Source organism: Labrus bergylta, chromosome 1, assembly GCF_963930695.1.
Source record: "Labrus bergylta chromosome 1, fLabBer1.1, whole genome shotgun sequence".
Classification (NCBI taxonomy): Eukaryota; Metazoa; Chordata; class Actinopteri; order Labriformes; family Labridae; genus Labrus; species Labrus bergylta.
The window spans coordinates 2,516,327-2,585,526 of record NC_089195.1 but is presented as its reverse complement, the minus strand read 5'-3'; the positions used below and the strand labels follow the sequence as shown (position 1 = coordinate 2,585,526).

General features: G+C 38.9%; 1 protein-coding gene across 1 annotated transcript; it reads left to right on the top strand.

The window, feature by feature from the left end:
* The first annotated feature begins 19,754 nt into the window (after positions 1-19,754).
* Positions 19,755-33,033, top strand: LOC109998318 (high-affinity choline transporter 1-like). The gene is made up of 8 exons (XM_065961619.1): positions 19,755-20,000; positions 20,169-20,282; positions 20,569-20,724; positions 20,811-20,959; positions 21,508-21,651; positions 25,625-25,778; positions 27,844-28,061; positions 28,234-33,033. The coding sequence occupies exons 1-8, from the start codon at positions 19,817-19,819 to the stop codon at positions 28,807-28,809; spliced, it is 1,695 nt and encodes a 564-aa protein (XP_065817691.1). The 5' UTR covers positions 19,755-19,816; the 3' UTR covers positions 28,810-33,033.
* Positions 33,034-69,200: the final 36,167 nt, after the last annotated feature.

Here is a 69,200-nt window from a genome sequence, read left to right as displayed (position 1 = left end):
GCTTTGCCAAGCAAAAAACTGAACTCCATGGTTATTTAATTGATATCACTTCGGTGTGATCCATTGTGGGATAAAGACTACATTTATCTGTGTTTTCATGTGTGCTCAATAGCCTTGCAAAATAAACAAAGGACAGAAAGAAATCTAAGACCAATAGATATTGACTTTACGATCAAGCTCATCCAAATGACATTCAAACAACAAATCTACCGCTTTTCATGATACACAACATGTCTGTAAACTGAGACATGTGAATCTGCATACCCCAAACACAGCTGTTAATGCTAAAGATGATGTCATTTATAACGAGCTGTTTGTATACTCTACACTGACTGACACAGAGTCCAAGAAAGATCCTTTAATCATAATAATACTCAGACAGTGTCAGATGTAATTAAAGCCTAGCATATGGAATGTTCTATTGCATGGTTAAAAATGGCAGACATTTTTTTGAATCATTAGAAAGATTAGTACTTGTTTTAATTGATCAAATATGCAAAGTACTTACTGTCTTTTCTTTCTGAGTACGCGCAGCAGGTGGTAGATTCCATTTCACCAGCCAAGACCACTGTGCATTACTTCCAACCGGGGACTAGTTTGCAACTTTAACCCAATAGAGAGCCAACTACAGTATGAACCACCCACATGTGACTAGTTAAGGTTAAAGGTCAACTGCAATAGATACTGTACATGCATCCAGAGTGGATGCGGCAACACAAACGTCTGCTAGAGTGACTGTGTTATCAAAAAATGTGTTCCCATCCACATTTAACACAATAACATTGTGGAAGAGGAAAACAGCTATATACTGATCTTCATGAACAAACATGTTAGAAAGCATCTCATTCTCAATCCTGCAAAGATATGTGGAAATATCTGGAAATTAACTTGCCAAACGGAAAATCTACCTGCATTAGGTGCTTGGCGGGTACCAGTCTCACATTTCTTACCTGCCACTTTATTTTAACTGGCAGCACAATGTAATGACGTGTAACATAATAAACAAGGCTTATAGTATTCAAGAAATAGACGATCAACTATTAAATAAAATACTGACATGCTGTTTGTCTCACTCATAAACAGAAAAAAAGTTTGTTTTAGTTCATTATTTTTGGGCTATGTCCTCAAAGGCTGATGAAGCTGAAATGAAACCTCGACTGAGAGGTAAGATAATGGATATATTGTTTTAAAAGAATATGAGCTTATATGAGGAGAGTCATCACAGTCATAAAGGTTTCTGCTGGAAACTGAGTTTCATTTAAAAAGATATTTTTAAGTCACTGTGTGTTTTCTTCTCAGGACGTTGTAGCTTCTAACTGAATCTGTCAGGTTCCTTTCCTCTGCGTTTGTATTTTAAACGTCTGAGTTACAGTCATTTGCTTCTGTTGAAAAATATCCCATTTTCTAATGTAGCTGCTTCACAATAAAAGCAATGCTATTTAAACCTGGAACTTTTAGTGTGAAGAACTTGTTGGAAATAGAATGTGTGTTATATCGTGTTCACAACCTTTGTTTCAGAGCGCTTCTCACCAGCGCTCCTTGTTGCTAGATTACAAAAGTTAACTTGTGCTTCCCTCTGTAATGTCCGTAAGGTGTGTTTTAGCTCCATGTGTTTCATATTTTCTTTAAATCAAATAAATATCACCAAGAAAACATGAGGACGATGTAAAGGAGTCATGTCCTGATGTCAGCAGCAGCTCTACACCTGCAAACTGTTCCCTCCAAAAGACGAGTCAGACCAGCGTCTCCTCTGCCATCGCTTTGTTATTGACAAATCTGATATCAGAAGTCACGCCCCTTCTTGAGTTTGATTGGTCAGTGAGGGAGAAGTGACATTGATCAGCGTGGCGCTGTTCTCAAAGTTGAACGTCTTTTGACTGATAGCGTTTGAGTGCAGTGACTAAAAACAGCTGACACCGAGGGCGTGTTAGCGCCCAGGAAGCTGAACTACATTAGTTTTGTAGTTCAGCAGGATGTCAGCAGGGGACTGTAATCTCTGTTCAGTTTAAATCTAAGCCTGCTGTACGGGTTGTGCCTGTTAGTATTTATTTTCACATAATCATTCACCATGCTAGATTTAAGGAAGCTATTTCAGCTGTTTTTGATTCAGTACTGTGTTTCAACCCAGTTGGAAACTCTTATGATAGCTTTAGTCCCTCTCAGCTAGATCAGTTTGTTGATAGTGCAGTGGATTCGCTGAGAGTTACTCTGGATTCGATTGCTCCCCTGAAACAGAAGGTTGTCAAGCGGCGGAGAGTGGCTCCATGGTTCAACTCAGAAACCCGTACTCTAAAACAATCATCGCAGAATTTTGAAAGAATATGGCGCTCGACCAAAACGGTAGAATCTCATTTTTTCTGGCAGGATAGTCATAGAAGATATATGAAGGCTCTACGTCACGCCCGAGCTGCCTTCTATTCCTCTCTAATTGAGGAAAACAAAGGCAATCCTAGATACCTTTTCAGCACTGTAGCCAGGCTGACAGAGAGTCATGGCTCCATTGAGCCTTGTATTCCTCTAGCCCTCACCAGTAATGACTTCCTGAGTTTTTTCAACAACAAAGTTTTAGACATCAGAGACAAAATTGGTAACCTCCTGCCCTTACCTGGTGCAGATACGTCTGATACGGCAGAGACAGTTCCAGGACCAGATATTAGTCTCGACTGTTTTTCTCCAATCAACCTTTCAGAGCTATATTCCATTTTTGTCAACCTGTCTTTTGGACCCAATCCCAACCAAGCTGTTTAAGGAAGTCTTTCCCTTAGTTAGCAACTCTATATTAGATATGATCAATTCGTCTGTACTGGCAGGCTATGTACCCCAGGCATTTAAAGTAGCGGTAATCAAACCTCTACTTAAAAAGCCTACTCTGAACTCAGGAACTCGAGCTAACTACAGGCCTATATCCAACCTTCCTTTTATCTCGAAGATCCTGGAGAAGGTGGTAGCTAAACAGCTGTGTGACTTTCTCCATGACAACAGTTTATTTGAGGAGTTTCAGTCAGGATTTAGAGTCCACCATAGCACTGAGACTGCACTAGTTAAAGTTACAAACGATCTACTTCTAGCTTCAGACAGGGGACTTCTCTCTGTGCTCGTCTTGTTAGATCTTAGTGCTGCTTTTGACACCATTGACCATCGGATCCTGTTGTACAGACTGGAGCATTTGTTTGGAATTACAGGCACTGCTTTAAGTTGGTTTGAATCCTACTTACTCAGTTTGTACATGTTAATGTCCCTTTTTTTCGTGGGAAACTCTGTCTGCTCTGTGACTAATTATGAGGATAGACCTAATGATCGTGTCAGAGATGCCCCGACTTAATGTCCACACTTGAATTATTTACAGAATAAATATGTGCAGCTGATGAAGATGTGCTGAGTATGGAGGAGGTGAAATGTGTGAAGCCACCGCCGTGTCTCTGTGCGCTCTGTGCATCTTGACGCAGTCATCTCTATTAAAACTAAAAACCACACTTGATGATAAATGCACGATATTGAAAGATATTAATGAAAACTGGTGGCTCTATGGTCTCTGTGTTAGTCTAATGTTTAACTGTAATCAGTGATTACATTAGTGTACAAGTCCGGTCCTCTGAAGTCATAATGTCATAATGAAGGGAAGGCGCTGATGCAATATGTATGAGGCGGACTTTTATTTTTTGTTTTTATTTGTTTATATTGTCATAATTAAAGTGACTTATTGGAAACGGCTCACTACATGCGTAATTATAGCCTAAATAAAACCATCGGTTTGAATGATTATGATGACGTGGATCTGTCAGTAAAGTTTGATATTTAGTGAAATAAATTGTGAAGGAGACATCAATATGTATCTGCAGGCTTCAATTCACCACTTCACCATCCGTGTCGCTAATTTCCCATGCCTCCAAAATGAACGTACGCCTGGGTCACAGTTTGCTTACCGGTGTGCACATTTTACCGTCAGGTTTGTTTTTATAGATCACAAACTTTGCGTGGGAAAAGGCGTACGCCAGTTTCAGACCCTGTTTTGTGCGTACACAACGGTTATAAATGAGACCCCAGAGCTCTACAGGGTTTCGCTAAACACAGTTCAGGATTCGTACAGTCATTAAAAACCTTGAAATGTTTTGGAATTTGAAAATACAATATTTCCAATCAAAAAGCAGATGCATGGAGTGCTGCATGGGTGTTATAAATTATTTTCGTAATTAGTTCCTCTGGTGCTCTTCCGTGCGGGGATCCAAGTTAGACGTTTTTGAAGAAGTCTGAGGCACTCAGAGGGTTCAGCATAAAAAGCCTTTAATTCATCAGGGCTACAGATTCATAAAAACATGCCAACATGTTTCAGCCATACAGGCCTTCATCAGGGCAGGTACAAAATGGCAGCCAAGCTGCTTCCTTTAATGGTAACGGTAATGAGTGTGTAAGAACATTCCCATGCAAAGAGTGGAATTTATCAACTTGTTCTTTTACTTAGAAATGTGTGTAAATATAAGCACAGCTCTGAGCATGCTTACACACAGAATCTAGAGGTAGAACATTGAAACTACAAATAAAAAGCACCACGAGTGTCACAGCACGCCATAATCCATCTCAACCTAGATGCGTGTTCCCAGTTTTTTTTAATTCAAAACACAAAATAAGTGATTTTGTGTGGTTTGAAACAGACCCGTTGCCTAATTGGTCTGAAAACCTTAAAAAGTCTGCTGTGACAGGCGTTACTTTGAAATGTTACATCATGGCTGGTTTTGCATTATCAGATGATTTGGTGAAGCGTGCGCAGTAAGTCTGTTCAAAAGAGCGCACTGATCTGTTTGGTCCAGCTTGTTCTGTTGGGAGAGCGTCACTGTTTGATTAATCCCCCAGAGAGAGCTGTGCCCCCGACCACGCTGTAAATGTTCAAGGGTGAAATTGTGGAGCAGATACTTCTCGCTTTTGTGCCTTGATGCGTTGTTATTTTTTGCACTGAACTTATTATCAAACTTCATCTTGGTGTTTTCTCCTCTGACCTGTCACCTTCTCTCATGCAGCATTTGTTCTTTTGTTAGTAACTTCGACTAAGTGAAAAGACTAATCATTTACTAACCTTATTTTATCTCTTTATTTATTTATCTATCTATTTATTTCCCTTTTTTATTCAACCTCTTCCACTTCCATTCCTGTTGTTATGAAGCTCCTTTTCTTTGCTCTCGTAGTCATTATTCCGGCGAGGCAAATATGTTCAGGTGGTTTTTAAAGAGGTGTGTAACCATAAATGGTTAATTGGAGGCGTTTCTGAATGCAAATGTCCCCGAACGTGTGCGAGCCTGCTGTTCAAGAACATGGGATTTATCAACACTGATTACCTACCGATGTTCTTAACCAGCAGGCTCGTGCACGTTCGCGTAAATTATGTGGAAGTCGAGTTAAAACTCAGAACATCAGCATTACAATAATGCTCATTAATCTCTCTCTCATTTCTAGCATCTTAATTGGGGAAAAAAAAGTAATTTATCCTCTCGACATCCCAATGAAATGCATATTTCTGTTTGATTTCATCCCCGATTGTACAGCCCATTAGCATTTCCTCAGACTTATTTATATTTAATGTGTACCCTGAAATTACTCTTTAATTACCTTCATTAGTACTTCACCTGACTGTTCAGGTTTATATAAATAAATTCAGATATCATCAGCATACATCGCCAATTTGTGATTTTCTCCTGCTATAGATATGCCTTTTATTTTCTGTTCTACCTTAATATATTCTGCCAGCGGTTCAATAGATAGTACGAACATCAATGGTGACAATGGATCCCCTCGTCTGGTACCTTTTGAGATCTTAAAAATACATTTACATTACTCCATTAACTCTAACTCTGGCATTAGGCTGCTTGTTCATAGCTTTCAACCAGCTTATAAAGTTGGTGTGAAGTCCAAATTTCACAGACCGACTCTTTACAAACTGACAGATGTTTACAGACACTTAAATGTCTGCTGTGTCTGTTTAGCGTCTTTTTAATGTCCGTCTTTTCTCCCTTATTAAACTTTGCTGATGTTGAGAAGTTTCACTGAAGTCTGATCCAGTCAATTAGTGATATTTGATAAGGGGGCGTGTCTGTCCGTAAAAAGACTTTCTGGAAGGCTGGTCTCAAGTTTCCTCGATCCTCTGTGCTGAAAATAAGAGACCTGAGACATCCATCAATATGGCGGCACAGAATGACTTCCGGTTCAAGCGACGAAAAATAAGAGACATGAGGAGTAGCCATTCAGATTCAGAGCAGTTAGACATTCTTACCAAACAAACAAAGAAATGTTCTTCAGAGGGACACTTTTTCATTTCCCTGTGAGGACACTTGAGATAAATCACTTGAACCTTTACATCAGTAAACGTTGAATCAGCACTTCCTCTTTCCCCTGAGTGTGTTTAGGTCTTAACATGACCTGTGCTCAGGTGTGTTGGTGGGGCGTTGCTGTCTCAGGGGGCAGAAAGCAGCTACACCATGGACCACCAAAAACCTGCTCTAAAGTCATGGTGCAGTATTTCCATGCTATTTAAAGGCTCCATTAGTAAGATACAGACACACACAGGTTCACATTGTTCTTCCACAAGGCTCGTAACACACACAGGGACAGATTACACACAGCACACCTGTGAGACACTTCAGTTCATCCAGTTGGAAATAACGCTTTAAGGTGTGTTTAATGTCTGCTGTTATTTCTGTCCCAAAAGGCAGAGAAAATCAGAAACTGCTGCTGCTAGATTTAAACACAGTTTACATGTATCAACAGTAAACACATCACTCAACTGTCTCTGACATGATGATGCCTTCAAGGACTCTCTGTCCCTTTAAGCTTCAAGTCACCAACACGTGACCATGAGAGCTGAAAGGTGGCGTGCTACTTTACACGCCCACTTCACTTCTGAGCAGGACTGAAGTCCCTGCTGCTCTTCATACTGGATGTTCTGTATCACTGATAATCAGAATAATCATGATAACGATGATATTATATGATCAGAATAATCATGAAGACTCTCTCAGAGTGTAATCTCTCATTTATGTATTTTTATATCAACAGCTGGAGTTGAGTCTTTAAAGAGAGGATCCTGCTGATCACAGAGCTGGAAGCAGCAGCTGGTGTGTTGGTGAGTCTTTAACTGGGCTGTGTTACTGGGAGACTGACGGACCAATCACAGCGCAGATGACTCTCAGTGCTGCAGTCTGAGCTGCTCTGAGATCAGCTCCATCGTCACACACAGGACCATGACCTCGGACATATTTCTATTCTCATATTCTGAATTTAAACTGCTCCATGACTCAACGACCGAAGATGAACTCTTTGATTTGGATATAAATGTTTCTGTTGCAGCGCCACCCTGTGGACATGTGTAGTGGTGCAGGTTATTCATTGACTCATATTCACAGATAACAGTAGAAGTTGATTCCAGCTGTGCAAGTTAAAGTTTGAAGTTCTGCTTTTAACCACGAGTCGTTGGTCGTCTGATAATAAATCAGTCGTCTCTTTGTTGGATCAAAACAAAGAGGAGGCTTCACTGAGTTTTTAAAAGAACTACAAACAGGATGTCTGGATCCAGGTGCAGAGTCAGCACCTGAATATTTGATGTAATATGAGATGATATAAAAAGAGCTGAATAACATGCAGACTCAATCATTGATATTCATTCATCATGTCAGGGTAACAACGGACACGTTATCAAACTATCTTTATTTTTAACTTCTGATGTTTATTACACTTTGATGTTTAAACCTTCTTATTTTATTATCTCAGGATTTTAAATAGAAATAAATTCGATCTGTGGAGGGTTTTATTTGAATAATAATTCATGTTTAGGTTCTGTTGCTGCTATCACTGCTTTCTGCCAGCAGGTGTCACTGTTTCCACAGTTTTCTCCCAGACTGAAAAGATTATTTCTGTGTCAGCAAACACAAAGAAATCCGCTCCCTTTCACCACAATGACGCTGACTTGAATTGAAAATATGCACCTTAATTTCACCATGTACCGCACTTTTTCTCTTTGGTTTTGTAGTTTCTTTGAATTTATGTGTTTAATGTTTTTTTACATCTTGCTTGTTTGTTTTCTGTCTACACGCTGTGTTCTTTCTCCTTCTTTCCCTCTCTATTCCCCAAACCCTTACTCCAAACAACATTAACCCCTTACATCTTCAGATCACTGAGAGGAATACTAACACACATACACACACTTACACACACGTCTCAAATAAAACACACACAACACACTCTCACACACACAATCATAGGCACCTGCATTCTATCACAATGAGTTCACTTAAATTTCTTACTTGGAACATTCGTGGAATTGATGCACAGGCAAAAAGACTTAAGGTGTTTAACCACATAAATAAATTACAACCAGACATATGCTTCTTACAGGAAACACACACATCTGAATCTGATCAACATAAATTAATAACACTACAGTTCAATAAAGTATTCTCTGTCCATTTTAACTCCAGACAGAGAGGAGCAGCCATATTAATACACAAGAAAATCTCATTTATCCATAACAGCACAGTAACAGATCCTGAAGGAAGATTTATCATCATAAACATCTCCATAAATAACACCCCCTTCACTATTGCATCTGTCTATGGTCCAAATAATATTGATCCTTCTTTTTTAACACATTTTTTACCTCTGTCTACAATATGTCTGACTCCCCGGTAATTATTGGAGGAGACTTCAATACAGTCTTGAACCCATCCCTTGACAGATCCAACAACTCAAATAATACGCGTAACTCCCAATCCACAGAAACAATAAAACAGTTCATGAGTGACTTTGGTCTTGGCGATGGTTGGCGGCTACAACACCCAAACACCAAAAAATTTACATTCTATTCTCCGGTTCACCACTCCTACTCTCGCATTGACTTCTTCATTTCTACTCAAATATTTCCAAAATATCTGACACACAAATACACTCCATTACCATCAGTGATTATGCTCCTGTCTCCCTCAACTTGGAATACTATCTACTCTCACAAACCACCCAGCAGATGGCGCTTTAACCTATCACTACTCAATGACCCAAACTTTGACAGTCACATCAAAAGAGAGTGGGCATCCTTTTTTGAAATAAACGATTCACAAGAAACAGCACCATCACTTCTGTGGGAAACAGGCAAAGCAGTGTTAAGAGGAAAAATCATTTCATACTCCACATGCAAGAAAAAGAAAGACAGTGAAGAGGAAAAATTATTAGAGGAAAAAATTAAAGAATTAGAGAACGTAAACAACCCCACATCAGAAACCGAAAACGATTTACAGAAATACAGATTAAAACTAAATGATCACATCAACAGTAAGACTGCATTCCTCATACACAGACTCAGACATGAACACTTTGAACATTGCAATAAATCCGGTAAATATCTGGCAAATTAAACGAAATGTAAAAAAATCAACAATTACTTACTCACGAACTCAGCAGGGAAAACCGTATACACACCAGAAGAAATAAATAAAACATTCCAAGAATTCTACACAAAATTATACTCATCAACACACCAGCCAACTCCAGAGGACATTGACACTTTTTTAAGAAATATTGATTTACCACATTTAGATGAAGACCAAGCAGTTACTCTTGATAAACCATTCACAACAACAGAATTCCATAATGCATTAAAACTCATGCCAAACAATAAAGCTCCAGGTCCTGATGGCTTCCCTGCTGAGTTAAATAAACATTTCTGGAATATTCTAGCACCCATTTTCAACAGATTAACAGCAGAAATCAAACTTTTAACCACGAGTCGTTGGTCGTCTGATAATAAATCAGTCGTCTCTTTGTTGGATCAAAACAAAGAGGAGGCTTCACTCATCAACACAGACACAAATTATTAGTAAGGCACTAGCATCACGTATAGAAACAATAATTCAATCCATCATCCACTCAGACCAAACCGTTTAAAGGAAGACACTCATCCAGCAATCTGCGCAGACTCTTCAATCTAATCCAATATACCACCCTCACAAACTCACCAACAGTCATACTCTCTTTCTCTAGAAAGACTCTAGATTCTTTTATTCACTGGGTGAGGGTTCTTTACACAACACCTATGGCCACAATCACAACCAATGGAATCACTTCACACTGTTTCACTTTGCACAGGGGCACGAGTCAAGGATGCCCACTCTCTCCTTTGCTATTCGCTATTTTTATTTAACCACTTGCTGCAGCCATCTGCCAAAAACAAAGCATCACAGGAATCAAAACTCAATCAATCAATCAAAATCAGCCTTTATGCAGACGACATTCTCCTTTATCTACAAAAATCATCATCATCCGTACCTGAAACCATTAATCTCATAAACACTTTTTCAAAAATCTAAGACTACACTATAAACTGATCCAAATCAACTATTCTCCCTCTCAGCCCAAATATTTGGGATGTGGCAGCGAAAACATCACCAAACTCCCTGCATTTTTCATAACAACACTCTTGCCTCATTCCTTCATTTGGTTCAGAAGTTCGGCATTGGGGAACAGCACTTTTTAGAATATCATCAAATTCAATCTTCTATAAAAAGCAAAATCAATATTATCACATCCAACTTTGAACTTCCACCACTTACAAAAACAAGGATATCAAAATAAGGAAAAAACAAGGAAAAAACTATTATCTAAAATCTACAAAATAATCTTGAAATCTGACCAAACAGTATCCGTACCGTTCACAAAATGGGAAACTGACCTCCAGATAGCCCCCAATGCTGACTTCTGGACCCAAATCTGCAGAAACATATTCTCATATCAAACAATACAAACCTACAACTCATACAATACAAGATTATTCACAGAGTTCACTACACGGGTGAGAGGATGTTTAAAATGGGCTTCACTGATTCTAAATTAGGTTCACACTGCACACAAAACACCACAGACGGATACCTGCACAGTACATGGGACTGTACACCAATAAAACAATTCTGGCATGACATCACTGACCACCTCTCTGTACTCTTGAGCTGCCACATCCCATGTTCACCCACACTCTGCCTACTAGGAGACATATCTACCATGAACTTAAATATCACATCCAGCAAAATACTCCTCATAGCCTTAACCATTGCCAAGAAAACTGTCCTCATGAACTGGAAGTCGAGAAAATAAATCAACATTGCACATTGGAAAAATGTACTCATTGAATACATATCAATGGAACAATTAACCGCCTCACTCAGAAAACAAACTGCCGAATTTGAATCTGTCTGGAACTCAATAATCAACAACCTCAACTCATAACTTCCCCCACAACATCCCACCCATCAACTCTTTCTGCCTGTGCACCAATCACACCTATCACATCCAACACACACATGCATGCACGCACGCACGCACGCACGCACGCACGCACACACACACACACACACACACACCCTTTACACGTGACTGCATTTTCATACACTTTTATTTCTTCCACCTGGCCCCCATGCTCTCTTCTCCGATTCTCCCTTTTCTCTTTACCTTTCTTAGCCATTCACCTTCCTTTACATAAAACCAACCCTTTGAAATATAATTTTAAATTTTCCCCAATTAGTATTATTACAATCATTATTATTACGTTGCTAAATTTCGTCCTTGTTTTTTTTAATTATTTATTTATTTTTTTCTGTATGACTTCCGTGGATTATACATCAATGGTCTCTCGCCACACTTCTGCCTTATTTCATTTAATACCCGGTTATATTTCATCTTTCTTAAACTGCGACATACTTTGATTATTATTATTATTTACTTAATTTTATTATAATCATTATTAGATACGAAACATAATATTTTTATTTTCTTGTCATTTACATCATTATTTATTGATTGATTTTTTGCTCTTTTTTGTTTGTTTTATTTATTTATTTAGATTTACAGTGTTATTCCCTTTATTCCTTTCGATATACATCAGGCATCACATCATCTGTTCAAATTCAAAACACCATTATGCTAACTTTTTATGTTTATTCTTTATTTGATTGTTTTTTTTTTGTTCTTCTTCCAAAGTTTTCGGCTACATGTTACTTCCAATCCATCATAAGACATATCATCATAATTAGTATTACATATTTATTATTATTATCCCTGTTTCTTTTATATACTGCTCTTTCCACACACATGCACCATCGTGAGCGACCACGTGGGTACGAAGCCATCTCCCCCCTCTCTTCCCCTCCTCTCTCTCACACACACACACACACACACACACACACACACACACACACACACACACACACACACACACACACACACACACACACACACGAGGGAGGGGCATGACAATAGCAATACTCCTCCTCCTCCTCTGGGTCTGCTGGTCCCTCCTCTCAAGTGTCTGCTCTTTAAACAGCAATATAACAGCTACTGCATTTGGGGGGTGGACTTCCCTCTGCTGGGTCTGGTGGCCCCTCCCTCTCATGTGTGCTCGCTGAAAAGGCTGGGTCCTGCAAGCGACAAGTCCCTTCCTGAGGGTCTGGGGGCTGCTGCTGCAGGACCCGGCCAAAGAAAAGAAAAGAAAAGAAAAATAATAGCTTTGCCTCTCCCTCCATCCTCCCCTCCAATCAAATAACGCTCAAACCAAACCCAAAACCCCGGCTGCAGTCAACTTTCGCTAAAGCATAATCATTACACAAACTCTCACACCACAACATTGTTCAACATCAACATATTCAATACCATATACACTGCTCAACTCCTCAACTCCCCCTTACTAAGCACCTTCTCTCCATCACTTCTTTCACTTTTTGTATCCTTTCTTAGGTATTTCATATAGTTTTGTAGTTTTTCTGTTAGTAGTATGATGTGTGTCTATTGATGTCTTAGTATTTTGCTGTCTTTATTTATTTTATTTTATTTTTTACTGTATTTTGGAGTCGTTGTCCTGACCTTGTCTGTTTGTTTTTTTGTGCCTCATTTGTATATCACCAGTTTGTCACTTTATTGCACCTAATAAAAAAAAAGAAAAGGAAACACAAAGAAAGAAAGATAGATGATGCCAGCTATTTTATTTGTTCTTATGTTTTCATATTTCATGTTCAAGCTTAATGTCTCTTTTTACAACGGCCATGTTGCATATAAAAAAAAACATCAACAACTTCTGTTTATTAAATATCACAGTCTGGATTTTATTAAGGCTGAACATTAATCTTCTTTGAAATTAAACTTAATTTGACTCAAACATGAAGTTGGTGTTATTTTCTGAGGATTATGTTTTTGTCCTCTTGAGTCGTTTGTTTTCAGATATTCATCAGCCTCCAGGTCCCATTGAGGAAAAGTTAATTCCTCATGATTTAATTCATGAAGCCGACCCAAAGTTTTTGATGACACAGTAAATATAGGCTTTAGTTCAGTATATAATTCATATCATTATTTTAGTTTCATTGTGGACAAAAAAAAAGCAGATTGGAGCATATTCCAGACAGACACAGCATGTCCCAGTTATCATAGTAACAGTCCCTGTAACTATAGTAACTCACTGTCCCTGTACCCTTTGTAAACCACTATTCATGTTACCATGGTAACAGTCAGTCCCTGTAACTTCAGTAATGATAGAATTTCCCTCGATATCAATAAAGTATTTAACTCACTGTCCCTGTAGGCTAACCTTAATAACACACTTCCTGTCTATCTGTAACCATAGTAACTCACTGTACAATATAATCTAGTTTTTTAATAAAGACACGTTTTTTACGTCTTGTTTCTGATAATAAAAAGTTGTTTTGAACAAAATAAATCCACAGCAGAAGTAAACAGCACGAGCACCAGATTTGAACGCAGCTACATTTCCTCTCAGACTTTCCTGTTGTCCTAGTTCATCTTTTTTTGAAGTTTAATAAAACCACAACAATGTGTTCAGCTGAGAGTCTGAGAGAGTTTATCAACCAGCAACTAACAGCTGCTGCGGAAGACATTTTTGTAGTTTTTAAAAGAACTATCGTCGAGTACAAGGAAGAGATCGATCATCAGCGCAGACTGCCGGATATCGTTTGGAAACCTCACATCATCTTACACAGAGCAGGTGAGGAGTTAACTAAATTATTTTAAATTAATATACAGAGATGTTTGATTAGTTTTGTTCCCAGTGGTGTTACTAAAACAGCGGAGTGGTGGGAACATTTAAAAAAACTGATTTCTAAGCCTAACCATTAAGTCGTGACATTAGCATATTTGTTATTTTCTCCTTTAATGAAAGATAAACGCCATCAGTGACCTCAAATTACGACTTAACTATTTTAAGCCCTCTAATGTATCTTCTTCATATTCTGTTGTTAATATTTTTAATGGTCTGGTGATGCAAAGTGGAGCCTGAAGAAGTGAGTATACTCTTAATTAGTCCCTAAATGTTTTAAGGGTCCCGTCCTAATCGGCCTCTGTTGTAATCAGTGACATGATAAAACTCCTGCAGATTTAGTTCGCCTAATAAATGAGCTTTTTGTTTTTACACACTGACACTCTTCTGCTGCTCGACTTAAAAGAGTACAGATTGTTATGAAGTCAACATAAAGCTCAGAAGAGGAGCAGATCTGATCTTTTTAATGTTGACAGACTTCAGACTGAAACACCTTCATGCCTTTACGTCTCCTCATTCCTGAGCAGTGTTAGAGGTGATGTGTTACAGAGCAACAGGGTTTTTCCTGGCTCAGAATGGGCCTTTGGTGGGGGACTATACACGCTGTAGTAAACGTTCGACCCTCGTATAACAGTATAGTCTACAAGTCTGTATTACCTTATTTGACAGAAATCTGTGCAATTCCTGTTATTTCTGACCATTTTATAAAGAATATTATCATTATGCTTAAGTTACTGAAACCCCAATTAAATCTGGTAAAGATTTTTGTATTGCAACAGTGAAACAGGAGAGGAGAGAGTTTTTGAGGGAGAGGGGTGTAATGAGATTGGGAGAGGGGAGGTCACATCCTGCCAGTGCATTTCACCCTCTTCCTATGATCGCTGCTCTTTTCCTTTAAACTGTGTTTTCATTTTACATACACATTTGTTTAAGTACATTTATTTGAGTCAAATAATCACAGATTTAAGTCACAGAGAAATTGGATCATTTGATCAGATCAGGAAATTGAGAAATAATAAAAATATATTTGCTGGCTATAACGCAGCGCTGTTTGACAGTCTGTGTGGAGAAGTTCACAGACTACAGCTGGCTGACGTTACAATCGTTAAGTTATTGATTGTTGATAAAAACGGTGGAAGTGGACAGACAAAAGTTGAATGTGCGTTCCCCACTCGGTCCATACGGATAGTGGATCAACCGTGTTCCGTTGCACAGTTGCACTGCGGTGGTTGGCGTTCCGGTGCGTGTGTGCGTTTGCAGCCATGTATGTTGGTGTGTCTCGTCTCGGCGTGCCCCCGTGATGACCTGTCTGCAGACAGCAGAGGAGCAGGGACAAGTAGCTGCAGCTACATCATATGTGGTTTAGTATAGTTTAACATGAATGTTGGGATAAATATTTACCGCCATGGAGAGCATTACTCTCGGAAATTAAATCACCAAACGGAAAATCACTCCTCATTTAGCGCTTGTGGGTGTCAGCGGAGCGTCATGAACCAGTCAAAAGAAACGAACAGTCAATCTTGATAAAAGGCTTAGTTTCACATGAAAGGACGTTGGGGACAACTCATCCTTCTTTTCTCCATTTATTGAAAGTCACATATTATTTGTAGTTTTCATTGGAGCAATAAATGAAGATTATTAATCAGGTTGCTAACCTTCGAAGAAGCACAAAAGAACATATGTTATCATTAACAATCATCACTCAAATAAACATTTCTTTTCCACTACTCAAATTAATCAAACAGCATTGTCATCATTATTCTTACTGAAAATTAAAATGACGGAAAATTGTAAATGAACTTGCTGTCAGCACAACATAATTTCCTCAAGGTAACAGAAATCATACCAGCAGCGTCTTTCATTGAATCCTTGAGCAGTTTCTTCTGACTCCTTCACGTCTGTGTGTCTGACAGTGAAAGGTCCAAGCAGGTGTTAAGGATTCCCTGATTGTCTGATTGCTTGCTGTTTGCTTCTTCTCCATGTAGCCATTTTGTGAGTCACAGAGTTCTCCAGCACCTTGTCACTAACAGCTGGACTGGAGTTGGTACTGCATTCTCAACTCACTCAGTTTTGACTGAACACCTACCACTTGAGCTCCTGGTCGCAAGATCCAAGGAGGTCACACTTGCTCAAAGACACAAGAATTCTCCAGATGTTCAGCTGATGAGTCCTCTGTTTAATCAAACTTTTTTGCATCACTCTCACAATTTTGCTCTTCGACAGGAAGCAGAACCACCATGCACCGGACCTCTCTGTGGAGGACAGTGGTGGGGATTTTAAATGAGAGTTTTCCTGCTGTGCTGACAGGTTTCATAGATGGTACAGTATAGCTTGGGAAGGGCGGACATTCACATGTCTCACAATGCATTTAGAGTCCATGTTGTCCAACTGACTCCACTTCTTCCAGAACTTGCCCACTTCTGTCTGGATGATTTTTAGTCTTTTGTAGGAGTAGCCTTCAAACTCAAAGCTTCCTGGGTCTCCTTTTGGTCCAGCTCTGCCAAGCAGTAAAGAGTTTGGGCTAATGTAACTTACACAATCCTCCCTGCTCTGGGTTCTAGCATTGATGGGTCTCTCATTAGTCAAGTTTGCTGCCATGTAAAGAAATGTTTGAAACGCTCCCCATGTGAAGACTCCATCTCCTCCTATGTTGTTCAGGGCTCTTTTAACTATGCGAGGTAAGAAGCTGGATTGCATAACCATGTAATTCATACAAACACATTTGTGGCAGTCATTTAAAATTGTTTTGAAAAATAAGGTTTGTTCGACAAAGGTAACAATATAAAATGTCGAATTGTCCAGTCCATGCTTCAACTAAACAGTGATAGCTGCATCATACAATGCAAAGACAGAATGTTCATTTTAATTTTAAAACATTTAGAACATCAAGAAGGACTCCACAATGCCTACTTAAATCAGATGCATTTCTTTCTATACAATAAAAATGATTTTAAATTGGTCAAATTTACCTCTTTGCTGTCATCCAATAATGAGGATTCAGGGTGATCTGGATGACAGTTTGTTGCCTCTGCTGCCATCCAGCAGGGACACAATGCTGGCCGGGTCAGAGTCTTGATCATTTTTGGAATCTTTAGCAGTCACTTAAATTTTTGTGTCAAGAGGAACTCACAGAAAGATTAGTCTGAGTCTGTTTCGTCTGTTTTATCTGCTTGGACAACTTCTGGTTTATCCTCCAGCAGGGGAACAAAGCTTGCTGATTCTGAACCAACTGATTGTTGGGATCCAGCAATCGGATCGGTGTATCTGTTTGTTTTTTTTCTGCGGGTTCATTAGGGTTTAAAGACTCTGCAAATAAGCCCACACCATGAGCAACAAAGGTTAATGCATGATGTACTGTGTGTCATTATTTTGCAGAATGTATTCATTTGGGAAGTAATTATTTAGTTGTAATCCTAACATTGTCATAGGTTTGAAAAATGAAATATACGAGAGCAGTAACATGCAAATCTTTAACTAGTAAGAAATGTAACACTAAAATATGAAAAACCAACGGAAAGAAGTCATTTATGATTACCTGTTTATGTTGAAGATAGACATATTTAACTCTATATGTACCGTGTCGAAGCACACCTCTCTGAAGTGTGCCAAAGACAAGGAAGTGTACTGTGCCTGAGCACGATACGGAGCGGTCACACTGGACAAACGAACTGGACTTTAGGGTTGAAGCGTGCTTGGGCACGGTACGGATGGCCAGTGTGACCATGCTCTTAGAAGCCTGGTCCCTGGGGAGCTGGACAGCTCATAGCTATGGCTTAACCAGGTTACTGGGCTGGTGTTAAAAGATCCCATCATGCAACACTCCATAGAGTTGGGGCGCGCTGGTGGCGCAATGGTTAGGGAGCGCGTCCCATGTAATGAGACTCTCGTCTCGAGCGGTAGGCCCGGGCTCGCCTCCACCCGTGGCCCCTCTCCGCATGTCATTCCCCGCTCTCTCTCCCTGGTTTCCGACTCTGTCCACTGTCCTGTCTCTGCATTAAAGGCACGAAAAGCCCAAAAAATAAATCTTTAAAAAAAACACTCCATAGACTTGAGTGAGAGACGGTAGATTCTCCATGCATCTTAATAATGTATCACATTGTCAGTTTTCTTCACGACACATCGTTATGATTACAGGACATCTACTTTACAAACCAAAAAATTAAAATCTTTCTATGAATAACAAGTTTGCAGGAATCTACAGAAACATTTTCTTTCTATGAGCTTTGCCAAGATAAACACGTAACATACACACACATATTATTTAGTGTGTGTGTGTACTGCATGACTGCAGCAGACAACATGGCTTTAGACTACAGCAGGCAGTAACATGTAGTTTCTGATTGTTGTCACCCTTTATCACTAGCATGATAAATGCAGACACTGTGAGATGAAACGAAGAAAGGTCGAAGCACTGTTTGAATCAAAGTCACCACACATCATGCAATATTTACACTTTAAAACCAGTTGTCTGGTTTGTGAAAATTGCGTAAAATAGACTTAAACGGATCACAGATCAGCTGTGATCTATTTCACCATTATCCAAAACTGTTGGCTCTTATGAAAGTGTTTATATTGTGCCTTATTAAACAAATTACATTGTCTATTTTTTGTACAAGATCCAGTAGAAGCACGTCACATGCACAATGAAGGGTTCAGGGTGTTTTACTTTCTATTAGTCACACATGGCCATTATTCATGTCTTACAAAAGATCCAGTGTTTCCACTGCAAGCATGCAGGCAGGCACTGTGTCCCATCGACTTTGACCTATTAGTTTATGCAAATGTTTTCCTTCACTGACCAGGAAATAAGCTCCCTAATTTTTTTTACAAATGTCTGTTATATAAGATAAGATATAATAAAATGAATTCAAAATGTAATTGGCATTAATTTTATTGTTGTTCTGTTAGAAAAATAGGGTTTATGTAGGAAATATACATATTTTGTGTCTATCTAAAGGCAACCGTCAGTCAAAGGTGTGTTCAATTTATTCACTTCAGCTGTGGTTTGGCAATTGTAGGGAGAATATTCATTTACAGGCATTAAATATTAAATCGGTAAACAATCTGTACACTTTGCTGTTAAGAGGTAGCACTTACAGAGGCTATTGGAATATTGTATGACCAGTGAGCATACTAGACATAATTGGTGCATAATGGCAGTATTTAGTTGATATTGATAGTCATGTGAAGTGCTCATATCAGCTGATTTATTTGGTGACCAATATGATTGGTTGAGCCCTTGTAAATAGTGATCAAAGTTATAGAACAGTAATTTTATAGTCTAAGTAAAGTATAAAATAAAGTAAAAGTAAGAATGTAAGAGGTAAAATAACATGTTTTTAACAACCTGACAAGTAGAAGCAAAGCAGTCAACACAAGCAAACCAAACACAATTTGAAATTGCAGATACAAAGATTGTTGCAAGGATTTTTGTGATTACGTTTTGTTTTTTTACCACAGATAAACAGCTGCTTCATGGTACTCTAGCAATATCTTACTAAATTTAAAAATAAGTAAATCTTGCTGGTTTATAACAATGGATCTTTTTCTCTTGTTGCAGGTAAAATTGAACTTGCTGTGTGCATTAGAAATATTACCACCAACTGAACTCAGTTGTTCTTCCAAAACTGTTTTTCAGGTTCCTGACTGTCTGACCTTTGGTCTTACAAACTCTCAATCCAAGTGCAGTATCTGTATTTGTTACCAATCTGCCCCATTCCCCGTTAGTGTGCTACATAGTGGTGGATCACCATGGCTTTGAACATCCCTGGTGTGGTTGCAATGGTGCTGTTCTATATCCTGATTCTGGGGACAGGTGTTTGGGCTGCCCGAAAGTCCAGGAGGGCTGAGAGGAAGAGCCATGGAGACAGGACAGAAGTGGTTCTCCTTGGAGACAGGAATATTAGCTTGTTGGTTGGGATTTTCACCATGACTGGTAAGATGTCCGTTGGTGCTCAGACATGTAGACAATTCAACAATTATATCTTGCAGTGATATTTTTGACCCGCAATATTTGATTTTTTTTAATATACTCCCACATGGTGCTAGGCTCTTTAAGTAAAAGAATGCACCATACTTTACACTTTACGTCATTATTCTGCAGCTACATGGGTTGGAGGCGGCTTCATCTTGGGTGTGGCTGAGGCTGTGTACTCTCCTAAAATGGGCTTAATATGGGCTCTCATGCCTATACAATACTCTGTGTCCTTCATAATAGGTAAGTCCTGGCAGCAGGCTATACTGATCATCTGATCCAGTTTAGAAATAAACTTGTCTGTGTGACTCATCTGATGTATTCTTTATGCTTTTTATCAAACAGCCTTTGTAAAATATACAAGCATTTAATCATACATGAATTGTTTCAGTAGGCTAGTGTATTGTATATCAAAAACACAGTGCCCACAGTATCAGTAGGTAAAAACAATGGGACAAAAAGTATCATTTTCAATCAGTTATTCAGGTATATGTTACATTTTTGTTTGATATCTTATCTACTGCTGAAGGTGGGCTGTTCTTTGCAAAGCCAATGAGAGACAAGAAGTATGTCACCATGATGGACCCGTTCCAAATAAAGTATGGAAGAGTACTGAGTGGTGCCCTAGTGCTCCCCTCCCTGCTGGTGGATGTGTTGTGGGTGTCCTGCACTCTGCTCGGCTTAGGTAAACAAACAAACCTACCAAGTAAAAGCAAGTGGCCACAATTAAAGAGTTTAAATCTCAATATTTGTGGTTTTCTTTTTCAACAGGAGCCACTATGAGTGTGATACTGGACTTGCCCTATGACTATTCTGTGTGGATCTCCTCAGCTGTGGCCATTATCTACACTCTGTTGGGAGGTCTTTATTCAGTGGCTTACACAGATGTTATCCAGCTCTCCCTGGCTTTCCTCAGTTTGGTAAGTAGAACAGTAGAACATCAGTGTTGTACAGTATTGCAGGTTTGTATATTAACATGAAGTATCAAGCTCTACCAGCCAAAATATATTAAATCTACATCTTACAGTATACGTAAAATTGAATAAATCAAGGAACTTGTATTATTGGGTCCCAATGTATGTACCTGGTTAATTTAATTACAAGCTTAAAGCAAATATGTAATTTTAAATACCTGTGGGACCTATTGATGTGATGCATTCCAAAATTGCTAGGTGTGTATGTTGTTTTCAAATGGCCCAGGGAAATCTATTTTAAATTCAAGTTAATGGATAAATCACAGCAGCAAGAAGATTTGGTTCCGGACTCAGGCCTTTCTTGTGAAGTTTGAATATTTTACCACACTTGTCTGGGTACCCCAGCTTCCTCCCACAGTCCAAACACATGTTCATCAGGTGTGAATATTTCTCTCTCTGTGTGTCAACCCCTTTGAGTGACAGATAACATGTCCAGGGTATGCCCCTTTTACTGTTTGGTTCCTCAGCCTGATTATCTCAATATATCTTTGCAGTGGTTGTGTGTCCCCTTCCTGATGCTTAACCCCACGTCTACAAACATTGCACAGACTGCATTTAACAACACCAACCAAGAACCCTGGGTTGGAAAGCTGGATCGTAACAACATCTGGAAGTGGATTGATGACTTCTTGATGCTTGTAAGCTGCATATTCCTCAGTATTGTATTTCCTTGGTGCCATCTTTCAGATCATTAAACAACTATGTCAGTGCACATTCCAAAAAATCATACCTTTTCTCATGTGCACGTGAGAAATCTCAGGTTTTCAATGTTGAAACCAAAAAGCTGTTCATTTAAAATGAAAGGATATTAGAAATCAGTCATCTTATACGTAGATTTCTGTTTTCCTCCAGGGAACAACATATTATTTAAACATAAACATGTGACATGTGTCTCACCTCCATCAGACAGACTAAACAAGGTCGGGAAAACAATATCTAATGTTCTCTCAATTTACATCATGATTTCATTAGCCTCAAACCAGTGACAATTACAGATATGTGCTCGGCATTTAAACCCTGGATGACTTCTATAATTACTACCTCTCTGTTAGTAGAGGAACTTGGGCCCCTAAAAGTTGAGATACCCCTACCCAAGGTAGAACAAAGCACAACCATATTTTTTCACAACTTGAACATGTCTAGTTTATGAAACGGATGGTTGTATAAAAATATTTTACTGCAAAATAACTTTTTTTGGATGTTTTATGCATCTTACCAAAAAAATAAAGTAGGTCAAATGAGGGCTTCTCCAAAAGGGACAGCTCTAGCCTTATCACATGTATCTCTGGGAATCAAAATCAGAATTTCAACAAATTTGGACAGGATGTTCACAGATACATATTAGTTACAATAAAGCAAAGTCTTTATCAATACCATTTTCAATTTTTGAATTTTTCACACTTTCAACACATGTAGTTAAGGCGGAAATTGAAAATTGAAACAAAAATTCAAAAGGTATGTATATCAAAGTCTGTCATTTTTTAAGTAGGGACACCAAACGCAAGTTATTTGACTTTTCACTTGACCCTATGCTGTCACCAGTCCCTAACAGGAAACTAGTGCAGCCAGGATTTCAGGGCGACCTGGTACAATGAGGCCCTATGGATGTGTATGTGGGAGGAGGTGGCCACAAACAATTGATTAAGACTTAACAACAAGACACAATATAATTGTATTCTGTAATATATATATAATTAAACATTTTATAGTTATTCCTAATACATTTTGTCTCATATTTTCTATCTTACATATGATTGATATGATGACACTCAGAGTCAACTCGCTGCTTTCAACAATATTGTCACCTATGACATTGTTTTTATTTCATTCTAAAAAATTAAAGCATTGTCTTGCCATCAGTTGTGAAATATTAATGAACTAAAAAACAGTATTTATATATATATAACCTTGAGTTCTTAGAAATTAAATATACTTCATATAGTCTATTTGTATATCGGCCATACAGCCTGTTATAGTTTTTTTATGTATTTCAGTCATATAAAGATGGTGTGTAGTCACCATATCTCCTACTTTTAAGAAGAACCCTAGTTACTCCAAAGGATACACTGGATAAACTTTATCAGATTTAGTTGTGGTGTCTTGATTTGGTTGTGTTGTCTTGATTTAGTTGTGTTGTCTTGATTTGGTTGTGATGTCTTGATTTGGTTGTGGTGTCTTGATTTGGTTGTGATGTCTTGATTTGGTTGTGTTGTCTTGATTTGGTTGTGTTGTCTTGATTTGGTTGTGATGTCTTGATTTGGTTGTGGTGTCTTGATTTGGTTGTGTTGTCTTGATTTGGTTGTGATGTCTTGATTTAGTTGTGATGTCTTGACATGGTTGTGTTATCTTTGTTTGGTTTGTTGACTTTGTTGATGGTTATTTTCTGCAGCGATTCTTTTCTTAAAGCTCCTGTGAGAAAAGAGGTAAAACTTTGTCCCCAGGGGATGATTAGTATGACACAAAGGTTTTTAGTTGCAAGGTGTTTAGCTCTCAGGTACACAGTTATTTTGTCTAAAGGTTTAAATCATCCTTTGTAATTAGCATTTAAAATCAAATGTCATCATATATAATGAGGTAAAATAAGTGTATAAAAAGATTTCTTATAAACATGTCTGCATGATTATTATCCTAATTTACCTCACATACGCCATCATAAGAATTGTTTTGTATCCCAGCTCCCTTGGTTGCCTGATAAATCATTCAACAAAACACTTTTTAAACACTTTATCAGACTTGGGGTATTATAAAAACTATCCCTTCATCCAGTGTATCCTCTGGAGTAACTAGGCTTCATCTTAAAAGCAGGAGATATGGTGACTACACGCCATCTATATATGACTGAAATACATTACATTAATATTTCACAACTGATGGCAAGACAATGCTTTAATTTTTTAGAATGAAATAAAAACAATGTCATAGGTGACAATATTGTTGAAAGCAGCGAGTTGACTCTGAGTGTCATCATATAAATCATATGTAAGATAGAAAATATGAGACAAAATGTATTAGGAATAACTATAAAATGTTTAATTATATATATATTACAGAATACAATTATATTGTGTTTTGTTGTTAAGTCTTAATCAATTGTTTGTGGCCACCTCCTCCCACATACACATCCATAGGGCCCCATTGTACCAGGTCGCCCTGAAATCCTGGCTGCACTAGTTTCCTGTTAGGGGCTGGTGACAGCATAGGGTCAAGTGAAAAGTCAAATAACTTGCTTTTATGTTGAGATAACTGTCTAAAGAAGATAAAAATTATATATTTTAATGTTTGGTGTCCCTACTTAAAAAATGACAGACTTTGATATACATACCTTTTGAATTTTTGTTTCAATTTTCAATTTCCGCCTTAACTACATGTGTTGAAAGTGTGAAAAATTCAAAAATTGAAAATGGTATTGATAAAGACTTTGCTTTATTGTAACTAATATGTATCTGTGAACATCCTGTCCAAATTTGTTGAAATTCTGATTTTGATTCCCAGAGATACATGTGATAAGGCTAGAGCTGTCCCTTTTGGAGAAGCCCTAATTTGACCTACTTTATTTTTTTGGTAAGATGCATAAAACATCCAAAAAAAGTTATTTTGCAGTAAAATATTTTTATACAACCATCCGTTTCATAAACTAGACATGTTCAAGTTGTGAAAAAATATGGTTGTGCTTTGTTCTACCTCGGGTAGGGGTATCTCAACTTTTAGGGGCCCAAGTTCCTCTACTATGTAGTTGTCATGACAACTACAATTTGATGAGCTTACACTGATACTTACTCACCTTGTAACCTAAGTCGTTTTACACCTATAGATACACGGTGTGTAACTTTAGGACATTTTGCCCACCAACAAGAAAAATGTATATAAACAAACAGATAAAACCATTATCCTAGCCTGGCCTTGCATAGCTTAGCTTAGGCAAAATACTGATTTGGAAATGCTGATAGGGGGAGCAAGTTAATTCAATAAATATTCTGTGTAAAGCCTTGAACTGTTTTACTCTCTCTTGTATTGGCAAGACCTAATTTCTCTCTCTCTCTCTCTCTCTCTCTCTCTCTCTATCCGTAAATGTTTGCACAATGTAAACAAACACTTTATGGCTATGGAAGCATTTTATTTGTTATATATCCAAATTAAAGGTGCTAGCAGCGACCAAGCTAATGATCCTAGGCTGATTATTAGCACAAGTTTGCCATCTAGTTAGCTAACCGTACCGTCAAACGCCACGTTTGGTAAAATTGACACTATTCTTTATTTCTACAACTATGTAGAAAAATAAATCTCTGTTGATGCATTGGAAATAACTTTTTAATTTTCTTTACATTTATTCTCAACAACATTTTTTTTTCTCTACTGAAAGTATTATACTTTCTTTTATACTCATAATAGCTCATACTTTTTATACTTATACAATATATACTTATGAAAGTATATATTGTTCACAGAGAAAAGTTACGAGCCTTGTTGTCCATGAGTCTCCATTGAGTCCTGTTCAAAGGCATGCAAGTGGGGGAAAGCTGGGATACTAAGCTATATTTTGTGATGAAGCAGTGATCTTCTATAGTGTTTCACTAAAAATGCTTTGAAAATGCTCTGATCTGTTTTTTTCAGGGTCTAGGTAGTGTCTCATTCCAGAGCTTCCACCAGAGGACGCTGTCTGCCTCCTCACCACTCACAGCCCAGTTGACATGCTATGCTGCAGCCCTTGTTATCGCCATACTGGGAATCCCACCTGTCTTGATCGGGGCTGTTGCTGCCTCCACAGGTGGAATTTACTTTATTTATTTATTTTAAAAAATGACAGACCTTTAACACAGCTTTGATTTTTATTTTTCAACCAAACTATGATTGTTAAGTATTGTGTTATGTAACAAAGGCTGTTCTTCCTGAATGATTGCCTTCCTACGCCTTCACATGGCCTCTGTACATTAGATAGAGTCAATGTGAGAAAGTACAGCTTGAAGAACTCAGGTGGCACATTTTCCTTCTCTGGGTTTCTGTTGTACAAACACAGATTACAGTGAAGTTATTCAGCATTACTGGAAACCCAACTTGACGGCAGTTGAGATGTCAAATATGTAAAATACCAGACATTTATTGGAGCTTACGTTGTTATTTCTTTAAAATATCTATAGATTATCTCCTGACAGCCGCAGAGACTTTACTCTGTGATAAACACAGCTGCAGCTACATGTGTACCCATTGTACTCACACTTCATGCAAAACGTCTGTCCGTAACAGATTCAGCCTTTGTCAAATCCTTAAGTAGTCACATTTCAAAGATTAGTCTTTGGCAAAAAATTACTATTGTTTGTTAAACGTCAGACGATTTTTCTCCAATGATTTTTTGTTAGCATAGTAAAAATCCAATGAGCTCTTTTTTATGAATTAAGGCTTTTTTTTTTACTTCAAGTGCCACTGTTGAGCAAAACATCTCATCAATTCTATTCTCCTTGAACATATTATATAATTCAATACAGTTAAACAACATCATAAAAAATTGTTGTTGATTAACACACCAACCTACATGTGAAGTCACAATATTGTTGATTTTACATGTAAATCACTGTTTACTGATCTATTGAATTTGTATTTTACTTAAACAGCCAGTCTATTAATTCACTTACTGGAGGAGTTGATAATATGTATAAGTGCAGCATTAAGTGGATAAGAAATGTTCTATAGGATAGGGATGGATACGAGTATTCACCGTTGACCCCATTTTTATTCGAGAGTTGTTACTCGCGCACCTGTGCAAGCGCTGCTTTTGGCTACAAAACTTCAACTCATACAGTGTTACATGTGTGACCCACCTTTTTGTTTTCGCCTAACTGAATAAACTAGGTAGGAAAATAATTAATGGGATACAAACGTATGACTTCTCCGGACACAGCTTCAGCTTTAGTACACACAAATACAGAACCGTCTGCTACACCTGCGACATGTCAGTGAAGAAAAGTGATGTCTGGAAGTACTTTGACAAAAACGATGAAGTTAATGTGCAGTGCAAGATTTGTGGCATTAAACTTGCATACCATAGAAATACTAGTTCGATGCTTAACCACATGCGCTTAAAGCACGAGGAGAAAACAGGCAATCTCGCATCACGTCATTTGCTAGCCCTTATATGCGATATATGAGATATGCTCACATTAAGTTTTGTGGGAGGAGAAGGCTTCAGAGAGCTGATGGCGTTTGTCGAGCCGGAGTACAAGCCACCATCATGGAGAATATTTATGTTTAAATATTGGACGTTCATGACATTTCAGAGGCATAAAGTCTACAATTCCGGTCCATGTCCGATGGACCCTTTTTTTGTTTATGGTTAAAAAAAATAAATAATAATCTGCGGGTACTCGAGTACTCGTTCATTAGGTAATTTGAGTAATCAAGTACAGGGATTACTGTAAATTTCCATCCCTACTATAGGAGGCTTGTTGATAGGGCCTAGAGGACAGGTGGTGGGCAAAAATAATTTAACTTAAGCTTAGAGACTTCATCCTCGGTCAGAGGGGAGGATTATTTTAGTGAGGCTTTTGGTTAGTGCCTTTGGGCTGAGTTGGTCAGACTCATAAAACTGGTCACTGATGGTTGCAACCTTTTCAGTAAACTATGAGGCAAACATGACTGGTGTGAGCAGAGTGGAGGGTGGAGGAAGTGGTAAAAAGATTTTTAAAAAAGCTTTCTTGTATCTCTAGCATTGCAGACCTTGTTCTGATAATAGCTCATCTACCTTAAACCTTGAATTACAGAATGGAGGTCATGGCTCTATATAATCGCTGCAGACTGATTATGGCTAAAGAATGTGTTTATTTTTTCCTCCTATCCAGACTGGAACCAAACACTGTACGGCTCTCCATCTCCATACATACGTGGTGAGCACAGTTTGATCCTGCCTCTGACCCTACAATACCTCACTCCATCTTACATCTCAATCATTGGAATCGGAGCTGTGGCCGCTGCCGTCATGTCGTCCACAGACTCTGGCCTTTTGTCGGCAACTTCTGTTTTCTCTTCAAACATCTACAAGAACATCCTGCGTAAACAGGTAAGGAGACACAAATGAGGAAGATGGTGGCTGATCAGCCGCAGAAAAAAAGTCTTAAGAATGTTTTGTTTTGTTTCTTAGAATGTCCTGTTTTCTTCTCTTGGTTTCTCAAAAAGAGACAAGATCTGTACTTGAGGTAAATAAATAAATGTTCCTTTTGTCGTGCTTTCAGGCATCAGATTTTGAAATGCAGTGGGTTATTCGGGTCACAGTGGTGGTCGTGGGTCTGCTTGGGACATCTATAACCTTCTACACCAAAAGCACCCTAGTTCTGTGGATTCTTGGAGCAGACGTCTCTTACACCCTGGTGTTCCCTCATCTGATCTCTGTCCTCTTCTTTGATGTGACAAATGGTTACGGTGCAATGGCTAGTTACATCATAGGACTGACAATAAGGATATTGTTAGGTGAGAATGCAGTAGGACTTCCTGTTACTCTTTGTCTTCCTGGCTGCATACTGGAAGATGGCGTCTATGTCCAAAAGTCTCCTTTCAGGACAGTTGCAATGCTCTGCACTTGCATAACCATCCTGTTTTTTTCCACACTGGCTGTGTTCATGTTCAACCACAGTCTGTTGCCTGAGAGCTGGGACATTTTTAAAGTAAAACGTAATGTGACTATTTCACCAGGAGATGCCGTCAAACTGAGCCCCATAGAAGAAGAAGAAGAAGAAGCAGAAAGTGAGGCTGAATGTGATGAGAACAGACATGGAGTTCCCTTACAGCCAATGTTAGAAACTGAGTCCTGACTGTTTCTTTGTCTTTTCATAGGCTGGTAGGCTGAATTGTTTTATGATCTGTGTGATATGTAGGTGACTGGAGAGCTAAAATAGGTGTTATTATAAGATGCTTATATTAGATGCTAAAACTTTTATCCTCTGTTGTATAGAATAGTTTTCTCAGAAAAAAAGTTGAACAAAAAGGTTATTATGAGGGGAAAAACTTTTTATTAAGCAAAAATTATAGAAATGTATTATACTCTGAACAGTTTATGAGTGACTGAATGGAACAATGACATCCTATTATAACAGAAAACAGCAGATTAGATGCCCATATTGGTTTCAGTCCCAGTGCTATTGTTTGGTTTTATTTACTGAGGTTGTGAGACTTCAGCATATTAGATCTATGTTGCCACCTATAAATATAAGGTAGACAATGAGAAAATTTGATGAGAAATGAAAAAAGAGCAACTTAATAATGTATTTTTGGGGTGCCGATGGCCTAGTGGTTATGGGCTACAATCTGCAGCGAGGGTTCGAATCCAACCTGCAGCTCTTATGCTGCACGTCATTCCCCTCTCTCTCTTTTCCTGATTTCCAACTGTTAAAATGAAAATATAATATAAAATATAATAATAATAATAATAATAAATCCTAATAATGAGAACAGTATTTTGAGTACCAGTATCTCTAACTTTGGATATTCCACCAACATCATCATCCCACTTCAATGGGAAACACTTTCTACCAAAGAGAAATTACACTGATTTTGAGTTATACGCGTTGTCATTTCTTTGAGCTGAAATTAAATGACATCAGACATTTAGGACTTTGTTTAAGAGAAGAAGCAGAAAAGCTTTGAGGGATGGATATTTGAAATAATAGCCTATAATCATATATTAATATGATTGAGTTAATGAGTCAATTGTGGAAATGTGTTTTTGTGATCTAGTTGAAATAACTAACTGAAATACATCAAAAGCAACGATACCAATTAGTCATATAATTTGCTCTTTTTGTTTAATTCAAAAGATGGGTAAACACATTTTTAAATGAAGGGAGAGATAGTGTCGAGTTCAGGATGTTTGTTTGTTGTCTCCAGAAAAGGGCAATCAGCATTAACTAGTTAATCTCAAAAAAATTCAGGTTTGAATTGAATGCAGTAATAAATTAGATACTATTTTGTCCCTTCAGGTGCACTGTGGATAAGCTTCTGCAGTGTCTCCCTGTAGTCACAGTGATAATTGCCATTAGCTATTGAAATTAAGCGATTCATTGTGATTACAATGTGATACTTTTTTGGGACAGGGATGGGGAACCATTATGTCCTCTAAATGGAACAAAATAAATAAAATAAATAACGAAAAGGCAGACACAAAAAAAAGATTCACAAATGTATTTCTGATTCACACATAAATATTTACAGTTTTGCATATATGTAATAGAAATCCACCAATATGTAATATACATACATATTTAAAAAACACATTTGTATCTTGTTACATTACAAACTGTTCAGTCTGCATTTACAAACTGTTTGTCATTTGTGAACCACACTGGATTTGTGTGTGGGACTTTTGAGACTCCTCTGCCGTGGTTAGATTCACAAATGCATTTTTTTCAGGAGGGAAATGTCTGTAGCCAATCAGATGTCTCCTTTCTATTCAGCCAATCACAGTAGCGTAGATTCAAGGGTATGATTTAATGTGATCACTTTAGCGTTACATCTGCGCAGACAGCGATTAGCCATCAGACAATCTGATTAAGTCATCTTTAATCTGACCAGCATAAAAAGTCTCTGTGATTGTCGTACTGTATGGAAAGTTGTTCACTCCATACTTCTCTATAGATTTTAAAATTCATCCTTAAGAAACCAAGTTCTGAAGTATGCCCATTGGTGCACAATCACTATAGCAACACTACAAGATGTTCCTGACACAAGACACCGGCTCTTGATGTCTCTGATGTCTGGTGGTGCTTGAAGGTTGGCGGTGGCCTCCTACAATTAATGTTATTTCTCCATGATGTATTCTGGCTCACGTCTGATGAAAGCACACCACTATTAAAACGATGATCTTGATTTCAGACAGGATGTGAGGAACAGCCGCTCTCCTGATCCAAATCACTTTAAAGACAGGCATACAAAAAAGTGAGAGAAATATAATCTGCACTTCAAACAACAGCCAAAATGAGTAGAGAACTGGATTAAGGCAACATGAAGTTACATGTTTGATTTACATACTTACTAAATTGTAATGACACAAAGTATGTTGAAATTTGGAAAAGTGTACTTTTCAGGGCAAGGTAAATGTAATGCTTCTTATGAAGCATTTTATCATCCAACAAATTGAAGGAATCTTCTTCGAGATCCGCATTAATTCAGTAAGACTTCATATAGCCTGCTAAAAAATGTTCAAACAACCTCAAAGTTTAACCTTCTGTTTAAGTCTCTCTGGTGCCACATAATTCTTTTTTTAAGATTTAGTTTTGGGCTTTTTGTGCCTTTAATGGAGAGATAGGACAGTGGATAAAAACAGAAATCAAGGAAAGAGAGTAGGGAATGACATGAAAGGTGGGATTCAAACCTGGGCCGTCCGCTTGGCCTCCATACATGGGGCGTGCGCACTAACCACTGCGCCACCAGCGCCCCTGGTGCTACACAATTTGATAAGAAGCAGTTACAGAGGAGTTTTTGTACCCTTTTTTTCAATTATTTTGCCCTGTTAACGTCAGTTTGTTATAACACAACAATAATGCATGATCTCATGGTCTGAAAAGTCACAGGAACGATGCATTTTTACTCCATGGATGGAAAAGAAGACAACACTAGCAGATATGAGGAAAAGCTTGTTGGGTTAGCTGTGTTACTCTCTCTGGGAACTTACAACTTTTTAATGGCAGATAAAACATCTCTAAAAAATGTGCTGCTTGAGATTTTGCACAGATTCTTGACTTTAAACCAAGTGTTACGTGTTAGGAAATGGCAAATGTCTAGGCTTTCATTAGTGGGCCATAAGATCATTTGGCAAAAATAGAAACTAAACAGTAATTTATTTATCTGGACATGTCCAAGGACATTACTATACAGTCAAGATAAATTATGTCATTGAGAAAGTCATACAAGTCTAAGTTAAGTCTTATCTAAGAAACAGCTTAACTGTTTTAGATTTGCTTTTTGTAAATATATTATTTTTTGTGTTGTCCTTGTCTTTTGTTGTTGGTTATTACTTGTAGTTCAAGGTAGATTTTTTTTTTCAGTTCCAATCTTCATTGAGTAAAACTGGTGTTTACTTAATTGTATTAATATAACAATGATATATTGTCTTTTTTATCTTCATTACTTTAAATCATAAAATATAGACAGTAACACACCTATGAAGCTAATAATTTGTGTTTTCTCAACTTGTCATGCCAGTAAGCTAAATTTGCCTTCACAAGTGTAACAGAAGCTCTGAAGGGCAGATCATTTCCAGCAGCTGACCTTATGATATCAGTGGCTGTGGAAGTTTAAACATGGTGGATTCAGTCTGCAAAAACGACCCACATAGATAATGATTGTGAACAGCAACAATGCCACATTGTGCGCGCCGCGGTCCGTCAGTGCCACAGTTTTGCTCCGTTGGACGGCTCGCGCCCATTCACACTGGATCCGTTTCTGGGACGTCAGCGCAGCGGAGCGCACTCATGACACATGACAGCAGAACTACAAGATCCCGCGGGAATAAAGAGAAAAACATGCAAACAACATGTTGCTTTGTCTTTCTGAGGATGCATTGTTGTTCATTCGGTTCCTGTTTTGACGTAATGTTAATAAAGTGATGAATGCTCTGTGCGTTTCCTTTTCTGACTTCCTGTCTGGGCTGTCATATTCTGTCCAGCTTGACGCGTGCCTGCAGCGTACTCCGGTGAAAATAGACTCGCTGCGTATTTGAAACAGAGCAGAGCGCAGTGCCGTTGGTGGCACACGCCAGAGATGGACCATGAAGTACAACGTAGTGCGCGGCGCTGACGGACCGTGGCGCGCACAGAGTATGTGTGAATTGGGGGTTGGAGTTGAACTTTTGACTGCATGAGGTTCTCCCCATGTGCTTGTGTCACTGCATAAAAGTGTTGTATATGGCTTAAAAAGGCCCGCATAGGTAAGATGTGGGTCAAACTCTTTTAGCAGAGGGAATCTTTACAGACTTGCATAATAAATTTAGCCAAGAATCCCTGACCTACATGTTTATTTGTGACGTGAGTGGTGTCGGTAAGATCCCGACACCTACCCAGTTACTTGAGCTGAAGCCGGGTTCAGAATCAGAAATAGATCTCAAGTGTCGGAGTATTATCCAACTCAGGGGGGCATGCTGTATTCTGAGCCAATAAGACAGCTGTTTTACAATTCAGGAAAAGGTTAAAACAGGATCTAATGTTGCCCTGCTCATAAACAACCTTAGACCCACTTAGAGTTATGTCATAGAAAGATTTAAAGAGGCAATTCACCCTACAGCCTGTAAGTCAAACCTGCATTCTTTTTAATACCTTACAAAACTCAATGGAGCAACAATAAACACAGTTTGAACCGCATGTGATGTACCTTCAACAAAATCAAACTCCAGATCCTGTATGTGTTTAATACAATAGAGTGCTAAAATGCATTTGAGCTAAGACAGTTTAACCCCTCGTGCCTATCGTCCATGTGTCTAAGTAACTGCCAAAAATACCATGAATGCCAAAATGCTTAGTAAGGTCAGAACAGAACCTTGCATGGCTTATATTTGTAAATGAACGACTATGAAAGGGTATTGCATTATATGGTTGTTATTACTAGTGATGGGAATTCCAGCACTTTGTAGCGATATGTACAGAATATACAGAACTTAGGTCAAACGCTCTGTTGACACTGTCAAACACAATCGCGCTCATTTATTTATTGTCCACTTAAAGTATTGATTATCTATTTTTATTTTGTATTATAAGTAATAATATTAATACAAATATTAGTACTTCTATTCATATTGTTCTTTTCATTGTTATTATCGGCATCATTGTCATTACCTACCTTTTTTTTTGGGTAGGCTCTAACTCCTCCCTGGTGGCAAACATCCAGTTCAAGGTGCGCCTGTGGCATGCTCTTTGGTGTGAGGCATGGGAACCAACAGCAGGTCCAAACTATACATCCACCAATAAATCATCAGATTTCAATGATGGGCAATCCCTGGTGAACAGCTCGGGATTGGGGTTTAACAAACTGAATGTAGTATCAAGTTCACCTCTTTACAGCTGCTGTGAAGAGTTTTTAGCTGGTTATGTAACAAACTGAAATTAATATCAATGCCTCTATGTGACCTAAGCAAACAAGACCATCGGTAACAAGATAATTTATTGCTATAGTTATTTTTAAAGCTGTACCCCCTGCCATTGGACAGGCGGACCAATCAAGATCAACCAAGAATTGTGACGTACATCTCTGTCCAGAGGGTTTGCAAAACTTGAAACCAACCAAAAAGTTCTGCATAGAAGCTTGATATGATTGTTTTCTAACCTTTTGGATGTTTCATGGTCAATTACACTACTACTATTAAGTGTAGGGAACAAGGTATCTTGGGAATCCCTAGTCAGACATCAGACTACAAAATTACAGATTTTCACTTCCATTACTTTCATGAGCAGCGGTCTTACCATCAACAGACTGGCATTGCCCCTTAAAGCCATGCTGCATAGTGTTTAAAACAAAAAGATCCACCTTTATTGTTAATGTGAGGTTGACAGTCCTGACAGCATCTATAAGCAAAAAATAAAACGGACCATCATTTATAAAGGGTAAATAGATAGTTAATTAACCATTAGTTAATAGTTATTTGCTGTTAACAAACAATGAAATTATAGTTAATAATGTTTGATAATGATTTGTAATGCCATAATTTATGTTATGTTAATAGTTTATTGATGCACATATAACATTTCATACACTTTATAAAGTGTTTGTTAATGATGACCAAATTATTTATAAACCTTTAAGAGATGGTTTATAAAACATCTATAAACATTACAGAGACATATGGACCAGATATTTGTTTGTGGTTTGTAAATTGTTATGGTTTGGTCTTTTTCTAGTTTGGTTTTTCAGTGTTTAGTGTTTCTTTATGTTCTTATGTTTTCATCAGTCTTGAGTCCTGTGTGTCCTCAGTGTTTCTCGTATTCCTGCCTCTGTGTGTTTCCCTGTGTGATTGCCCTGATTGTCCTCACCTGTGTCTTGTTAGTCTCACCTGTGTCTGATTCCCCTGTATATTTAGTCTCTGTGTTTCTTCCCTTCCGTGTCAGTTCATTGTTGTAAGTTGCCAGTGTTGTATGTTGCATGTATGTGGATGTGGATGTGGATGTGGTGGTATGTCGTTCCTTGGTCTGTCAGTGTTTGCTCGTGCTTCTCTGTGGCTACCTGTTTTTTGATCCCTGTGTTTTTTGTTGAATCTTAGAAGTAGTTTTTGTTTGCCTTTTTGTTTATTAAAGACGTTTAGTTCATTCTGCACTTGGGTCCACCTCTACTCGTTGTTTTACTCACCAAACCGTAACAGTAAATATTTTATAAAGTGTCTATTAACATTATTTGGATGGTTATTGTAAAGTTGGAATTGAAGATTATAATCCCTTAAAGCATCTATAAATATTTTTTATTTTTTATCAACGATTAATAATTGGTTTGTTTACCATCTACAATTATTATCCACGCCATTTTTGTGCGTCAGTGATATTGCTCATACTGATGAGAGCTGTGCCTGAATCCACCGTCATCGCGGAGCTAAGGCAGTGAATTCAACTTCAGTGGTGAGTTGTGTATGTAGCCTGTTTGGCTTGCATCGAAGTCGTTAGCATTTATGCTAATTATCACTAATTGGTATGGCCATGTTAAGTTGCTAGCTTTGAAGTAGCTTCAAAGCTAATGTGAGATTGTGGTATTTAAATGCTAATATGGTCATCAGCCACAATAAAGCTAGCATGGTACAGTCTATTGCCTGTGGAAAAGCTAATGATTTTGTCTATTGGTTATAAAAGGGAAATGTTACTTTTCCATACTGTTACTGACTATGGTCTTTTGTTAATTGAATGATGACATCTTTTAAATTGAATTGTGTTTTATCTGTTTATAGTGATTAAAGGGGCCTATTTTTAGTGCATTCTCTCCACTGTTACCAGTGCAGGGAGTTATATTTAAGCACGTAAACGTCTTAATGCCTCTAAGTTACATTACTATAGTTAAAGAGCCCATATTATGCCCTTTTTTGGGGTTCGTATATTTAATCTATGTACCTACTAAAGTATGTTCACAATAGCTAAAGTTAGGGGAAAAAAAGTGTCCGTTTTCTTTTACTGCCGCTCCATGCACCTGCTCGCTTCTGACCAGTCGCTCAGCACTGTTCTCGGAAATGTCACGCCCCTTGTACCATATTGGGAATGCAGCTACTTTGGCTCCGAGGGGAGCAAAAACCCCGGTATACAAACAGCAATGGCCGGTTTTCAACTTCATCAATCTGACAGAGAGGAGGAACAAACACAACAACCTTTGCCACAAAGGCATGAGCACGACGTTTCAGTGTTGTAGGTATTTATTTTGCAGCCTTTTCAGATGAAATACTCATCGGGTAGCTTCATTGCGTTGCTTATGTATATGCTAAGTGTGGAAACTGCAGCTAAATGCTTACCGGAGCAGACACTGTGTGCTGCAGAATACCATGATAACTTACAACAAGAACCTAGCAACAGTAACATACACCTTATGTTTGTATCAAGTCTTTTTTATCAGAAAAACTCTCACTGTTATTGTGTTGAAAAATATGTTAGCTTCTTCCAATTTCACTGACTGGCGCTACCAGCATATTCCCCTAATCCAAAAATATTTATCTTACTTGTAGCTTCACAAAGTTTGGCTTGATTACAATATGATTATTGGCCACAAATGTGTTCTGTACAATAGATTTTTATTGTATTTACATTAGTACTGTATGTTGTTTATTGCAGCGACTCATCTTGTTCTGCATTGTATATCACCTCCTTGATGTTATTAATAATTCAATGAGCAATTGTAAGTATCAATGACATCATAGAGTTGACGCGATACAAATAAAAATTGATTGATTGATAGACTTCTATAGTTACTTTGACTACAAAGGTCTAGGTGATAATCACGTTTGTTGGATCAATATCTTATACAATAATATTTCCTCCTCTGTCATTATTTTCCTTCTTATTGAACATTATTTCATTTTAATCAGTATCTTCTTTCATCAAGAGAATGAATCTGCTGCCTGTTCCTTGTACCAAAAACATCCAGGACTGTTTAAACCCATATACACTTCAAAACATCCACAACATCTTCAGAGGAGAACATCACGGAGAACTGCAGAAGAGTATGTTCATTATAAATAATAATTTACATTTTCAATTAAATTCATTCTAATCAAACAGTTTCACTATTTCAGAGGAATAAAAGTAAACAAGTGAGAAAATCATTTGTTGAAAGTTCTTTTTTCTCAGTTTAGGTTAAAAAACATTTAAATGTGTAGAACTATACGTGTAAATATACAATGAGAAGTACAATTTTTACATCTAACTATATTGTCCCCATACAGGCTGTACAGACACTTGGCAGCTCAGCTTTGTGAGCCGGTGCTGGGGACACAACTGCAGAGTGGTTATGCTGTCGTCCTGAGGATTTGCCCCCGAATTTCTTGACCCAACTGGACAGTATGTTGGCTTCCGCCCGCCCCTTGACTACACCTGGACACGTGTCGAGCCACCCCTCCTTCTTTTGAGAGTCAGGTATTTTCTGCAGCTCCTCCATGAATGGTTCTGGTTCCTGAAACACTTCCTCCAACACCAGTGCCATCAAGTCCCTGACATATCCTGTAAAAAAGTAATTCAAGAACAAAAATCTATTTCATAATGTTTGGTTATTGCTCATTTTTCACACTCATCTGTTTTTTGGAAATGTTTACAAAGACTTTGAAGGTATATTTAAATAGGTATTTCTTACTTTAAAAATCACTTTAAAGGTTTAAAAATAGATTGTGCTTTTGGGTTTAAAAAATAAAATAATTTGTAACTCTCTGTATGTTGTTTCTGGTTTTTTTTGGATTTGAGGAATGCCACCTTATAGACCAGCTGTCCTGTAGAGGTTGTTGCTTTATCACGTTCAGCATGTTCGTCGTTATGCATCACAGACAGCAACAAGCTACAATACAAAAAGCTAAAATCAGCAATCATGTAATGAAATCACAGTTTTCTAATATTCTTGGTCAGATTTCAGCAGTTGGACAATTTTTTAGGTGTGTGTGCGTACCTTTGCTTGTCCCTTAGTGTACCCCAGGCCAACTGTGTGTGGACTGATGACCCCTTTGGAGGTAGGTATGTCTGTGTGGCCTCTGAGACTTGGGGAGTCTGTCTGCCACCCAACCTCATCATGGAACCTTTGTACACTCGTTAGGATACTGGACCTTGTTGTCTGTGTAATCTGCTGTGATGTACTCTGAAAAAAGAGACAGAAAAAATGTAAATTTAGCATGGCAATCTAACATGATTCTTCTTGTTCATAGATAAATAAGCAGACCACACACATCTTTACGTTTCTCGTGTTATTGAATAGCCTATATATATGGGTTAACTCGTTATTTTGCAGTCAGTGCTATGATTAAACAACACCACCTGAATACTCATACTAAACCTCATACTTTAGTGTAGCGTAATTAAATTATTAAGATGTTATATCTTTATTCAACCTTGGATTTAAGAAGGGGCACCACTTCCTGTTAAAGGAAGAAAATAACTTTAATGGTATAAGTTAATTAATTAATCAGTCAGTTTCATATCTTGAAAGAAGTAAGTTCTGGAAATGTTAAACAAGAAAACACACAGACAAAGTCCTGAATTTTGTGTAAAATTTAATATAAAAGGGGTAAACAATAATGTATAGATGAAAGAACAGGCAAGCGGTTCTTTTCAGGCCCAGAGAGGTCCACGGGCCAGATTAGATACCTTGACACCTGGGTCGGAGTATGCAGCTGGGATGGAGATTGTACGTCGGTTCAGCCGTCGTCTCAGAAGGTCCAAGAGGATCCAACAGGAAAAAATATTAAAGAGTCTTTTGATACGTCGATTTCCAATTCAGATTAACCGGATGGCCATCTTGATGAATCCAAATTAAGGAATTGGCGTTCAAAATTGAAGAGCAAAGACTTTGGAGAAAAAAGTTCAAAAACCTTACTTGAGCCAGAAAGAATTGATGTTCCAAAAATTGTGCGTGAAAAAGAAAGTTCGGCAGAGACTCGTCTCTACGGCACAAACTTAAAAGAAGTGATTCAGACCGAAGTCCGAAGAGAAGCGAGCAAGAGCTGAAGCTCTAAACTTCAAGAAACCAAAACTAAAAAGAACCCAAGATCTGAGCTGAGTGTGAACTCTTATCACCTGGATGGGAGGAGGGGGGTCTGCAGGCAAAGAGGGGTTCCGCCCACGGGTGACTCCCATTCTGACCGGAGGACAATTGTTTAAACTAAACCGAGTTTACTCAAGATTAAGAATAAGAATCTAAACATATGTACGTCACCATACATTCCTTTCGATATTATATATATCAGATCCACGTTGATGTAGGTTCACGTCACATATTTAGACAAACATTTCTATCAGATTCATGTTTAGATGAAAATCACACCATCTGGGAACATCCTCAGTCAATCCCAGCCTGTAGGTGAACAAAAACATGTTATACAGTCAGCATTCTTAATAAGACATATTAATAAAGTAGGAAAAGAAGTTGGTGTCTTTAAATAACACCTTCTATAGCTAATATCAAAGAGTATGCTTTATAACACCTCTAAATGTATAATTATGAAGGTTACGTATTCATGGATATTCTAATACTAGATGGCAATAGCGCTCCACGTCAAATTCCTATTAAACATAATATAACTCTTGTTCCTATTCTGAAGATCAGATTTTGAGTTTAAAAAGATGATTATAATACATTCACTCTGACAATTACAAATATCTAGATGAAGAAAGACATAAATGTTCATTTGATGCAGAATTGAACGCTATGGTTTAATTAAGCTCTTCAGCAGTCCTTCAACAGATGGTCAATTTCATGACTTTGCAGAGACTGGTTTCGGTCACTGTTCATGTCTTTGGGGTCAATTCGTAGATAGCAGAGTGTTCCGTTTCCGCTCGGTTGTTTATTCAAGGTGTTGTAAAAGTTCATAATATCCTGTCTGAGAGGGAGACTTAAATCATTGATCAGTTCCTTTGTTCCTTGTTAAAAGTAGACAACATGTTAATCCACAGTCCTGAGTCCTGCAGGAAGAGGGGTTGTAAAACGTGACTGCTGATAACGTCTACATTAGCAATGGTCCGGCTTGCTACATCGATAAAAAATCACCACGTAACAAAGCAGTTTTACGCAGAGGTGGAAAGGAAAGTAGAAAGAGGATAACAACAGCTATGTTAGCCGGGAAGTTAGCAGAGTCTTATAAACTTCAGACACTGTAACAAAGCGGATTTTACATTCATTAGACTGTCTCGAATCACGGTCATAAACCCGAACTTTAGCACCGTTCAAGCTTCTCACACTAATAAACAAATGCAAAGTAACAAAACCGTTTTATGCAGAGGTGGAGACAAAGCAGAGTAGAGAGAGGCTAACCTCAACAATGTCAGCCGTTTGCAGAGTCCAATAATGCAGTCCGTAAAAAGCTGATCTGGACCCCTAAAACACTACTTACAACAATACTACTACGACCCCGACAATTGTAGGGGTCGAAGCATTGAAACATTGAAGTAGCAGCAGCAACCATGTACCTGACTTTGCCAATTTACTGATTATTTCTGTCTCTCTGGCCCCATATGCTGTTTGTCATTTTTACTGTTGCAAGAATTGGGGAAAAAATGGTTGCATTAAAATAAAGTTGTCATTTCTGAGTTGTGTTAATCTTTAACCTTAAGTCCCATGACTTTCTGTTTATAAATGTGTGTTACTGGATGTTTTATAAACCACTTATATTTCATTAATTATAAATATTACAAGCATTAGTTGCAACATTTTAATAGTCATTCACATATTGTTTATGAATGGTTTATAAACCATGTATAAAGCAATTAATAACGTTTTATAAACATCAACTCCAACTTTATAATAACCATCCAAATAATGTTTATAGATGCTTTACACATTATTTATGAACCATTTACAGAGTATTATAATCTTCAGTTCCAACTTTACAATAACCATCCAAATAATGCTAATAGACGCTTTATAAAATATTTACAAAACATTAACAAATATCTGGTCCATGTGTCTCTAATGTTTATAGATGTTTTATAAACCATCTCTTAAAGGTTTATAAATAATTTGGTCATCATTAACAAACACTTTATAAAGTGTATGAAATGTTATGTGTGCATCAATAAACTGTCAACATAACATAAATTATAGCATTACAAATCATTAGCAAACATTATTAACTATCATTGAATTTTTCTTAACTGTAAATAACTATTAATTAACTATCTATTTACACTTTATAGATGATGGTTATTATAAAGTGTTACAAATAAAACATTTTGACTTCCACGAAGAATTCCCATTTGAACAATAATTAACACTGGACAGCAGTTGTAGCCAAAGCTGAATAAAAAGAACTTCGAACTTGAACCATGAAGTCTATAGGCAGTGAAAACAAAGTGTCCGAATTATTGTGTTGTTTACCAAACAGTTTCATTTTCTATAATTTTGTTCATGTGTTGTTTACCAAACAGTTTCATTACGTTATTTTTGTTCATGACCTCTACTGGTCAGCCAGACCCTAATTCTTGTTATCAGCTGCTTTGCTCTGATACTATCTGGTAATACATTTGTTTTTCAATGTTCTCTAACCTGAACACTCCACAGATACCCTCACTCTTCTTCTCTGTGTCTTCTTCTAAACATGTTTGTCCATTCTTTTATTAGCAAAATCCTTTGTTTTCATTAATGCCAACACCTCATTATGTGTAAGTTTAAAATATGCCTCGATCTTGATCCAAAGTTTGTCCCTTCTCCAGTTCTGCCAGAGTACGAACCTGTCTCGGTGTTACAGTTGAACCTGCTACTGTTTCAACATTTTCCTGATCCTGATCTTCTGCTTTTGTTTTTGGCCTGAAGCCTAAGACTTGGTACCTATCATCACCCCACCCCTCTTTCTGCACCAGTCAGTGTGTCTTTATTCCTGGCCCGAACTCTGGCTCCATAACAGACATGAGTGTTGCCAACATTCTGCCTGTGCTCGACTCTGTGTGTCGGCCTGATCAAACCTGCTAGCCTGTTGACAGCTGCTGAAAGCCTGTGTCCTTTCTTTTAACTCTATCTCCCCTGTACTGGTGTTCACATTTTAGTCCAACCTCATCTGAGCTACCAGGTTCATGACAAGTTTAATTAGTTCTAATGATCTCTATCCAGTGTTGAACCCAGGCCCATCCTTCAACTTGAATTATTTAATTGTTGCTTCGTGTCTCATTACAGTTTTGTCTTACTTGAGCGGATTCTTTATTCTCGGAACAACCATCATTATAATGCTGACCTCGTGAATGAATACGACAAGCCAAAACAACTGGTACTTTATCAATGGGCAGAGCAGTTTATTCAGAGCATGTTTTTAAACATGTTGTTAATCATAAGAGCTCCTGAACATACAGTATGGATTTTTTTTTAACCTTTATTTAACCAGGAAAACCACATTGGGATTTATTTTTGCGGTGCCTGTTCAGTCTAACAGTTAGAGCGCATGTGTAACATAAATTATGAAAATAAATCTCAGAAAATATTCTGTTGGTTTCTCCTACACAACATTAACATCTATGTGAAAGCAAAATGACAGAATTGCCTTTTTCTCCAGCTTTTTGTTTGTTTCTCCAAAGGTGCACAGAATCTCAACCTCGTCCCCTTTTAAGTTTTAAAATAAATCTCATAGAGCTCTGAAATAATTCTCAGATTTTCTCAAAGTTTGTGACTCTTGTTTAGCACTGGATAAATCAAAGAGCTCTCACAATAGACTCCATCCATTCTCATATCCTTGTATTTGTAACACTTAGTTAATGACATTCATGCAGAGCTCAGACGGAGCGAAAAAAAGAAAGGGCCTCAGCAAGCTCTCACTGATCTTGTCATGATACAATGCAATGTTGACTTGCAAACGTGCTATTACATTTAATATAATATTAAATTACATAGAGGTATACGTGAACCCTAATAACAATATATTGTAAGCATATACAATTTTAAATTGCTTTCAAGATCTGGGTAGCAGTGACAGTATGAGACTCTGACACTGTAGTAGGTTTATTGTTATTAAAATGAACACAAACTATGAACAATCTTTCTTCTAAATTAGAAGAACCTATAAAATATATTGAGAAATCATAATCATGAAAATGAATAGAAGCTATACGAACACGTAACCAGATACTCAGATACATCATCCTCATTCAAACTGATTGTTCATGATTTTTCATGTTCGTCCTTCGAATAAAAATCCAAAACATTTTGAAGTTGCTACTTTTTATGTTATTTGAATGGTAAAAAATTGGTTTGCATTATGTTGAGAAAAGCAGATAACAGTATTTATCATTGGATATCGCAGCATCAGTAGTTTGACAGGATTTTGCTAACGGCTTGCAATTATATAACACACACACACGTGATTGATTACCAGACAGAGTAATCAATATTTTCCAACATAAGGTTGATTTTTTTTAACAGTATATCCACTTTAACTGCCCCCATTGTCAGCTTTTTTTGTTGCACTCCTTTCTATTTTTGGTTACTACCTGTTATTATTGGGTTTTCGACGTGTGTGTGAGAGAGTGTGTGTGTGTGTTTGTTATCTTGATAGTGGGTCACTAAGTTTAACATTTTCTCATAGTTGCCTCAATAAAGAAAGCTTGCATGTGAAGCAAACAAGGACTTTGAGTGGGTTTTTGTCCAGGGTTTTTTGAGTGGAGGGGTGGTCATATTAAATATGGAGGACAAGGGTTGTGTAAGTGTGTTCATTTCAACGGGTAAAACTAAATTTCAGCTGGATGACAGAACCCTTTCTTCTTTTGTAATCCGAATGTAAGTGGATGAAAAGGCAAGTCGAGGCGGAAGATCTCTTGACTGGTTGTCAGTTCTTCCTTGATTAGGCTTTAGTGAATTGTTGTTTTTAGAATTAGGAATTATTATAATAACATGTAGACATGGTATCACAATAGAAAAGTCTTGTCACTTTGTGCTTTTCAACACACCACAGCTTGTGCTCTGCATGCCATTTGAGAAAGGTTTTCCTTATTTTCACTACAATTTGCATGTGTATGTGCCTGAGAGGAAGATCTTGGTTACTGCCCTAGCACAGCAGACATACTCTTTTGCATCATTGATCCTTAATCATATGTTAAGGTATAAATGCGCTCATGCACCTTTTAGTTTGATTGTACAGAGAAAATCTGTATCATAAAGAAAAAAATATTACATTTTTATACTTAAAGTTCACTCCTGAAAATTCCTGTCTGGTAGAATTAAACAGTTACTGGTTTTCAAGTGCAACTTGGCATACAGAGTAGAAACGTTGTGATCGACAGAGGGGCGTCATCACTGATGTATCAACAGGTCTTCTTCTAAAAAGTCTTTCCTGTTCAGCAAGTGTCACCGACTGCTACCATTCCATCATGGCTTTTTGTGCCACTTAAGTCAGGAGGTATATTGACTTGTCTTACTTCATAATTGACAACATGCTTGTGAATTTTTGCCTTTTTGGACTGAAGGCCCTTTCAAGTAACAACCTATATATATATATATATATATATATATATATATTATATATAATATATCAAGTCGACAATTTGTCTCCCTATAGTCTTGAGGGTGAGCATGTACTGTATTTCTGTCATTGCTAGAGTACATGTCTTTGCAGCTACACGCAACACAAGCATCAGTCCTACCCTCCATTCTGTGAACACCTTGAGCCCTACTCCTCCTGTTTAGGCCTCTTCTAGCATTGCTGTGCTATGCAGGTTGCATACACATGATGGGGAGTGTGCTGTGGTTAAAACCAGGCGTGTCTCACCCGTGGGTGTTGTGAGTGTTGCGACACCCACACTTTCACTGAAACGTAATTTCATCCCCCACACTTTTTACCAGTGGAGTCATCGATGAAAACCTATTGGTCAAGTAAGATTTATTAAGTGACAGTTAAGCCAATCATAGCTGTTTGGTTACAGTTGAAGCACGGTAAAGTTACGTTCATTTAGCAGTAATCCTCCTGTCAGTCATCACTGTCTTGAGTCAGAGCTCAGAGCTAACAAATGGACACATGCTACATGTAGCATCCTTCTGAAAGAGAGTTAGTCACCCAAACAAATGTTTTTAAGATAAACCCACCTCACAAAACAACGTAAGTTTAGCATTATTTATTTACTCCCGTAACTTTACGATGTAGCGGAAGTCCCCTTTGTAGTTTTTCAAAATAAAATCACATTATATTTGAAGACCAGAAATAAAGAGACTGAGGCATAAGGCAATAAGAAAAGCAAAATAAAAGCATCACAAAGAGCAGTTTTGAATCTCGTTTTTAGAGCTTAAGATAACTGGGTTACTCAAAATGGATGTTCATAAAGTTAGTGTCTATTTATAATCTTTTGTAACTTTGTCTTGTTGTATGATGTGTCAGCTAACATTAGTTATTGGACATTAAATGAACCAGAATGTGTTGATTTGCTAGTGGGTGGTAATATACTAGCATTAGAACACCTGCACTTTTAAAATCGCTGCTCCACCCCTGGTTAAAACAGTGGTGCACACTTGTTGGGCAGCAAGGCTATCGCCAATTTTCAGTTTCCCACAGACTCAACTGTTGTAAAAAATCTGGAGAATAGTTGTCCTTGCTTTTTTGATTGTGTTATTTCCTTTGCTTACCTCGATAAAAGAGCACATTTTCATACCCTGAAAGAAAGCTTCACTTCATCAATGACCATCAATGAGGCTTCATCAGGGGAGAAAGAGACATATAGATGCTACTGTCTGCCCCCACCTGCAGCACTACCCCCCTGCTCCACAACATGCTACATTGATATTTTGATGCCTCATTACTTAGTGGCTGCTATGGATCCTACTGGTCCATCTAAAAATGACATGCCATACTCAAACAAGCACACACCTTAGAAAACATGCTTAAAACATTCATGCCTGCATGGCTACTCACAAACTCCACCCACCCCCTGCCATTTAAACCTGTTTTAGTGATATTTAGTTTCTAGGCTGTACCTCTAGAAGACATGTTCCTGTCCCTATCTTCTTGGTAAGTAATACACAATTTGTTGGTTAGAGTGACTAGACATTGTCTTTTGTCTGGGATTGTTGGTTGTTCTTATTCAGTTCTGCTGGTCATTACCATAAATAAATAAAACACAAATTGGCATGTGTATTCAATCAGCTGATTTGTCTGTCAGTGCATCACTCAATGTTTTTTTTGTCACATCAGTTGCTTGTCTATAAGTCGTATAATGCTTTTAGCTTTTCCTGTCAGAACCTGTCCATATGCTTACAGTTAGCTGTCATGCCTAGTCAGTAATATGGAGCTCCAAGAGTCCGACTCCTTCCTTTGTAAAGTGCCCGCCAACAACTGTGATTTAAAATCCGAGCAAAAATAAAGAAATACATGCGGAGTACCCCAAGGCTCCATCCTGGGGCCTCTTTTATTTAATATCTTCATGCTCCCACTAGCTCAGTTTATAGAAAAGAACAAAACAAAGTTGTCATCACTACGCAGTTGACACACAGATCTATATTATAATGTTGCCAGGTGAACATAGCCCCTTACAAATGACATTGGGTCATATATGAAGTAGAAATGTAAATACATTTTGAAGTTGGTGCCTTCTTGACCGAGAAAAGGCAGAAAGTGTCTTTTTGGCTCATGTGGATGAAAGAAAACAAATCCCAGAATGCACAGCACTGCAGGCCACTCCCACTGAAGCTAGGGTGCTCTATTTACAGACATTTACTACAACACATAAGGCCGTTTCCTCAACTGATTCCGAGATTGATTCCAGAAGGAATTGGCATCTTGGAAATTCCTGTCAGAAAACAGACTATGTCTGTGTCCATAGACAGTGAGAGCACCGACACTACCAGTCTGCCCCAACTTGAGCCGGCCCGGCTACTTGTCCTCACCGGCGCAGACAGTTGGGTCTCGTGCCTCAGGTCCAGCAGCCGCAGCAGCCGAGGCACGAGACCTGACTGTCGGCAGCAGCCGCCTCGTCACTATATTGCGGCTGGTAGAGAAAGCCACAAACATCCAATTTGAGCACAAGACCTTCAAAATCCCCTTCATCCATATCAGTTTGAAGTTGAAACATACTTTTATCATACTTTCGTTCTTCTCAACTTTCTCCACAGAGCCTGTTAGCATAGCTTCCAAGCAATATGGCAGATGGTGAGTTTTGATTTAGGAAGCGAGGTCCCACCCACTGATCTGTGATTGGTCTGTGGCTTCAGTGGGTCCCCCAAACATGAGAATTTACCATTGAATATTAAAATTAAATTAAAAAAAAAAAAGGTTAATTGCACTAAGATGAACACAGATTCAAGTTACCAAATCCTGACCCAGAAGAGTTACAAGACACTTAAGTGAGAAGTATTTTGACTGAGATCATTGTGAAAGAACATGTCTGTACTAACAGAGTGTTTATATAAGATGTGTTCAACACTCAGGGGTGTGGTAAAGTGTGTAAGTGTACTCTGTATCTCATAAAAAAAACAATATTTGGCATTACAGAGAGCAAGTGAATTAAAAGTGGTTTTACTGCATGTTCACTGGGAGTGTATCTTTAGTTTAATGCGGTGCATTCAAACAATCTTGCATCTGAACCTGGCTTGATGATTGAAATGTTAACCTTCTTTTGGCATGAACTTTTTCTCATGGCCTCCTTTTGTTAGCAAAAATGTGTTCATTTAACAAAAAATGTGCAAACACAATAAGCATTGTAATTTGACATGCTTATGCTCACATGTTTTGTCGGTTAAAGCATGTAGCATAACATGTTATGTTGGCTTAAGCATGTTGTTGCATAACATGACGACAATATGATGACGACTTTGTTCATTATATGGGTGGTTCTTTTGTACATTGTGTTCTTCACTGGTAGACATAAAGTGGTACTTCATCAGGGTTCATAAAAAAGAGGGAGAAGGAGACAATGATTATTATACAAGAGTGAACACACTTAATAAACCAGCTAACATTTATTTTAATTGACACACACACAAAACATTGAATTAACAGTTAACCTGTCAACCAGCAGGGGCAATTTTGCAACCCAACTTTAAAAAAAAACACCAATCAATTCTTTTCCTGCATTCTGGTGAATTTCAATGCAACGATTTGTACTTTAGTTTGAATACTTTTGCAAAAATGTGGACTGACAACTCTTCAGAATTCAAGAGTTCATATGTAGTTTTCTTTGACATTATTTGGTTTCATGCACTTTTCAGAATGGGGAACAAAATAACAATTAAAAACATAATCCAGATTGTGATTCATTCCTGCAACACATGAAGTGAAAAAGTTATCCTATTTTTGTTTTTACTGGATTCCTTTATTTTTTGGTTAGTAGATTGATCAAAACTAAGTTTAAATGAAAGAACGCTTCCTGCATTTAAACTGAACATGAGGAGAAAGAGAGATGCTATGCTGTAAGGAAATAAACGACACCATCCTCATTATACTGTAAAACAATGCAGATTTGTTCAATAACAACCGAGGTATGGATCTTGCTGACATCATCGCCTCCTTCCCTCCTTTTCTCTCTGTGCTTGTATGTGTCTGCTCCTTTAATAATCTTCACCAGCAGCATGTTTATAAAGTCGCTCAAACAACACAAGTACATTTGATTCCATTACAATAGGTGGTTATAATGACACTCAACTTACTGAACTATTTATGTAGAGTGATAAATAAAAAACATATTTAGTCACTAGTTTCAGCTTTAATCTTGATAATGTTTGACATTAGAAAGGGGAGACGAAAACACATCTAATCTAACAGATGACATGCCTTAACTGTGCCAGAACCAATATTGCACGTAAACCAGAAAGAATTATCTGTTTATGTGACATATTAACACACATCAGGGACTGTACAGTTGCCAAGACACAGACATCCATGACGCAAAGGAATTAGGCACACTCCCGCCTCCTGTGCAAGCATGTAGCATGCTGAACAGTGAATCCTAAGTGTGCCTGTGCTTTCATCGTCTCAACAATGTCTCTCTGTGATTCCAGCAAAGTATTAGTGTAGACACGACCAGACTGGTGCCTCTCAGCAGTCATGACCTGAGGCGTGGCAGATCTGTGTGCCTCCACGACAGATCTGCACACAGTCAGCTGCTTTGGAGACGCCGGCCTCAGATCCTGCGTCTCATTCCAGAGGAAAGAACACCAAGCAGTTTTGAATCTGTTTTTTAGAGCTAACTGGGTTACTCACAATGGATGTTCATAAAGTTAGTGTCTGTTTATAATCTTTTGTAACTTTGTCTTGTTGTATGATGTGTCAGCTAACATTAGTTATTGGACATTAAATGAACCAGAATGTGTTGATTTGTTAGAGGGTGGTAATATAGTATTAGAACACCCACACTTTTAAAATCGCTGCTCCACCCCTGGAGCTGCATATCTAAAAACCCTGGTTGGTATATGTATCCCATCCTACATAATAGCTCGGTGGAAAGAGATAGAATGCAAGATATCAAGTGATAGTCCCCTCTGAACTGCAATAGGTAACAGAGATTTAAAACGCTAATCCATGCACAATTGCATGTCTTAAATTCTGATTTAAAGTCATTACAGAACATCAAACAAATCAAGCATTTTATTTGATGAAATGGATAGCCTATGATTCAAATTTCATACCCAATAGGAAAGACAGAGCATTTTAAAATGGTCAGATAGCGGCTTGGTAAAATACAGTGATCTCGATGTAAGTGGTAAATTCTGATCCAGATCTTAGACACAAAGTTGTAGAATGGTCTTAAAGGGGAAGAGAACCTGATCCCACAGGCAGAGAAGATTTGACAAGTTTTTCATGGACACAACCCACATACTCAGCACATGCACATCTTTTATAAATGTGGCACCATTTAAAAAGGGGAATAAACAGGCTTTCCAACTGTGTTGGAAAGATTTATTGCCAAGAAGCATTGTTACAACAAAGAAATAATCGACCAAACACAAATTTCCTTCCTTCATTAAGTCTATTTCACCTATATCAACCAATCATAGCAAATGGACCTAATACACCTCACTGTTGGGGTTTGGTTTATTCACAAACCATTAAGCAGAGACTGGAAGGTAGATCTGAAAAGAGCTTTATTGGCCAGGGATGCTTAAACACACAGGAATTTTACTTTGGTAAACTGTGCTCTCTTTGTACAAAAGGTATAATATTGAATATCAAAAATAAACACAAAAATAAACAAATGAGCAAAGGCAAATGAGCAAAGACTAATGCTCGCTTACAAAACAGGGACTAAAATGGCTCCTCCTTACTGTAACTCTCTGATCCAGATCTACACTCCCTCCCCGCCACTACGCTCTGCCAATGAAAGGTGTCTGATCCAACCTTCACAACAGGGTCCTAAGACGCTGCCCAGACTCTTCTCCTCTGTCGCCCCCCAGTGGTGGAATGAACTTCCAAACTCCATTCGATCTGCAGAGTCCCTCTGCACCTTTAATAAAAAGCTAAAGACCCAGCTCTTTCATGAATACCTACTAACTTAAAGAGCCCATATTATGCCCTTTTTGGGGTTCATATATTTAATCTATGTACCTACTTTTGTACGTTCACAATAGCTAAAGTCCGAAAAAAGTGTCTGTTTTCATGTACTGCTCCTCTTTGCTCCCTCTCCGCTCTGACTCCTTCAGCTACGCTCTGCTGTGCCCACACTGTTAGACCCCACGTGGGCCAAGTCTGCTCTGATTGGTCTGCCAATCCGCTCTGTCGTTATTGGTCAGTTGCTCAGCACGGTTCGTGGGCGTGCTACAGAAGATAACAGGCGTGCAACATGAGCTGCAGGGCTTGCTACAACGAGCCAATGTGATTTCACACTGACGTCGGACTGACAAATTTTTATCGAGGGGGGCTAGAACCGAGCGTTACATGCAGCTAATGCTACAGCTAACAGTAGGACGTAGGAGAAGCCGCGTTTCCGCGGACTTTGAGTTTTTTCACACAGATGTGCCTAAACATGCACAGGACATTTGGAAAACACACTAAAGAGCATATAAAACCAGAAAAAGCAGAATATGGGACCTTTAATGATGATGGTCTCCATATTATTGATGATGATGATGGTAATGACGATGGATTTTGTTTGATAACGATGACTTATAAGATGGTTTCTATACTGATTAGAGCTCTCAAGAACTGCCCTCAATGTTGTGCTTTGCCTCTGGTCACTTCCTGTCAGCACCTGTGTGTCCAATCAGACTCAAAGCTGATCATTTGCTCTTACTCACATTGTTCCCTTTTTTCTAGATCCTTGCTTGTGTTGTACTTACTCTCTGATTTACGTCGCTTTGGATAAAACCGTCTGCTTTTAGTGAATTGTAGAATTGTAGACTAATATGTAAAAGGCTAAAAGGGTTCATTAAACAAAAAAAGTAAAATAACTTGTTTAATTACCACCGAGTGTACACGAGGATGAAGAAACTCAGGCACGCTGGAATACCTGAGCACATGAAAAAACACAGGTAAGAAGAAGTGATGCAAAATCACTGTAAAATAGACAGCTAACGCACAGTAGGAAAGTTACCTCAAGAAACAATGAAAAAGAGTATGAGTAGAGGAGTGAAGATCAGGCTTTTAATTACAGATTGATGAGCTAAGTGGAGAAAGGTGTGTCGTGTCTGCTGCTGTGCGAGAACCAGCCACACCCCTTGCCACACCCCTCGATGTCCAGCGCGTCTACCTCGACTTTAAAAAAAACAACATTAATGGAGAACAGATACTACAATTCACCATTGTACAACAAGGCGCAAAAAAAGAGGTCCTCGTCCTTTCCCCTCTCAACCTATACATCCCTCATGACATACGCAGAATATGAACATGTTGTTAAAAAATCATAACACAGCTGCTGCTGCAGCAAAGGAGAAATAAGACGCGTGGAGGAAAAACCTGCTGCTCGAATCAGAGCGTAGGTTTTGGAAATGTAGTGTATTTAATTAATCACACTCGTAATAGTATAGGTTAAAACTGGTGGAATGCTGTTCAACCTAAAATGTATATCCATTAAGGAGCAATCCAGCGGACTTTAAAGCAGCTCAAAATGAAATAGACTAGGCTCATGGATGTTACCTTACTTTAATCATATTTGACATTTGGCTATTATAATAAATTAATATAATCAAGAGGCTATTTCAATGTGCATCACCCCAACCCCAACATAATGCTGCTTTCACACATACACTTTTCCTCTCACTTATATCCTATTTAGTTCATTAATTAGGCCTAATTAAATTAAAGTCTCCCCAACGTCTCTGCCTAACCGATAATATTAAAACAACCTGGATCTTTATAGAGACAAGCAGTAAATCTCTACATAACATGCGCATGATACAGACTGAATGAATGTGGAAATAAACCGGCTCTACTCAGTAAGAGGGAGGAGACAGAGAGCAACTTGAGTCATTGAAGAAAACCTGCTCTCGGAAACACAATGATCAATGAGAATAATATTTTACTGTCAACTTTAGCAGGTACAGGCTCAATAGGAAAGTAACAGAGTAGTACTCACACCATAAGTGCTGATGGGGGGAAAAGGCCAAACGAGAGTCAGAAGGGCAGAGAAAGAACTCTTGTTTGGAGATAGAAAGATGAGGTTATTTCTGGGATTACAAAAAGGCTGGCTGGTTATGGGCAAACAAGGTCAGTGACAGGTAATCTACCCAAGGGGACCGTGATGGAAAGTGTTTCATTTAGGAGAAGAACAATCTGGTAAAGTGAGGGGGGGCAGGAGAAGCTGGATTGCTTCTCCTGAGCAGGCCGGTATAAAGTAGAAACCAGGCTTTAGGTTCACGTACAACAACCACTTTGGTAAGTGTAAAAACATAATACATGGGGAAATATGTTTAAAAATAATGTAAAAAATTGTTCCATACAAAGACCCATTCATGGCACCAGACTGACGCTGCAAGTGGACTTCAGTCCACTATCAGTGATTATCAAGTTGCTTCCTACATGATACGTGGCTGGAGCAGTTTTGTAAATATTTACATTGGAAGTTAAAAACTTTGCAGACTCTTAAGTGTACCCTTTGCATCTTAGCATACAAGATGCTAAGAGGCATTACATGACGAGCTGTATCATATCAAGCTACTTGGTATTATACCAAGATAAAATTGTTTGTGATCCAAGCATCTTAACACAAAAATATGGATCTTGGGTAGCACTTTCTGCCAGGACTGAAGTCATTTGAAAATGTCATGTCATGGTTTGGTGGTTAGCGCATCCCCGTCAGACATGCCTTTCTGTGTGGAGTCTGCATGTTCTCCCCGTGCATGTGTGTGTCTCTCTAGGTACTCCGGCTTCCTCACACAGTCCAAAGACATGCTTGTTAGGATAACTGCCTGTAGGTGAAGTAACAGGTTATGTTTGAGTTTTGAGATCAATCTGTGAAAATCTCTGACCACTCAGATCTCTTGATCATGGAGCACCCAGAGCTTATTGAAAGGGAGGAGGGAGCGAGACGGACAAACACTTCATGTGTCCCGTATGATTTTACATTATAGTCCTTAAAGTTAATGATAACTTTTTACTGACATCCTTCAACAGAGACTGAAAAGCCTTTTAGTTGTGTTTTTAAGATGTGAAATTACAAATAGCTTCTTATGGCTTTGAATTATTAATTATTAATTTCATATGAATGTTCAGTGTCTCCATGCCACTCTGTTTGTTATCGTCAGAGCTGCTGCTGAAATATAACTTCTCAAACTGTTATACACGCCAGGTGAAAGAGTCAGAGCAACACATTCAGTTAAGGAAAAAAACAGGCTCTATTATAGTCAGTTCTAAGGTACACTAACAATGGGAAAAAAATATAATGAGATGTAGTTTGCACATTAATACTCGCAGATTTTCTTTAATCTGCCAATTGTCTTTCCCTGCACTTGTTGTTGCAGCTGTGTAACTTTAGTCCCTGGTAGCCTGTTTGTCTTCAACTTCTTTACATTATTAATATAGTTTGTTCAGAGTTTGGTAGACATGACGATCTGCTGACGGCAGACGTGGTGAAGATTGTGATAAGGATATATGAAGCTTACTATATTACTTACTATACTATATATGATATATGGACTTTGATAGATTTGAGCTAAAGGCAAAGATGTTGTAATTTGAAGCCATACTAAATCAGCTCACATGTTGTAGCATGTATTGTTCTGACAGAATGTCCTTTGACTTTCTTATCTTCCCTGAAAACAGGTTTTAAGCCTGTGGAGTTTAAGCAGCTTTATGCAAGCATAGACCTTACTGATTCTCCACCCTTTTTCCAAACAAAGTAAACACACATCCCAATGTTTCTAATGTTTTTCATCAGGCTGACTCATTGCTGTGGTTTCACTCTCATCAGAACAAGCACTGCCCCCTTTGTAATGCACTGCACTCCAGGCATTTACAAGGAAATGTTCATTGAAAAACTTGTTTCATTCAGTTTGCACACATATAATGTCTGCTGCCAGATTAAAAAGAGCAAGGAAGTCTGTCTATTAACCCCTGGGTTTTCAGTCCTACGAAGGTCGTTCACTTCTTGCCTGGGTGTGTAAGCATTGGGGGAAAAAACGACTCCATCCCGTTGTCATAGATAAACTTGAGTGAGTCCAGCGGTTTGATCCCAGCTGCAATATGTCTGCTCAGTGTAGTCATATCCAAAAGTTCCTGTCCGTCGACATCTCTTTGTGTGTTATGGCTTTTTCCTATCCAGTGCATTGTTGGAGAACATCAGTTGTCACTCCTTTGATTAAATGACGTACAAAACTCCAAATGTTTCGCCTTGCTCCTGGAGTTGAGAAAGCCTCTCATACACAGCACGGACAGCAGAGTCAAGTATTCTGTTGAAGGTAAACATTCTGTAATCTTGCTGGGTATCCGACACTTTTTCATCTTCACCTTAACTTTCAACTTTACTTCATTGTCCCAGAGGGGAAATTTGTTTCGCAGCCAGGTGAGAACAACTATGAGAAGAAAAAACAATAAAAAACAACAACCACAACCACAAAGAACACAGGCACATAGAATCAACAATAGAAACAACAGACACCGTGAGAGGCATTAAATACAGAAATACAGGAGTTCATCAAGTAACAACAGAAGACTGAGAATGTATAAAAAAAACGTCCATAAAACCAGAATAAAAAACACATTATCAGTCATCACGTTCGTCATTGGAGTTCAGAAGATTGATGGCCTGAGTAATAAAATAATTTTTTAAACCTGTTGGACTTTGCTTTTGGCAGTCTGTATCTCCTGCCTGAAGGCAGAAGCTCAAACTCACCAGACAAAGGATGTCGAGGACACTGTAGGATGTCTTGAGCTTTAGCTGCAGCTCTCTTGGTGAGGTGGGAGACAGATCAGGTGATTTCACACCAATGATCTTACTGGCAACTTTAATTATGTGTTGTAACCTGTTTTTGTCACCTATTGACAGACTACCAAACCAGGTGATGAAGTGAGTACAGACTCTACCATGGAGTTAAAAAAAAAAGTGTCATCAGTTTACTGCACACACCAAACCAGTTTAATTTACGGAGAAATCTGTTACTGCATCTGTGTTCTCACTGAATGTCAGCCTGTTGTCGAGAACAATACCCAGGTATTTCTAACACTGAACCTGTTCTACAGTCTGTCCCTTGATTTCCGTTTGGATTGATGGGTTTTGCTTCCTTCTAAAATCTATTCTCATGTCCTTGGTTTTACTGATGTTTAAGTTTAAAAAGGAATCATCACACCACCCAATAAAATCATCCACCACTGGTCCAGGTGCTGTGTCCTCCCCCTGTAACAGACTCACGATGACTGTGTCATCTGCAAACTTCAGAAAGTGGGAACTTCTGCAGTCGTCTGTATACACGATGTACAAAATTGATGAGAGGACACGGCCCTGTGGGGAACCAGTGGAGGAGAACAACATATCTGACACAGAGCTGTTAACTCTCACACATTGAGATCTGTCCACCAAAAAATCTAAAATCCATCCGACAATGCCAGGACATGTTAAAATAAGAGAGCAGTTGGTGAGCTAAAATTTGTCTGAGACGCTCACCCACGCATTCATCACCTCCAGAATAGACTACTGCAACAGTCTCCTCTACATTTCACCATCCAAAACACTCAAGAAACTTCAATACATCCAGAACTCTGCTGCTCGACTTCTCCCACACTCCCACACCCGAGACCACATCACCCCCGTTCTTCATGACCTCCACTGGCTCCCCATCCCCCAGCGTATCCAGTTCAAACTCCTCATCCTCAACTACAAAGCCCTACATAACCTTGCTCCCCCCTACCTGTCTGAGCTCCTCCAACGGCACACTCCAACCCGCACTCTCAGGTCTGATGCAAACCCCCCCCCCCCCCCAGACAGGGCCTTCTCCGTTGTCGCTCCCACCCTCTGGAACTCTCTCCCTAAAAACATCAGAGACTCCCCTACACTCACTCCCTTCAAGAAATCCCACAAAACTCACCTCTTCATCACCGCCTACAACCACTAACTCTAACCCCCCTCATTTGCATTACTTCTATGTTGCATTGTTCTCTTAGTTTTTGCTTAGTTTTTTTGTTGTTTCCTGTCAAAGCATTATTGAGTATTTAGAAAAGCGCTCTATAAATCGAATTTATTATTATTAACAACTGCATAGTTTTAATATGCAGTTATTGATCTTGTCTTGGCTGTTCACCTGTGCACTTCACATCGATAGACTATCCCCATTAGACAGGAAGGGGGCGGGGGGTCTCCTTAGGTAAGACGTGGCATGTTTGCCTTTAATCAAGACGTTTAGTTCGACAGAATAAGCATATCAATAAAAAGTGCAGAGAAGAACATACTGAAGAACAAAAAATGTAATGCCAGCGTTTAATTATGTGCACAGAGATTGTAGTGGTCTCGTGCAGACAGTCTATGCACTGACTCCAGACACTCATTCGGACCTTGGATGGAGGTTAATTTTTCTGATTATATCTTGCGTCCCGTACCTGTCGTACCTGGTAGCAGCTCTGCCAGTCACACTCTGTCGCTACTGCTGCTTCGGAAGGTGCACACCACCAGGCTGAAGAAAAAATCTGGTTCCTGTTTGCCGCTAAACCAAAACACCAAGCCAGCTTTACCCCTTGGACGGACCCTGCCATAGACTGGACTGTTGTGAGCAAAGGGAAACACAGTTGCATATGGTCCCTGAGTTTTTGACAACGCTTCGGTCGGGTGTCTCGGGCCGGTGGCCCCAACTTCAGCCCATCTGTCTGCGGGATGCTCACGGGTGGTTACGCAGGGCAAGGCTACAGCTCCACCTCCTGCACCCTCTTTCCTGTCCCCTGCGCTGGTAAGGCGTCTTTAGGGTCCGGGGGAGATCGGAGATCCAGGGCAGCTGCATCTCCCATGGGCCGGAGTCAGAAACCGACGGCATCCTTCCAGACTGCTGCTGCAGCTAGCCATTCGTCTGTACACACCCCCTTTCCTAATCTCAACGACCCGCTGAAGACCCTCATCATCGGAGATTCAATAATTAGAAACGTGAAAATCTGTAGCACCGGCGTTTTTTCTTTCCCCGGTGCTAAAGTGCTGGATATCGCAGACAGGGTCCGAGACGTAATATATTCCCACCCAGGAGCAGAAACCATTATTGTTCATGTTGGCACTAATGACATTCCCAAACAGCAGTCTGAATTTCAATAAACTTCTAGTCACTCTCACATCCCTGAACAAGCTAATCCATATAACTGGCCCAATTCCCACTTATGGCCGCGGGGTGGGGCATTTCAGTCGGTTACTGAGTCTGAACTCATGGCTTTCCTCTGCCTGTATCACCCACAGTGTCAATTTTATTGATCATTTTAATGTGTTTGGGGAATGTAGGGGTCTCTTCGGTCCAGATGGCCTACACCTGAACCGAGCTGGAGTTCGGGTCCTTTCAAACAATTTAACGTTTGAAACCCTTCCTCCTCCGCCCCTGCACAGGAACTCTGAATGCCACACTATGGCGTGCACGACCGGAAAAGACCGGCCCGTAAGACCGTGACATTCTCTGGGTCCCTGTCCCCTTCTGCGGAGCTCCACGTCAACAATTCATTCAACTACAGGACTTGGACCTATCGAGGCTTCTGGCACTTTCAATATTCCAGTAAAAATGTCTTTCCGATATCACCGAGGCTCAAAATCCCGATCCTCCACTGAACATCGCAGCGGTGTAAACTCTTGTAACCGCCGCTCTCTAACATGGACGCAGCTAGCACACGTCAGTCAAAAATTCCAATGTACTGTCCTGTACCTGTGCAAATGGCAATAAACATCTATTCTATTCTATTCTAATGCGACCCCAATTAAACTGACTCTGATAAATGCCAGATCAGTGCTAAATAAGACTTTTATTCTTAACGACTTTTTCACATCCCAGGGCTTATATTTTCTCCTGGTGACTGAAACTTGGCTGAACTCCAATGATGTTAGTCCACTTATTGAGCTTTCTCCAAATGAATGTTCCTTCTTTAATATGCCACGACCCTCCGGACGGGACGGGGGGCTGGCAGCAGTTTTTAAAAACAAGTTTGATTGTTACTGCCTTGCTCTGGGTTCCTTTTCCAGTTTTGAAGCTCAGTTCACTAAAGTGGGTACAGCAAACCCTCTTCTTATCATCATAATATATCGTCCTCCAAAATCAGACAAAACATTTTATCACTCAGTTTGCAGACCTCTTATCGCAAATTGTGCCATCATTTGAAAGAATTTTAATACTGGGTGATTTTAATGTCCTTGTATGTTGTCCATCAAAACCACTTGTCAGTGAATTTTTAAACCTGATTGAATTATTCAATTTTGCACAGCATGTCTCAGGTCCCACTCCTAAACATGGCCACACTTTGGACTTGGTCTTGTCTTGTGGTCTTCCTGTTAACAATTTTGAAATAATGGACCCTTGTCTTTCAGATCACAGTGCCATTATTTTTAATTTGTCTCTCTCTCTGACCTGTCATCAAATGGTCTCCTCCCCATGCTTTACTCTCGTTACATTAACTCCTCCACTGCCACTTTATTCTCAGCTGCATTCTTATCTGCTCAAGATACTCTGTCCGTTGAAAATGTTCCTACTGAACTCTGCACTGAAGATCACATTCAATTATTTAATGCTACCTGCTCCTCAATTCTCAACCATATTGCTCCTCTCAAGATAAAAACAAAAAACAAAGCCTAAATCACACCCTTGGCTTACTGAATCCACGAGAGCCCTAAGGAGGAGCTGCAGACAAGCTGAACGCAAGTGGAAGCAGGATAAGCTTCAAATCTCACATGACATCCTTAAAGAGCGGCTGATCAGCTACCAAATTGCAGTCAAGGCAGCGAGAGCAAAACATTTCTCAGATATCATCTCAAAGCATCACCATAATCCTAAAGTCCTATTCAATATTATAAACTCTCTCACCTGCCCCCTCCTGGATCCTCTCTAGACACTTCCCTTAGTAGAGCAGAAGACTTCCTAAAGTTCTTCACTGAAAAAGTTGCTGGCATTAGAAAAAATATCTCAGCCCCTACCAGACACATCTCAGCCTCCCCGCCCTTCAACTGCTCTGCCCAGTTAAACTGTTTTCAATTCAATTCAATTCAATTTATTTTGTATAGCGTCAACTCATAACAAGTGTTATCTCAAGACACTTTACAAAAAGCAGGTAAAATACCTTACTCTTTGTCTGTTAACATTACAAAAGAGCAGGAAAAAAGACCTTACTCATTGTTATGTTACAAAAAGCAGGTAAAAGACCTTACTTATTGCTATATTACAAAGACCCGGCCTATCCATCATGGGCACTTTAGCAAAGCAGCAAAAGTTACAGTGGTAAGAAAAAACTGCCTTATTAAAAGACAGAAATCTTCGGCCGGATCCCCGGCTCATGACGAAACAGCCTTCACAGGCCTAGACTGCGCCGGGCTTGGAAAGGGATAGAGGGAGGGGGTTTTGAACTTACCACCTTAACCTCACTCAAAGAGACGGTTTTTAAATGAAATCTGCCACCTGCCCCAGTGACATAGTACCTACCAAGCTCCTCAAAGATTCATTTGATGATACCAGCCCTTTTATCCTCTCCATTATAAACATCTCTATGTCAACTGGTGCTGTTCCTCCCTCATTTAAACATGCTATAGTGCAGCCCTTGTTAAAAAAAACCCAACCTGGACCCCCTACCACTTTCCAATTACAGACCCATTTCAAAACTACCCTTCCTTTCTAAAGTGCTGGAAAAGGTTATTCTTCAGAAATTGCTTCCCTACATTCATCATATTAGCGTATTAGATAAATTTCAGTCAGGTTTCAGAGCAGCCCATAGCACAGAATCTGCACTTCTCAAAATCCACAACGACCTTCTCCTTACAATGGACTCTGGAAACAGTGCTTTCCTGATCCTATCCTATCCTTAGTGCAGCATTCGACACTGTCGACCATACCATCTTAATTAATTGCTTGCAGAATTGGGTTGGTGTTGGTGGCACTGCCCTGACTTGGTTTACCTCGTACCTGGAAAAATAGAACTTTCTCCATAAATATAACCAACACCACATCCTCCAAATCTGATATGACCTGTTGGATACCACAGGGTTCCATCCTAGGCCCCCTACTGTTCTCTGTATATATGCTCCCATTGGGTCAAATTATCCAGAAGCACAACCTTTCATACCACTTCTACGCAGATGACACCCAGCTTTATCTACCAGTCAAACCAAACAACCTTTCAGAACTCACCTCTCTTACACAATGCATTGAAGATATAAAAAACTGGATGGCCTATAACTTATTACAATTAAATGAATCAAAAACCGAAGCTGTTCTTTTTATACTGGGATAAGCCAGTCGTTCCTGTCCCGTTTGCAGCTGGTCCAAAATGCTGCAGCAAGGCTGCTGACTGGATCCAAGAAGAGGGAGCATATCAGTCCTGTCTTAGCGTCCCTCCACTGGCTCCGAATACGATTCAGAATCAATTGTAAGATTGCTTTATTTGTTTTTAAAGCCCTGAATGGCCTGTCCCCCCTATACATCACTGACCTCCTCAGGCTGTTCACCTCATCTAGGCCCCTGAGATCGTCAGCTATGGGCCTTGACTTGACTTGACTTGCTGCGTTCTCACATCAGCTCACTCTGAAATATGAGGAGGCTGGCTGGAGAAACTCCGGGTGAAGTCGGAAAATTTAGCTCCGTACAGCACCTCCTGGAAATATCAGGAGCTTTCTGCATGTGTGAAAGCCCTACAAGTGATTTTTTTTGCCCTCAACTAACCTTACCTAACCTATCCTGTAGGAGCCTAAATGTACTTCAAGTTGATTATGTGGTCAATAACAGTATTTGGGCGGCTGTGGCTGTGACGCCATAAAGAACTAAGTAAATCAGACTGGGATTGCTAACAATGCTAACTTGAAAGTATAAGGTCACTATGATCTCAAACAGAGATCTGTGTAATGAATTAAGTAGACCCATATCAAAATCTCGGAATAAGGGACTAGCTATAATGGTTTTGGGTAAGGCTTTTATGTACAAAAAGATGAATCATGGAGCACTGGTATCCTAGTGGTTAGTGCGCAAACCCCATATGCACAGAGTCTTAGGTCCACTGAGCAGACGGCCCAGGTTTGAATCCAACCTGTAGCTCCTTTCCTGCAATTTCCGTTCCCCACTCTCTCCCTCTCCTTGATTTCTGACTATCTACTTTCCTATCTCTAAAAATAAACCTTAAAAAAAGACTGATTTGCTGAGTAGTTGGTCTTGCTTAGACTGTTATCCAATTGTAAAAATAAGAGTGGAATGAGTGCATCTCTTCCAAGGCATTAAACAGTGTTCTAGTTTATAAGCAGGACTATGTCTGAATGAAGCTCCACCCACTTACTTGTTGACATCTAACTGTACAACGAACATTGCTAATGGGTGGCAGAGGCTATTAATGTGCCCTGGCAAAAAATGCTCCCAGTACAGAATTACTTCATATAACCCTTCTACCCACTTTATTTGGAATCTAAGGAAAGGGGAAGCATCCTTTCATACTTTTAAACCAAACTTTAATGTTAAAGGAGAATTGTAATAATGACAAGCACACAGGATTGTAGCTTTCCACATGCACAGATATGCGGGGGGCTGCTCAGTAGTACATTTCAATGGGAAGCACTATTTTTATGTAACACTCAAAGTTGTAGTAACAGACAACAAGGTGAATATGACAGTATAGTTATTACAGGTACAGTCACATATAGGTTTACATACAAATGTTTTTATGTCTGTCGATTAATAAAACATGTATTTATTTTTTTAAGTGGGTTCTTCTATACAAATGTTTAGATGGTTCTAGAGATCCATAAATTAGATTTATAGCAAATATTATTAAATATAAGAATTGTTTCATAAGTACAGTTTTTCTCAAATGCTTTTAAAGTAACACTTAATTACAGTTAATAAGTATATGCAATCCTGGGCTTTACCTTTTTAAAGGGGCATTTTGAATTGAAACAAAGACGCCCTCAGTACCTGTATTGCCAGGTGGACGATGTCAGTTATAGTACCGGTAGTATCAAATATTCCTGTTTAGTTGACCGAATGACAACCATTGTGTTTTTGTTGTGGTCTTTTTTTTTACTGCCATAGAGATTAAATGTTGAATGACTTCTCAGAACTGCCAAGTATGAGAAGACCTTGCTGGTGCCATGTTATTTTGAAAACACTTAGTGGCTGTGTAACTGTATACCTGCAGACTACTTTCTATTCTTACTGTGATGGCAGCTACCACGTGATCTCCACTGCCCACAGGCAATATTTGTGTGTCAATATAAGCCCTTTATGAACAGGACCCATGTTTGGATCCAGTTTATTATAGGTAAGAATTAGCATGTTTCTGTGATTTGCTTCATAATCCTCCTAGGCCTTCTACGGGCTTTCTGCTGATAAGCTCCCCAAACATGATGAAGCCAACAGCAACAAAAAATTATATTCTGGATAAATAACTTTGGTCCACCAGACAACAGAAGCAACTCAAGCTTACTTCAGTCACTCTTGTACATCCTGGTAAATTGTAGCTTGGTCAGGTTAAAGCTGTGCTAGACTCTTCTCTCACATACAGCTGCCACTGTTGGATTTTTGGCCCAGCTCCTGTTATCTGCAGAATATCTCCTATCTGAGCCTCCTAAACTTTGAACCACTTAAATGATGTCATAGATTTCTTGGTGCCTCCTCTTAAACGTCTTTTTGTTTCTCACTAAATCAGTTTGCTGCTTTAGGCATAGTTCAGTCAAACTCTAAAACATCTCGTTGCACTTTGCACTTGGTTTACAAATTGACTTCAATCACATACCAATCGTTTCTCTAATGTAAACTAACTCTTTGGCTGCAGATCAAGAGTGTGTCAGACAGGTTTATGTTATGTAATCCAGTGATCAGTGGCAGAGAAAGTATACTGTCAAATGTACAGTATGTCAAATCTAGAGAGAGCAATTAAACATATCCACAAGCAAACAACATTTTTTCACACACATAAATACTAACGGCCACACACACAAAAAAAAACTATTTTCGCACAAATTCAACCACCTGGCACACAAAATAATCCAGAAAGCTGCTCTGTGAGTGCAGGAGCACCCTGCAGTAACAGATGGCTGACATCACTCAGGCTCCGTCCATTTATATTTACAGTCTATGACTTAAAGCCAGACAGTGGGCAACTGGGCAATGGACGGCTGATAGTACAACTAGTGGCACAGCTAACTGATTTCTGCAGCTGGAGGGAGTTACACTAAGCAGCTCTTTAACTTTTTGACTCTCCATGGCTCTGGACACAGGGGTTGTTGTTGATTAGGCCCACAACGTGATCGACTAACTTGGCCAACTAAGCAGCTGAAATACGATGGTGACTGTGTCTTGTTGTTGTCCAGCCATTGGTTTTGTTGTTAGAGCTTTTGTCCCTGCCGAATTAAAACATCAAATAAAATAAAATCCTTCCTATTCGCAGCTACAAAAACGTGAAGTAGGTCAAAGCACAATGTAGTTTTACCATGTTGGACATTTTTTCTGCATCAATAGTCCATATTACACTCATGGACTAACATTGTGATCAGCCAATCACAGCCCTCTGATACCATCAGTGGCTTTTTTTTTTCTCCAAAAGTCCTTTGAAATATGTTTGGTTTTCCAAATCCATATATTCCTTAGGGTTCTCAGGTTCTCAGAATACATTTTTTATGCTTTAAAGGAAGAATATGCAACTTTTTCAAGTAGATGTGGCCCTTAAACACCAGCATGAAACCAAAACAACTCGCGCTGCATTGTTGTGTTAGCATGCTAATGCTAGCAATCTTTATTATGCTCGTATCTTCACACTGCATGTAAATTTACCCGAAATGACCGTGATCTAAAAACACTTATGTATACATTCAAATAAGCAGTGAGTACAGTATGTTATTCTTCTTTTCTCTAGTCTCTTAATTAAACAACTTTTATACGTGAGGGGATGAGCCAGCCAGCCGGGAAGGGAAGGAGATAAACATGGCCAGTAAACTCTTGCACAACATGTGCCTGCTGAAAGTAGCAACTCACACGCTGACCCAAATGGACAGTGGCCATCATTCTTGATATTTGAACATGTGCCAATCCACAGCGTTCCAGTACAAGGGCATATGAAAATAGTACGCTTACTTCTACATAAAGTACGTGATAATGTCAATAGGTAGAACTATGCTTTTCTAACTGAAGAACCAAACAGAACACTACACTAAAGTTTCATTCCACTGCACAATTTAAATACACCACACAGGTGTTTTTACTTATCGAGCTTGTCAGACCTCTTCTCAGAACGTGCTGGGCATGTGCAAACTTTATTACACAACATCTCGCTAAGGGTAAGCCAGACTGAATCTGGCGCCACTGATGCCCCCCACAATCATCATCTTGTCCTTGATCCAAATACTGCCTGGGTCTTGTTTACAGTTTAAAAGTATAATTGAGTGATAAATTCATTGGTGCAGGAGTTGCTTCAAAATTTAGTTTTATTTCAGCTATAAAATAACAACAGGGCTCAGAACATATGTTTCCTATTGGATAACTGGCAAAAACTCCTAGGTGAGCTTTGGAGATGCAGCAGCAGCAAGAAATTTGTTTGTGGACTGCCAGAAATGGGCATTCAAAAATACATGTATACAGATGGACAATGTGCCTCAACCTCCTCCCCCTGTATAAAGATGAAGCAAAATCACCCTTGTGATTTGCTAACATAATGTGCATTTGGAGTCTGTGCAATAGGGATCAGCTGGAAGAAATGATCAGCCCCCAGATCGGTACATTCCATGGCAGAACATACTTGTGTTGTTTTGAAGAAGACATTAACAATTATGGAAGTTCAATGACTCACGTGTTCGTGTTGTTATGTTTCCTCTGGCAGTTTCTCCTTTACTCTGCTAATCCGCTGCCCACAGTGCCACAGGAGCTGCATTCATTAAAAGAGCTATCAAACATTGTATTTCATACCTTTTTTTTAAAGCATTAAATAACTAATTTAACAAAACGTCTGTCACCAAAAAAACAGATTTGAGAAAAATGTATTTGGCATGTATTTATTTTACATAGTTTGACCCATGTCCCGTCATGTTCACATGGAGGAGGCAGGGTTTCTGGCCTATAGTGCAGCCAGTCAAAGGGGGAGCTCTCAATCATTTGGCCTCTCTTGAGGAGTGGTGTTGCATCGTCAGAGTACAAAGTACAGAGTACTGTAACAGCAATCACCAAATTTAACATGAGTAGCATTATCCCCTCATATTTCACACAGAACCAAGACTCACACAAAGAGCAAGAGAAATCAGTTCAATATTCTTCGAGCGAATCATCCATTTATTCCACTCACCTTTAGTATGTACTCTGCCTCCCTTACCCAGTCGAATGACCAACTTCTTGAACACACTCCAGATTAATATATCCAAAAACCTTGATGAGCGGACAACAACAGAAGCCAAACAATCTCCCAGGGCCTCTGAGCCCAAGATCTTACCAAAGACAATTAGGGCGCGGTCACACTGGGAATCCGTACCGTGCCGTACTCAAGCATGATTGGCCCCCCGCTGCCCCATGCCCCCCTGCTGGCCGGCATGATTACCTCTTGTACATAAGGTTGTAATACAGCACATTCATGCTTATGTTATTATGGCGCGTGCTCAGTTTACAAACAGGCGGACTCGAGAAAAAAAAGAAAAAAAAAGAAGGGATGCGCAGTGAGTCTGCGTCTGCATATCGGAGTACAACACAGAGAGCATGACAGCTACTTTACTGAATTTGCGATTTGTTTTAAGTCATTTTTATCAGATACAGCCATAAATTGTAATAATAATATAATAAATAAGTAATTGAAGAACAAAACAGAGAACATGAAAGCTACTTTGTGGAGTCATATTAGTCAGATACAGACATGAAACTCTGGATTTCTTCATAATGAAGGCTGTCAGCGTTGTGTACCTGCGTGCTTGTGCACCACGCCGAAGCACACCTCTCCAAAGTGTGCCAAAGCCAAAGCACGGAGCAGTCACGCTGGCCAAATGAACTGGACTTTAGGGTTGAAACATGCTTGGGCACGATAGGGATTGCCAGTGTGACCATGCTCTTACCATTCATCCAACAAATCCTCATCTCCAAGCATGATCAAGGAGAGAGAAGAAAAAGTAATTCAGATTCAGCTCATCTGTTTTTCCGATATTCTCCATCTTCATTGAGAACAGGTGAAGCCACTGACCATCACTGTGTCCCGGACTTTCCATCTACAGTACGACAGTCACAGAGAATATTTGCTGGTCAGATTAAAGATGACTTAATCAGATTGTCTGATGGCTAATCGCTGTCTGTGCAGATGCAACGCTAAAGTGATCACATTAAAACATACCCTTGAATCTACGCTACTGTGATTGGCTGAATAGGAAGGAGACATCTGATTGGCTACAGACATTTCCCTGCTGAAAACAATGCATCTATGAATCTAACCACGGCAGGGGAGTCTCAAAAATCCCACACACAAATCCAGTGTGGTTCACAAATGACAAAGAGTTTGTAAATGCAGACTGAACAGTTTGTAATGTAACAAGATACAAATGTGTTTTTTAAATATGTATATTATACATTTGTGGATTTATATTACATATATACAAAACTATAAATATTTGTGAATCAGAAATACATTTGTGAATCTTATTTTTTATTTATGGATTTGATTTATATTTATATAGAATTAAATATATTTATGTGTGCAGCGAAATACATTTGTGAATCCTTCTGTGTGCATTTGTGAATATTGAGACTGATCTAACTCCATACCATATTAGCGCTTTTTACTTCCTGAGAGATTTGTTTTTGATGATGCAAAACCAGGCATACTATCCTATTACACCAAGTGTGATAATCTGTTTAAGTGAGTCATACATTTTAAAAGAACTGTAGAAAGTTTGCACCTTGAATACTTCCCCCATACTGTCCTTTAAAGGCTGTTATGATGGTACTTCATCATAAATTGATAATATTCCTTAACAAACGCACTCTCAATCTATGTTGGTTAAATGTTGCATGTAAAAAAACAAATTGCCTACAGTTGGGACTATGGTGTCCAGACACTGAGGCAGACCTTCGAGGGTTAGAGATTCTCACAGTTTAAGATGAACACATGTGGAACTTAATGGGGAGCAGTTTTGTTTGTGACTGAGAACAAACTAGAAAGGGTAAGAGAGAGAGAGAAGAGGGCACAGAGACGGGCCTTGAAAATATGTAAAGATCTAGATGCAAAGTGATAAGCAAACAGGAAAAGACAAAAACAAGCTACAAAAAGTACAACGTGGAGGCAGTGTGTAAGTGAACTGCCGAATCATAAAGCATCTACTTTTTCACACACACACTCGCACACACACAGACACACGCACACACACACACACACTCTTAATGAAAGGGGTTCCTGAGCTTTTCCTGGTACAGGAAGAGGACTCTTAAAGAGACAGCGTCCTCTCTGAACCCCACAGCTCTCTTTGTTAATTTGATTTGAGAAAAAGAAAGGTGATGAAAATAATGTTTTTGGGATTCAGGCTGTTTCACATTTGTATTTCAAGATTAGATGTGTTGCCTGACAGGAGAGGAGGTGGCAAAACAGGATGCTGGACTTTACCAGCTCTTAAAATATAGGTCAATGTGTGATTTTGAGTTTGATTGGCAAAAAAAAAACATGTATTTATATTATGGTGGTTTATGCATTTTATCTTTGTTTTTGTTGAAGCTGGATGATGAATTTTCCCCTTTGAGTTTAGTCCACTTGTAGCGTTAATATGTGAGGAGGAGGTATTCACACAAATGTCAGGTCTGCTGAAATGTGATAAATGGGTTTGTCTTTTAACACTTGAGTGGGAATATGTGAAAACTCTGAAATATTTGGCTTTGAGGCACTGTGTGACAAATGCCTCATATTTGGATTAACCTGGACAAAACAAAAGCACCTTTTATAACTTTTTAGATCATGTCAGACTTACAAACGTTTTCGAATTAGATCTTGTTGTGCTGCAAATGGAGCACCTCTCTGCAAAAGATAAGCCACTTGTCCCTTCTATTTTTAAACCAAATACCTTTCTCTTTACTGCAGCTTCTGCAGCTCCATACTTTCTCTCTGGTTCTTCCCATGTTATTTACAAAATGCTTGACACACTAAACCATATGGACAGAACAAGGAAAGCTTTGTGGAAGTCCTGGGCAAGGAGGCATTTGTGTACACGCACACTCACACACCAGCGCACTAGTAAAACGGCACAGAGGATCCTTGTGGCTTCTGTGATCCTGGCTGTTCAGTTGCTGTGAAACACAGCAGGTAGGTGAGAGATAGAGAGGAGCAGTGAGTCTTTTCTAAGGAGTTTCAATTAGTTGAGAAGAAAAAGTTGCAATAAAACATCTGCACAGTTGGACATATAAGAATCAAGACGTGAATGAAGGAGAGATTCTTGAGTGAGAACGGGCAGGAGGAAAGCAAGAGTTGTTAACTGAGCTGATCACAAACTGCTTGAGGTAACAGAGCTCCTCTATACTCAAGGCGTCCTCATGTGGACCAAAACTAAACAGGGACTGGGTTCCGCCCCACATTCAGACCACAGCTAAT

Bases quoted from the DNA above. Each gene is read 5' to 3' on its own strand.
- LOC109998318 (XM_065961619.1), top strand. From the start codon at position 19,817: ATGGCTTTGAACATCCCTGGTGTGGTTGCAATGGTGCTGTTCTATATC. The intron at 20,001-20,168 runs GTAAGATGTCCG...ATTATTCTGCAG, and splicing joins TGGGATTTTCACCATGACTG to CTACATGGGTTGGAGGCGGC. The intron at 20,960-21,507 runs GTAAGTAGAACA...ATATCTTTGCAG, and splicing joins CCCTGGCTTTCCTCAGTTTG to TGGTTGTGTGTCCCCTTCCT.